At 44.7% G+C, this 72,089-nt stretch overlaps 2 protein-coding genes and 1 pseudogene across 4 annotated transcripts; all 3 read right to left on the minus strand.

The window, feature by feature from the left end:
• Window positions 1–22,309: 22,309 nt before the first annotated feature.
• On the minus strand, window positions 22,310–29,648 carry LOC123435849 (3-hydroxyisobutyryl-CoA hydrolase 1-like). Of its 3 annotated transcripts, none has more exons than XM_045115596.1 (15): window positions 29,478–29,648; window positions 28,597–28,677; window positions 28,413–28,481; window positions 27,804–27,867; window positions 27,539–27,618; window positions 27,369–27,452; window positions 26,424–26,508; window positions 25,944–26,029; window positions 25,721–25,842; window positions 25,151–25,211; window positions 24,972–25,070; window positions 23,236–23,337; window positions 23,119–23,160; window positions 22,820–23,003; window positions 22,310–22,650 (listed from the first exon to the last, which is right to left on the minus strand). In XM_045115596.1, exons 1-14 carry the CDS (start codon window positions 29,631–29,633, stop codon window positions 22,866–22,868), a joined length of 1,269 nt encoding a protein of 422 aa, XP_044971531.1. In that variant the 5' UTR covers window positions 29,634–29,648; the 3' UTR covers window positions 22,310–22,650; window positions 22,820–22,865. The 3 variants fall into 3 exon arrangements, 2 of the variants coding, with proteins under 2 accessions (XP_044971531.1, XP_044971530.1); XR_006627108.1 differs by having other exon boundaries at window positions 22,810–23,003; XM_045115595.1 differs by lacking the exon at window positions 22,310–22,650 and having other exon boundaries at window positions 22,676–23,003.
• Window positions 29,649–46,815: 17,167 nt separating this feature from the next.
• LOC123435880 (AT-hook motif nuclear-localized protein 10-like) lies at window positions 46,816–50,707 on the minus strand. The gene is made up of 6 exons (XM_045115597.1): window positions 50,415–50,707; window positions 49,306–50,109; window positions 49,170–49,222; window positions 48,013–48,144; window positions 47,577–47,738; window positions 46,816–47,477 (listed from the first exon to the last, which is right to left on the minus strand). Exons 2-6 carry the CDS (start codon window positions 50,021–50,023, stop codon window positions 47,151–47,153), a joined length of 1,392 nt encoding a protein of 463 aa, XP_044971532.1. The 5' UTR covers window positions 50,024–50,109; window positions 50,415–50,707; the 3' UTR covers window positions 46,816–47,150.
• A 1,585-nt stretch (window positions 50,708–52,292) lies between these two features.
• Window positions 52,293–54,848, minus strand: LOC123399130 (annotated as a pseudogene).
• Between the last annotated feature and the right edge of the window lie 17,241 nt (window positions 54,849–72,089).

Below are 72,089 nucleotides of genomic sequence, written 5' to 3' on the forward strand. Positions count from 1 at the left end.
TCAGAGTCAAGTCCATACTTAGCGCTAAAATCTCTAGAAGTGTTTGTCTCAACAAAAGATTTAACGCAATCAAACTGGAAATCCATACCTGACTCCTTACCTTCCTCCAGCTCCCAATCTTCAGAGTTGCGTTTTATTCTTTCCAATAAATTCCACTTGTGATCAATATCCTTCTTCATAAAAGAACCGGTACAAGAAGTGTCAAGCATGGTACGATCTTCATGAGAAAGCCGAGCATAAAAGTTTTGAGTGATGATTTCTCTCGAGAGCTCATGATTGGGGCATGAATATAGCATTGATTTAAGCCTCCCCCAAGCTTGAGCTATGCTTTCCCTATCACGAGGCCAAAAGTTATAAATAAAGTTCCGATCACGATGTACTAAATGCATAGGATAAAACTTTTGATGAAATTTCAATTTCAACCGATTGTAGTCCCATGATCCAGTATCATCACATAACCTATACCATGTCAACGCCTTATCCTTCAAAGATAAAGGAAAGAATTTCTTCTTTACCTCATCCTCGGGCAAACCTGCAAGCTTAAATAAACCACAAACTTCATCTACATAGATTAGATGCAAGTCTGGATGTGAAGATCCATCTCTTATAAAAGGATTAGCCAGCAGTTTCTCAAGCATACCCGAAGGAATTTCATAAAAGATATTTTTAGTAGGTACCTCAGGTTGAGGAACTACTCCTCGTGCTTCCGTTCATGGTGAAGATACCCCGAACAAACTCCTCAAAGGAACAGTTTCCATAGTGACAAGTGATAATAAATTTCAGCATAGTATATAAATGTTTCCTTACCAATTTCCACTTACCAAAGGCGCTTCACTCCCCGGCAACAGCGCCAGAAAAGAGTCTTGATGACCCACAAGTATAGGGGATCAATCATAGTCCTTTCAATAAGTAAGAGTGTCGAACCCAACGAGGAGCAGAAGGCTCTGATAAACGGATTTCAACAAGGTAATAACTGCAAGCACTGAAAGTAGCGGTAACAAGTGATTGTGTAGCGAGGTGAAACGTAGCAAGCAAAAAGTAACAAGTAACAAGTATTAGCAACGGTGCAGCAAGTGGCCCAATCCCTTTTGTAGCAAGGGACAAGCCTGAACAAAGTCTTATAGGAAGAAAAACGCTCCCGAGAGCACACGGGAATTTTTGTCATGCTAGTTTCATCATGTTCATATGATTCGCATTCGTTACTTTGATAGTTTGATATGTGGGTGGACCGGCGCTTGGGTACTGCCCTTCCTTGGAAAAGCATCCCACTTATGATTAACCTCTCTCGCAAGCATCCGCAACTACAAAAGAAGAATTAAGACAAAGTCTAACCATAGCATTAAACTAGTGGATCCAAATCATCCCCTCACGAAGCAACGCATAGACTGGGGTTTAAGCTTCTGTCACTCCAGCAACCCATCATCTACTTACTACTTCCCAATGCCTTCCTCTAGGCCCAAATATGGTGAAGTGTTATGTAGTCGACGTTCACATAACACCACTAGAGGAAAAGACAACATAAAGCATATCAAAATACCGAACGAATATCAAATTCACATGACTATTATTAACATGACTTATCCCATGTCCTCGGGAACAAAAGTAACTACTCACAAAACATAATCATAATCATGATCAGAGGTGTAATGAATAGCATCAAGGATCTGAACATAAACTCTTCCACCAAGTAATCCAACTAGCATCAACTACAAAGAGTAATCAACACTACTAGCAACCTTACAAGTACCAATCGGAGTTGCGAGACAAAGATTGGTTACAAGAGATGAACTAGGGATTGGAGAGGAGATGGTGCTGATGAAGATGTTGATGAAGATGCCTCCCCTCCGATGAGAGGAGTGTTGGTGATGATGATGGCGACGATTTCCCCCTCCGGGAGGGAAGTTTCCCCGGCAAGCTCGTCCTGCCGGAGCTCTAGATTGGATCTGCTCAAGTTCCGCCTTGTGGCGGCGGCGAAACCACGAAAAAGCTCCCTAATGATTTTTTTTCTGGACCAAGACCCTTCATATAGCAAAAGAGGGGGGCTAGTGGGCCATCAGGGAGCCCAAAAGCCCCCACTCCGCCACCAGGGGGTGGCGGTGGCAGGGCTTGTGGCGCCCTGGCAGCCCCCCCTCCCCTCCGGTACTTCTTTCGCCCGGTATTTTTTATATAATCCCAAAAAAATCCACGTAACTTTTCACGGCATTTGGAGATGTGCAAAATAGTGAACTACGAATTGCTCCTTTTCCAATCCAGAATTCCAGCTGCCTGAATTCTCCCTCTTCAAATAAACCTTGCAAAATAAGACAGAAAAGGAAAAATATGGTACCACAAGTAATATAACAGCCCATAAAGCAATAAATATCACGATGAAAGCATGATGCAAAATGGACAAATCAGACCTTGATTCCATCTCTAGACTTGTTATGCTAGATTACGTTTCTTCCATCATATGCTCGCTGCCTACCATTGAAATAATTGCATCCTCATATGCCATGAAACCAAACACTTATCCCTTCCTAGCAAACTTGAATGGCTAAGTAGGCTTGCTCAGCTACTAATGTTAGCATTGCTAGATGCATGTGCTTTGTCTCATGTGATAACATGACCTTGGTATCATTATCTTAATTCTGTTATTTAATTAATGCACCTATATACTTGGTAAATAACGGAAGGCCTAGCCTTTTGCCGGGTGTTTTGTTCTGTTATTGCCGCCATAGTTACCGGCTACCGGTGTTTGATTCCATATTGATCGCTCCTAACACGTTCGGGGTTGTTATGGGGACCCCCTCGATAAATCTCGTAGTGTTAAGACTTGTCCGGCAGGACCCAACATTGGTGTTAATTTGCTAATCACTTAATATTAATCTGCATAGGGAATGATCACCCCGAGGATCTTTAATCAACTACCCGGGCCAGTGCTCCTCATGAGTGTTGGTCCAAACTGGTCTTCATGCGGGGCCACCACAAGGAAACTTGAGGTTTGGTACCCGTAGCTAGTTCCATCCGTCGTGTCCTGAGACTGAGATACGCGGCTCTTATCAGGGTCGTCGACACGACGGGAGGTCCTGCTAGTCTTGTCTTACCTTAGCGATATATCTTGCGTATAGGAATCCCGGTGAAGCTTTGGTTTTCCCCAGAGTTGAGGTTTTCCTCTAAGGAATCCGACGAGATCACGAGATTCGTGATAGAGGATTACTTTGCGGCCCGTGTACGTTTGTGATGGACTAGTTGGAGCACCCCTGTAGGGTTTAATCTTTCGGAAAGCCATGCCCGTGGTTATGTGGCAACTTGGAATATTTTGTTAACATCCAGTAATAGATAACTTAAACATGAGCTAATAAAATTGCCAACCGTGTGCGTAACCGTGACTGTCCCCTTCGAAGATCGCTCTTCGATCGGGAACACGGTGGGGTTATGATTGACGTAGGTAGGTGTTCAGGATCACTTAGTGATCAAGTATAATCGACCGCAAGCATAGACCACCTTTATATAAGTTCTACGTAAGATAGCCACCATATCAAGCTTAGGATGCTGCAACATAAATACTACACCTATCCAACCTAATAACTTGATTAGTTCTGGCACCGAGGTCATAGATTGTTGAGTCCTCGTGGCTCACAGAATCCTTCACAACACCAACAGGTTCACATACCCCCGAGGCAGGTGATCCCGACGGCACACAGCTGGCGTGGCAGTACGATGAGGAGAACAACCGCCTGTATGTGAACTATCCAGAAGATTGAGGCGTAGTCGTGATCGTGGCCCAGCAGGCAGGGTAGCATAGCCATTTCCCTTGTTTTGAAGTCCGTAGCGGAACTACTTTGATTGTATGCGTGATGTACTCTGATATATTTATGAGATGGCAATTGAACCCCTTATTGTCATTCTTTTGTTATTATGTATGTGCAATGATACCTTGTTTGCGAGACGCTTAGATGCGCTCCTTTCCAATTCGGGGCCTCGATCCCCAGATCGGAAAGGACCACATCTTACTCGTTACAAGTTGGTAATCAGAGCCTTACGACCATAGGAGCCTTTGTGTGATCGTACTTGGCCGAGTCGAGTCAAGTAAAATGTTTTGAGTCTTAGTTATATCGGAGAGTAGGATTCTTTTTTCTCCTCTTCTATGCTCTGGTGAGGTTCCCATCTTAGGAAATCTTTAATTCTACTCCTCTTCTCGCTAAAAAAAATTTAGGATCACGCGGGTACCAGATTGCATGACCGGTTATTTCGGGAATTCATAGGTGGGATATCAAGTAGTATCTTATAGGACTATCTTCCTACAGATGCATGATTGAGGCTGGGGAAATCTCGATCATATGTTTGTTCCGAGCAGTTCTAGCTCATACTTGTTTGCAGTGGTCTTAATCGGAATTTTGTCGTCCGTCACTTTGAGCAAGCATTCTTACTATTTTGTTCGAGTGCAATTGCTTATTCCTGTTCAGATATTCATGTCTTTTGATTCAGCAATATCTTCAATTTATTCTATGGGCTAATATGCTGTCCGTCTTCAGGATGGCTCCACCAACGCGTCAGAACCTAGGGCGTGAGGATATGCCGCCACCACCTCCTCCTCCGAAGAATCCTCCTCCGCCGCCGCCGCCTCCTACAGAGGCCTGGCAAGCGGTGATGGCTACTACTAATGCAAACACCCAGATGCTGCTACAGTTTTTGCAAGAGAGAGCCAATCAGCAGCAAGGCAATTTCCAGCATGGTGGCAATCAGTTTGCTAGTCTGAGTCAGTTCCTGTCGAACCAGCCAAAGACTTTCACTTCCTGCGACCAGCCATTTGATGCAGAGGACTGGATCCGTGATATGAATAAGCATTTCGAGTGTAGCAATGTGCGTCCTGAGGATTTCGTCAAATTCGCAACATTCCAGTTGAAGGGACAGGCTTCTATCTCGTGGCAATAGCTGAAGGACTCCACAGGCGCTAGAGTGATTTCTTGGGATGAGTTATGCCATGACTTCAGGTCCCACTACATTCCTTCCAACTTTGTGGAGGAGATGCGTGAGAAGTTCAGGCGTTTGAAGCAGGGTGGCAATTCCGTGTACAAGTACAACGTTGAGTTCCACGAGCTAGCCCGTTACGCGCTGCAGGATATCCCTGATCAGAAGAGCAAGATTTATCAGTTCAGAGGTGGCTTGAAAGAAGATTTGTAGTTAGCTCTTGCCTTGCACGATCCTGAGGAGTTCGACAAGTTCTACAACCTAGCTCTCATGGCAGAGGCAGCCTTGCTCAGGGTGGAGAATTCTAAGAAGCGCTTCAGAGAGTCCAGCTCTTCCTCAACTTAGGTGGTTCAGAAGCAACTGAAGTTTTGGGTGTCTCCTCCTCCTCCTCGGCACTCGCAGCAGTTTAAGCACTCTAGTGGTCGTGGTTCTTCCCACCCACCCAACCCTGTCTTCCAACAGAGATTCCAGCATCAAAAGCAAGGGCCTCCTCAGTCTCAGTACCGGCAGCCAGCAGAGGTGACTTGTCACAAGTGCGGGCAGAAGGGTCACTATGCCAACAAGTGTACTTCTCAGCTCCGTCTGCCGCCTCCTCCTCCAGGCAAACCTCCAAGCAATGCTCTTGTCAAGTTCAACCCCAGATTAGCTCGAGTCAACATGGTGAATGCAGCTGAGGCAAAAAACTCGTCAGATGTGATCATGGGTAACCTCCTCGTCAATGATATTCCTGCTAAAGTGTTATTCGATTCTGGTGCATCGCATTCCTTCATGTCATATCCCTTTTCATTTGGTAATAATATTGCAACCGAGTTCCTTCCCAAGTCATTGCAAGTTGTGTCTCCGGGCATGCGGATGAGCTCACAGTTGTTCGTCCCGGATGTTTCTGTCAAGATGGGTTCTTATGCTTTTCTGGCGTCTCCTATTGTCTTGGGCAATTCCGACATCGACTTGATCCTTGGTATGGACTGGCTGGCCATGAACAAGGCATCAATTGATTGTGAAGCTAAAGAAGTGAAGCTTACCCACTCTTCGGAGGACGTGATTATATTCGCGGCGCGCGATGATACAACCCGTCTGTTCTCTTTGAATGAAAAGGGCGAGATCAATCCTATTTCGCAAGTCCCAGTGGTCTGCGAATATGAAGATGTGTTTCCTGAAGAGATGCCAAGCATGCCTCCGCACAGAGAAGTTGAGTTTCTGATTGAGCTAGAGCCAGGCACAGAGCCTGTGTGCAAACGGCTGTACAAATTGGGTCCAGAAGAATTGAAGGAACTTAAGAGGCAACTCGATGAGCAGGAGCATTTGGGTCTGATTAGACCGAGCTCGTCTCCGTGGGGCTGTGGAGTTCTGTTTGTCAAGAAGAAGGATGGCACGGACCGGCTGTGTGTCAATTATCGTCCATTGAACAAGAAGACAATCAGGAACAAATATCCACTTCCAAACATAACTGAGTTGTCCGAACAGTTGAAAGGTGCTAAGGTCTTCTCCAAGCTTGATCTCAGAATGGGCTATCATCAAATTCGCATTCGCGAGGAAGATATTCCGAAGACTGCCTTCAGGACTAGTTTGGCTCGTATGAGTATACGGTCATGTCTTTTGGTCTGGCAAATGCCCCTCCGACATTCTGTTGATTGATGAACTACATATTCTCTCCGTTCAAGAATGACTTTGTCTTGCTCTATCTCGACGACATTCTGGTCTTTTCTGAAACTGAGGAAGAGCATGAAGAACATCTTAGATTGGTGCTTGATAAGCTGAGAGAGTACAAGCTGTATGCCAAGTTTTCCAAGTGTGAGTTCTGGCTGAAAGAAGTGGTTTATCTTGGGCACATCATCTCTGTCGAGGGCATTAAAGTTGATCTGTCCAAGGTTCAGGCCATTGTTGAATGGGAGCCTCCGCAGAATGTGAAGCAGCTTTGAAGCTTTCTCAGGCTTGCTGGCTATTGCAGAAGGTTCGTTGAGAACTTCTCCAAGATCGCCAAGCCGCTCTCAAGTCTTCTTCAGAAAGGTGTGAAGTATGCTTGGTCTCCAGAGTGTCAGTTGGCCTTCGACACACTCAAAGAGAAGCTTACCTCCACTCCAGTCTTGGTTTCTCCGGATGATTCCAAGCCTTACCAGGTCTTCTGTGATGCTTCTCTCAAGGGTCTTGGTGCAGTTGTGATGCAAGATAAGAAGGTGGTTGCTTATACCTCCAAGTAGTTGAAGCCAGCGGAGAAGAACTATCATGTGCATGATATTGAGTTAGCAGCTGTGGTACACGCTCTGATGACTTGGAGACACCTCTTGTTGGAACGTAAGGTTGAAGTTTTCACCGATCACAAGAGTCTCAAGTACATCTTCACTCAGCCTAACTTGAATCTTCGGCAAACACATTGGGTGGAAATGCTCCAGGATTTTAATCTGAATGTTGAGTACACGCCAGGCAAAGCTAGTGTCGTGGTGGATGCTTTGAGCAGGAAGGCATACTGCAACAGTCTGATTCTGCAACCTCTCCAGCCTGGTCTTTGTGAGTCTTTCAGGAAGCTCAACCTTCAGCTAGTACCTCAGGGATTTCTTGCAAACCTTCAGATCTCTCCTACCTTGGAAGATCAGGTCCGAGCAGCACAGCTTCTTGACGCTATGGTGAAGAAGGTCAAGATTGGCGTGGCAAAGAGTCTTCCCAAGTATAAGTGCTTCACTATTGATGCCAGAGACACGTTGTTCTTCGAGGATCGCCTTGTTGTCCCGAAAGGTGATCTCAGAAAGGTAATCATGGAGGAAGCTCATAACTCTCTGCTCTTTATTCATCCTGGAAGCTCCAAGATGTACCACGACTTGAAACAGACCTTCTGGTGGACTCGTATGAAGCGTGAGATTGCTCAGTTCATAAATGAATGTGATGTATGTTGAAGGGTGAAAGCAAAGCATCAACATCCAGCAGGTCTTTTGCATCCATTGCCGATTCCCGAGTGGAAGTTCGATCACATTGAGATGGATTTCGTCGTCAGGTTTCCGAAGTCCAAGAAGGGTAATGATGCCATCTTCGTCGTCATCGACAAGTTGAGTAAAGTGGCTCATTTTCTTCCAGTCAAGGAATCCATTTCAGCAGCTCAGCTGGCAGAGTTGTACACCTCCAGGATTGTGTCCTTGCACGGTGTGCCTATGATGATCTCTTCGGATCGTGGAAGTATCTTCACTTCCAAGTTCTGGGACTCCTTTCTGTCTGCTATGGGCACGAAGATCCACTTCAGCATAGCGTTCCATCCTCAGACTAGTGTTCAAGTGGAGAGAGTGAATCAAGTTCTTGAGGATATGTTGAGAGCCTGTGTAATCTCCTTTGGCATGAAGTGGGAGGATTGTCTGCCTTTTGCGGAGTTCTCGTATAACAACAGTTATCAAGCTAGTTCTGGCAAGGCTCCGTTTGAAATTCTCTATGGCAGGAAGTGTCGTACCCCGCTCAACTGGTCCGAGACCGGCGAGCGTCAGATCCTTGGGAATGATTTGATAGAAGAAGCTGAGGAGATGTGTCGGATCATTCACGACAACCTCAGAGCAGCTCAGTCCCGTCAGAAGAGCTATTACGATAGCAAGCACCGTGACATGTCTTATGACCTTGATGACTCCGTCTATCTCAAGGTGTCGCCTATGAAGGGTATGGAGCGCTTTAGCATCAAAGGCAAACTTACTCCTCGCTTCATTGGTCCGTTCAGAGTGGTTGGAAAGAGAGGCGACCTTGCGTACCAGCTCGAGCTCCCGTCAAACTTTGCAAATGTCCATGATGTGTTCCATGTTTCTCAGCTTCGGAGGTGTTTCAAGACCCCCAAGCACACTGTTCATCTTCAAGACATCGACCTTCAGCCTGACCTTTCTTATTGTGAGCATCCAGTTGCGGTTCTCGAGGCGACTGAGCACAAGACCCGCAACAAGGCCGTCAAATTTCTCAAAGTGCAGTGGTCACACCATTCCGATAAAGAGGCTACTTGGGAACGCGAGGATCACCTCCGTTCTGAATTTCCGGAGTTCTTTCAGGCGTAGATCTCGAGGCGATATCTTTTTGTAGTGTGGGAGAGTTTGTAATGCCCCAAGTGTAAAGCCTTCCCTTTTTGTAACCTTCCATGTGGGACCACCTTGGAATTGATATGAGAGAGTCCTTGGCATGTATGATTTCATGTGCCCCTTATTTCTTCCCTTGCTTGCATGCATATCATATCATTTCATGTGTCAGGTGTTGTTGCTTTGAGTCATGTGATTTCATGTGATCTTATGTGGTGATGTGAGATATGAACCTTGTTTGAAGTGTGCCTTGTGCTAGTAGGATCAACCTTAGGGTTGCTTAGGATTTAAAACCTTTCCTCTCTCTTTTATTCCAAGCTCAAGATACTCTTCTTCTTTTCCTGTTTAAAACAAATGTCTATAAGTTAGCAGATTTTGTGTTGGATTTGGAGGGGTATATTTGATGTTTTGAAAAACAAGTTTAAAAAGTGCAACTAGTTACAAAAGAACCAATGATAATGTTGTTTTGTAAATATTTAGTTGCCCCAAATACATCTCTGTTATTTTATTCAAATAGGTTGTATTTTCCTTGGTCACTGGTATTATTTGTTATATTTTTTATCCCGAATGGGATTTCCTGTGTATTAATATCTCTTGTGGTTTTTCCTGTAAATAGAAAAGGCACCAGAGTTTTCTTCTCTTTTAAGTGGCGCCACCCTGTGGGCTCCCTCCCACAAGGCTGGCCCATCTCTCCCATTCCTTCGCGCAGAGGAGTCCACGCGGCATCCTTTCTTCCTCCCTGACGTCGTCTCCCTCCTCTCTGCCCCTTTCCGTCAGTCCACCAGAGAGCACGCGTTGCCGCCGTGAGGCACTAACGTCGAGGCCCCCCTATTTATCTCGGCGTCCGTGCCCTCTCCATCTCCTAGGGTTCCCTCACCTTCCTCCAGCGTCGCCGCCATCTTCCTCCTTCTCTCTTTCCCCCTCCTGTTAAACTCTGTAGCTAGGACAAAGACGGATCTCATTGCCGATCGTCGCCCCCATCATCGTCCAGCGCCAGCGGCCATGTCCAGGGGCACGGGGAGGGTGCCCATGCCCCATTTTCATCCTCGGTGAGGTCGAGAAGCGTCCTCACCGACGACCAGGAGCTCGCCGTCGCCGCAGACCCGGTGCTCCTTCGCCTCTCCTTCGGTTCTGGGTCAGGAACTTCTTTGGCTTCGATCTTCTTCCCCTCCAGCGACTCCTCCACCGTGCGGCCCCTCTACCTTCCCCAAGGTGAGCCGATCACCTTCCTACCCTCTTCCTCGAGTAAATCCGGCAAGTAGTCTGGCAGGGAGCCCCTGTCCCGAGCCACAACAGCAGATGTGGAGATGTGTGTGTTAATCCTGTGCTGGCAGTAGCAGTAGCTTGGCGCAGCAGCGGGTTGTCGTGGCGTAGCAGCAGATCAGCAGCGGTAGGGTGTAACCCCTCGTAGCGCAGCAGTAGAGACAGGCCAACCACAGCGACCTCCCTGTCGCAGGCGCACCTCTGCGTGCCAAGCAGAGCACCAGGTGCTTGGGCCACGTTACCTTGTTTGCGTGCTTCCCTCTGTCAGACGCCCGATCGTAGCATAGTGGTTGGTGGTTTGTGCCGGTACTCGAGAGGTCGTGGGTTCGATCCCAGGGGAAGCCTCCCCCTTTTTGTTGGTTCAATTCGGCACAGCGGATGCTGCAGCAGGGCATGTTTACCTGTGTGTAGCCCCCTCCCTGTCGAGCACCTTGTCCCTAGCAGAGTGGTAGAGCTGTAGTGGCACCACCAGCAGGTCTGGGGTTCGATCCCAGCCCCTGCCCATTGTTTCTTTCCTTTCTCCTTTTATTCTTTTTCCTTGTTGTTTGATTTATATGCAGCCCCATGTTCTTTGTAGTCGTGTAGTATTTTTTGCACATGTAGGTTGTGAATTACCCCCTCTCATAATCTGCATGGAAGTTTGTGTGTTGCTAGCTATGTTTCCATGTTGATGCATTGTGTGTGTTGAAGATGTATTTAGTAGAGCTTGTGTAGGTTGTTTTATGCTAGTAGGATTGCAAGATTATTCTTGTTTATGTGGTTGCACTAGTAGATCTTGTGCTATGCATCTTATAAGATTTAGGGGAGTGTGATTATGTGTGTGGATGCTTCCCCCTCACACATGTATTTGGTGTGTATGTGATGCACTAGGTTGCTAGCTATGATAGGTGGAGTTGTTAGTTAAGCATGTGTAGATTCATATGTGGGGTGCAGCTTGTGGGTGTCATGACACTAAGGGTGTCCCTTTGTGGAGCTTGTGTGAGTGTGCCCTTCACATGTCCATATGTGAGTGGGCATGAGGTCTTGTGTGTGGGGATAGCTTGGTAGATGATCTTGGATGATGGTGAGCTTTGACACATATACACAGGGTCAAAACCCTCATGTCACTTTTGTTGTTGTTGCACATGAACAAGTATTCATGTAGGAGTTGATCTAGTGAAATGCACATGAAATGTTGCACTATTCACTATGTATGATTTCTTGTAGTTTCTTCCTTCCTAGTTTGTGGTCACTTGCTCCAAGTAAGTGCATACATATTATATATGATTTTGGGGTAGAATCTCCCAAGGAATCCATTGGTGAGATTAGTTTTTCCACTGGAACATTTTCTGGAGATGACATATTTCATTTTCTTCTAAGTTAGAGCTTGGTTCCATGAGTTGTGGTGTGCTCATGTGTTTGTTTCTTGGTTGTGATAGTAGAGGGTGACCCCCTCTACCTCATATTGGTTTAATATCATAATTAGGATTCCATATGTGCAAGTTGTGCCCACTCAAAGTAGGCATGTGACTGAAATTCCAGATTAGTGAAAATCTGGAATTTTCACTAAGTCTGAGAATCTGTTTATATTTTCTTCTCCTGTTGATGAGGTTGTGCAGGTCAATGTGTTGTGATCTAGCTTTAGCTTTCAAAAGAACAGTTGAAGCTTATATGTTTGTCTAGCTCCCTGTAAAATTTCATTACATTTGGAGTCCTGTAGATATTGTTTTGTCTGCTGTCAAAATGCTTCAGAGCATAGACAGAAAGTAAGAATCTGGAATTTTCACTAAGTCCCTGAAATCTGATATTTTTGGCCAAGTTTGCAGCCTTGTAAGTTTCTGTTTTTAACTCCTTCGTGTGTGATTCTTGCTTGTGCTTGTAGTAATCTTGGTTAGCTACAGCCACATATATTATTTTTCATATTTGGGTGGTTGTAGGTGTTTTGCATGTAGCTCACAAAGTGCTATGATGCAGTTTATGGCAGATTGTTTAGTTTTGTTATTTTGATGTTTGTGAGTGCTTAGTTGATGATGTGGTGTTCTTATTTGCTCCACCCCATCCATGATGGTTTGTTTTATGTCTTGGCAACCTGGAAATACCAAAGTTGTGCCATTTGAGTGTGTGGTGATGATGTTGATACATATGACTTCATACCTTGTTTCGTTGATTCCCGTTGATCCGTAGCTCCGATTGTAATGTTCTTTATATGATTTTGCATTGTTTTCTCGAGACGCATCTGATCATGTCATCCTCATGCATGTCAAAATAGCTTAGGATGCAGTTATGTCCAGAAACATGTATTTGCTTCTCATCCTTGTGCTAGTGATAGAAATAGTGATGCATGCTCATATTCATCTCATGCATCATGTGCTTGTTTCATCTTGAGGTGATGTTGTTCATTGTATGTTATTCTTATGTTGGGTAGCACCGGGATCGGAAAACGAGTTCGTGGATTCGGGAGAGTACGTGCAGGACGATCAAGAACCGTTCCAAGCTGAGGATATCACAGGCAAGATGATATGACCCTGATTCCATCTCTAGACTTGTTATGCTAGATTATGTTTCTTCCATCATATGCTCGCAGCCTACCACTGAAATAATTTCCTCCTGATATGCCATGAAACCAAACACTTATCCCTTCCTAGCAAACTTGAATGGCTAAGTAGGCTTGCTCAGCTACTAATGTTAGCATTGCTAGATGCATGTGCTTTGTCTCATGTGATAACATGAGCTTGATATCATTATCTTAATTCTGTTATTTAATTAATTCACCTATATACTTGGTAAATAACGAAAGGCCTAGCCTTTTGCCGGGTGTTTTGTTTCGTTATTGCCGCCATAGTTACCGGCTACCGGTGTTTGATTCCATATTGATCGCCCCTAACACGTTCGGGGTTGTTATGGGGACCCCCTCGATAAATCGCATAGTGTTAAGACTTGTCCGGCAGGACCCAACATTGGTGTTAATTTGCTAATCACTTAATATTAATCTGCATAGGGAATGACCACCCCGAGGATCTTTAATCAACTACCCGGGCTAGTGCTCCTCATGAGTGTTGGTCCAAACTGGTCTGCCTACGGGGCCACCACAAGGAAACTTGAGGTTTGGTACCCGTAGCTAGTTCCATCCGTCGTGTCCTGAGACTGAGATACGCGTCTCTTATCAGGGTCGTCGACACGACGGGAGGTCCTTCTAGTCTTATCTTACCTTAGCGATATATCTTGCGTATAGGAATCTCGGTGAAGCTTTGGTTCTCCCCAGACTTGAGGTTTTCCTCTAAGGAATCCGACGAGATCACGAGATTCGTGATAGAGGATTACTTTGCGGCCCGTGAACGTTTGTGATGGACTAGTTGGAGCACCCCTGCAGGGTTTAATCTTTCGGAAAGTCGTGCTCGTGGTTATGTGGCAACTTGGAATATTTTGTTAACATCCGGTAATAGATAACTTAAACATGAGCTAATAAAATTGTCAACCGTGTGCGTAACCATGACTGTTCCCTTCGAAAATCGCTCTTCGATCGGGAACATGGTGGGGTTATGATTGATGTAGGTAGGTGTTCAGGATCACTTAGTGATCAAGTATCATCGACCGCAAGCATAGACCACCTTTATATAAGTTCTACGTAAGATATCCACCATATCAACCTTAGGATGCTACAACCTAAATACTACACCTATGCAACCTAATAACTTGACTAGTTCTGGCACCGAGGTCATAGATTGCTGAGTCCCCGTGGCTCACAGAATCCTTCACAACACCAACGGGTTCAGGTACCCCTGAGACAGATGATCCCGACGGCACGCAACTGGCGTGGAAGTACGATGAGGAGAACGACCGTCTGTACATGAACTTTCCAGAAGATTGAGGCGTGGTCGTGATCGTGGGCCAGCAGGCAGGGTAGCATAGCCGTTTCCCTTGTTTTGTAGTCCGTAGCGGAACTACTTTGATTGTATGCGTGATGTACTCTGATATATTTATGAATGGAAATTGAACCCCTTATTGTCATTCTGTTGTTATTATGTATTTGCAATGATACCTTGTTTGCGAGACGCTTAGATGCGCTCCTTTCCAATTCGGGGCCTCGATCCCCAGATCGGAAAGGACCGCATCTTAGTCATTACAATCCTGTAGTTGATGCTAATTGGTTTACTTGGTGGAACACTATATGTTCATATTGTCAATTACCTATTTATCATATCTGAACATGAACATGAATATGCTTTGTGAGTAGTTATGCTTGTTCTTGAGGACATGGGAGATGTCTTGTTATAAGCTATCATGTGAACTTGGTATTCGTTCAATGTTTTGATGGTATGCATGTTGTGTTTCCTCTAGTGGTGTCATCTGAACGTCGACTACATGACACTTCACCATATTTGGGCCAAGAGGAAAGCACTTTTGGAGTACAAAGTCGATGATCGGTTGCGAGAGTGACATAAACTTAAACCCTAGTTTATATACTACTTCTTAAGGGGCTGATTTTGGTCCATATGTTTCATGCTATGGTTAGATTTATCTTAATTCTTCTTTCATAGTTGTGGATGCTTGTGAGAGAGGGTGATCATAAGTGAGTTATTTATTCAAGTGAGAACATCATCTTAGCAATGGTCCACCCACATATCAACTTATCAAAGTAGTGAACGCGAATCAACAAAAATATGATAAGCATGATTAGTCAAAATTGTCGTGTGTCCTTGAGAACGCTTGCTCACTATAAGAAACATGTGACATCCCGAGACCGACGCTCTAGAAGATTCCCCTTTTATTTCGTTGTCGTCGTGTTGTTAGATTGTCTATCGCATTCATCATCGCATCATCTGCATTGCATCGGCACTACGTTGCCACCAATTTTCCAACCTGCATTCGTTATTAGTTGCTGGTTCTCTCCGTTTTTGTCGTCGGTAGTTTTGAGACCGACCACACATGCACGCGCCCGCGGCATCGATAAAATATTGTTTTTAAAGGTGTATTAAAAACATTCTTAGATTGGGTTGAAACTTGGTGTGCGGTCTTGTTCTAATGTAGGTAGGCTGCCAAAATTTGTCGCAATTAGAGTTTGTTTGGTACTCGAACGGTCGACCATAGCAACACCGTCATCAGGTTATCGTCACACGTTCTTTGGTGTTCTAAAAATATCGTGTTGGGGCGCACATTCCCTCTCATCTCCGCCTAGCCACTCTACACAAGCCACCTAGCCGTCCCCCCGACCGGGACCGTCCGATTTCGATCCTACGATCGAAATCAGGGCAAAAAACAGCTAACCCTAGCCCCCATTGTTATAAATAGACCCCTCCCATGCCAAATCTGGAAACCCTAGCATCTTCCTCAAAATTCGTGCCCCACCAACCTAGCTGCCGCCACCTGGTCACCCTGCCTCCACCAGCGTCGTCAGCCCGCTCCAGCCCGCGCGAGGCCCTCTCGGGCCCGAGCCGCCTCCGCCAGCGAGAGGAGCAGCTCGTCTGCTCCCGCTCTGCCCGTGCACACCCGAGGGAGGAGCCCCAGCCGCTGTTCCCGAGCCGCCCCATCGCCCCATCTCCGGCAGCCATCGACCACCACTGGCGACCACCTCATCTAGGCGAGCCCCGCCGCCAATTCCCTCCTTCTCCTCACGTTCCCTCTCTCATCTCGGTGCTTCCTCTCTCCTTGTGACCCCTATGCAGGAGGTTCCCTTCATGGCCTCGAGCTCACCGCGACCGACGCCGGCTGCAGTCGGACCTACTAGCTTGTCGTCCGGATCCGGCATCCCCACGTCCTTCGGCGTCCATTCGGGTCCGCCCCGTGCCTCGCCGGTGCCCCCAAGTCCCTGCGCCGCCACGGCCTCTGTCGCGGGAGGAGGACGAAGGTAGAGCCATCTCGCCCGAGCGCCAGCCATCTCCAGGCCCAGCAAGCGGCCCGCTTCGCCCTTCGGCCCAGCGCCTCCGCCTCTAGCCCGATCTGCCTCCTCTCCATGCCATCGGCCCGTCGACCTCCCGCCTGGCCCAAGCCTCGCATCGGCCTGCTCCACCAACCTCCGCCCCAGGCCGACCCAAGAGCCGAAGGTGAGCTGATCCCCCCGAGCCATCTGTTTTGCGCTTGTGTGCGTTTTAGTTTCCTAGCGCCCAGCCCCGTTTCAGCTGGTAGGAGATTCGGCCTGTTAGTGTTTTTTTAGATTTGCGATTTATTTAATTTCAGAGCAGAGCATATTTTCAAACCCCCCGTAATTTCTATTTCGTGCGTCACATTCTGACAAGTTAGATATGTAACTTGGCTAGAATTTCGCGTAAATTAATAATTTTCAACTTCCATGCATAATAAAAAATACTTAAACGTGTTGTTTGCATCGGTTTGCGTGTCGATGTGATAGAAACGGTTTAACTCGTAGCTAGTGCTCCGTAGCTCCGTTGGAGATGTTCCATATATGTGACTAGAACGATGAGTGAATCATGTGAACCACTTTATTTTATCGTGTAACAATCATAAAATGTGATTAGGACATAATTAGAATGTAACGCGTAGGGTCGTTTTGGATATGTTATATGTCGTTTACGGCCTCATTTAAAATGCCTAGATAGGTAGATTATTTGTGCTTCACCCTCGTGCCATGTTTAAACAACATTTAATATTGTCGGTAGCTAAACATGAGTGAACTAAATAATTAAATATGGAGCTTTGTCAATATGCAACTCGTTGCATATTGAGCTTCACTTAATGGGTAGTGTTTGCGTGATGTGAATCGCCGTGCCATGCCTTGCATATTTGAAACTGGTCATGCATCATATGTGAAGTGCATCGTGTCGTGCATGTGTTGTGGTGATATTGTGTGTTGATTCTTGTTTCTGGTTTGCCTCATCTCGATAGAGTTCCGCCAGCGTGTCGGAATGTGAGGATCCGTTCGACTACGTCGGTTCGTCTGCTTCACGGAGTTCGTTCTTCTTCCAAGTGGGATCTCAGGCAAGATGATCATTTCCCTAGATACCATTACTATCATTTACATGCTAGTTATTTCATTTCTATCGCTATGTCTCGCTGCCTACCACTGTTAAATATCAGCCTCCTAACAATGCCATGAAAACCTTCAACCTGTTCACAACCTAGCAAACCACTGAATGGCTATGTTACCTCTTGCCTAACCATGTGTTAGTGTTTCTAGTTGCAGGTGCAGTTGCTGCCATGTGGAAACATGGGTTCCTTGTTATATCACCATATTATTGCTAACTAATTTAATGCACCTATATACTTGGTAAAAGGTGGAAGACTCGGCCTTTCTATCCTGGTGTTTTGTTCCACCTTTGCCGCCTTAGTTTCGGCTACCGGTGTTATGTTCCATAAATGAGTGCTCCTAACATGCTTGGGGTTGTTATGGAGACCCCCTAGATTCTTATTTTGGGATAAAGCTCGTATGGCAAGGCCCAACATTGGTACTATATTTGCCCAACATAATAATTTTGTTAATACTGAAAAAACATAGGGCGTCATGAACCCGAGGAGTAATTCAACATAATACACGGAGGGCAAGTGCTAATGGTGCTGGTCCAAAATAGAGCCACTTGCGGGGCCACCCGGGGCAGCTCGGGGGATGTCTATCTGGCCACCGTACGTAGTGCTCATCCGTCGTGTCCTGAGAACGAGATGTGCGGCTCCTATCGGGATCGTCGACACGCCGAGCGGCCTTGCTGGACTTGTTTTACCTTTCTCAAGCGTCTTGTGCGAGGGATTCCGAGGATGCTTTGGGTAATCTCAAGGTTGAGGTTTTCCAATAGGAACCCGAGGAGATCACGAGTATCCCTGATCGAGGTCATTCCGTCGCAGCGTGTGGTAGTTTGTGATGGACTAGTTGGAGCACCGTGCGGGGTTAAATCTTTCGGAAAGTCGTGCCCGCGGTTATGTGGCAACGTGGAAACTTTGTTTAACATTGGTTCTTGATAACTTGAAGTAAGCTTAATTAAAATATGTCAACTGAGTGCGTAACCGTGAATGTCTCTTTCGTGAGCTCCTTCTCCGATCGAGGACACGGTGGGGTTATGTCTCACGTAAGTAGGTGTTCAGGATCATTCATTTGATCATCAGTAGTTCACGTCCGCTATGCGTAGATCATCCCCCTCTTTATTCTTGTACTCGTAATTTAGCCACCAAATAAATGCTTAGTCGCTTGCTGCAGCCTCACCACTTAACCTTACCTCACCCATTAAGCTTTGCTAGTCTTGATACCTTTGGAAATGAGAGTGCTGAGTCCATATGGCTCACAGATTACTACAACACCAGTTGCAGGTAAGGTAAAGGGTTACCTGACGCGGGCACATTGATTGTTCATTTGGAGTTTCTTCTTCTTCATCATCGTCGATCTAGGATGGGTTCCAGGCCGCCAGCCTGGGATAGCAAGGATGGGCGTCGTTCTGTTATCGTTGTTTTCGTCCGTAGACGGACCCTGCTCTTCTTCATGATGATTGTATGTATTCTACTGATATGACTCTGATGTAGCTTGTGGCGAGTGTAATCCAACTCTTTATACTCATCTTTTTAGTACATTTACTTGTAACGATATCCATTCTTGCGAAACGACGAGATGCGTTTCTATCCATGTCGAGACCCTCGCGCCAAAATAAGGATAGGACCGCATCTTGGGCGTTACAAAACACCTTGGGCCTGTCCTTTGCATAATAAGGATTGGGCTATCTTACTGCACTTTATTACTATTGTCACTTGTTCGTCGCTGCGAATTATCTTGCTATCAAACTATACATTACCACTACTTTTAGTACTTGTAGTGAATACCTTACTGAAAAGCACTTATTATTTCCTTCTGCTCATCGTTGGGTTCGACACTCTTACTTATTAAAAGGACTATGATTGATCCCCTATACTTTTTAGTCATCATGGGTCCAATGGGAGTTTGCCCGAGGTCCCATGTGACATGGCCTCGAGGCCTTCTCCTGACTCGAGGTCGGATCCGAGGTTGATACCATATAGTGGTCCAGGTATGAGATTGATTCTTAGGCTTAAATGAGTGTGTCGGTGCCATCTTCAGCTTGGTCTAATGCCCAGTCCAAGAACGCAAGTTCATCGCGGGAATCCGCGGTGTATTTGAGGTTTCCAAATCTGACGATCCGGTCCAGTGTGAATGTCTTGATCTGGTCGTGGTGGTCAGTCGTATCCGCGTGAAGAGTGATGCTACCGAAGGCAAAAGTAGTCCCGTGAAAAAGGTGAGACCACAACCAACATTGTTGTTGATCTAAAGGAGATACATCGAGTCACTCTTATTTCCTAGAGGGACCTCCATGGGCCACCAATGTCGGAGATAAATCTGGTGAATCTTGGGTAGGGGGTCCCGATATGGTAGTCTTGGATAGATGTAACAAGGACACAAGGGACATGAGATTTACCTAAGTTCAGGCCCTCTCGAAGAGGTAAAATCCTATGTCACGCTTTGTTTGTACTGATTATGGATGGGGTACAAGGTACAAGCTGGTCTACCTCGAGATCAGTTATGAGTGAATCTAGCCTCTACACCACCAGCACATGGACTTATATACATACATGGGGTACGCAGGGTTTACACATGGTCGATTGCATCTAAGGGGCAAACATGTCAAGGACTATCTCTACACCTTGGAGTATACGCCAAGCCTTCGTGTCATTCCTTCTTGATGCTTCTGGTCTAGACGAACGAGGTCCTCCAATGATAGGTCTAGGGGGGTCCTCAACTCAACTCATACAACGGGCAACCAACATGCCGAGCACCCCCTAATCCAGGGCTCCGTCGGTATTACCGCCTTAGCGCTTGGTACTACCGTCCTGGTGTGCCGGTAGAGGCACTGCTCACACAGGGGAGCGATACTACGGCATGGCACAACAATACTACCGGGTGCACAAAATTCAGTAACATGGAAGAATTTGAGGCTCTCCTAAAAAATGTGGGAAGGTGATGTGGGTGCAATATATGTTTTGTGTACGTGTTTGATTCCACACATATTTTTCCAACACGGACCCCCTTTTAAAAGTACAGATTCCTAAGACCAAAGAAATAAAAGCTATGGAAAGTCCGTCTTCCATCTTTTCCTTCCAGAGGGGAACCTAACTTTCTTGTGCCACTTCCGAATACACATGTATAGCTTACGCAGGCGTTAGTTTGCAAATTGCATTGTTGTCAACACCAAAATCATTAGGGGGGGATATGCAGCGACGACGACGAGATAGGGGAGAACGAAAGGAGATAGAGGCAAAACGGTTTTTGGGTGGGGGAGGGGATTGTTAACCGCCACGGCTAATAGTTGTCGCCCCCGCATCATCTATTTACTCGACATGTGAGCCCACGATGTCGAGAAACAGTTTAAAATGACAAAATCCCTCTATTGGTGCAATTTGTTAGCCACCAACCTCAAAATTGTTGTGTTTTTTTTTAATTTTTTCAATACTGGTGGTAATTTGCAACCCTAGCCTTGGATATTACGGTTTTTGTAATTTACTCACGTACTACATCACGTCTACTTCTTTGTTTATAAATACAAATTTTAAAAAAAAAATCTACTACAAACTAGATATGAATGTATATATACGTATTTTATAGTGTAGATTCATTCATTTTGCTTTGTATGTAGTACGTTGTGAAATGAATAAAAATATTTATATTTAGAAACAGGAAAAGTATAATGCAAAGCCGGGCATCATCTCGAGTTAACTAGATTAAGCCAGTAGCAGTAGCTACCACGCACGGTGCCGTGAAACACATTGTATGTACTACGTGGATATCACATTCTTCATAGACACAGAGAGGAGCCGCAGCACATTTTTTGTACGCACGTAACTCCTACAGTGCCCCTCCTTGTAAGCAATTAAGAAACGATGGTGACCCATGCGGAATGGCATCAAAATTAGGCCATACGCTGCAAGGGAAGGATCGATCCGGAAATTTTCCGGTGCGGCGGAATTAGCCCGCTAAATCAAGTGCCGTGCCGGGGCCAGCTAGTGGTTGGAATGGATTTAATTCAGTCCGTTCGGCGCGTGCAATGCAATGCTTGCACGCGTGCATGTGTTCCGTTCAATTCCTTTCGTGCCCATGGTTGACTGTTAGATTCATTGATTAGTTAAGAGGTCTTCTTCCCGTATATAAATAAAAAAAATGGTTCTGCTACAAGCCGTACGTCAATTTAGCATGACAAATCAGACGTTTTTTATAACAAATTTCGTTGTTGTGAGGATGAAAAGTTCATTTAGCAAGCATGCCAAATCTTTGCCATGTTCTTCTGCCTTGTTTCAAATATATATATATATATATATATATATATATATATATATATATATATATATTTGCCATGTTCTGTTTTTTAGTCAGATTTGTCATGCTTGCTAAAGAAAATTATCATCCTCGCGACAATCAAATTTGTCATGATTAAAACTCTAACATCAGACTTTTAACATTACCGATAAATTTACAAATAAGACCAAATTTAGCTTTACGTTAGAAATCCCGAATGATGCTCCATGCTCCATTCAAAAAAATGTGAATCTGGAGGCTACGGGCGTGGGCTTCTTAATCCAAGGCTTAGCCTTTCTAGGCTCGCCGGCCCAAGATATGAGCTGGAACAGGACAAATGCACAGAAGAATCAAATTTTAGTCAAAGAGAATCGCCGTGAGCCCGTGACCAACTGTAAAGACAGAGGAAGATAAAAAGGAATCATTCATGAGGTGTCGGCGCATGCACGCACGACACACAAAGGGTGAGTGAGAGAGAAGATCTTGACCGGATCATACCATACGGGGTAGAGTACCAGTATCACAAAAATCAAGTAAATCCATCGCTCAGTTAATTTGTATTACGTGCCCGCAGAAAAATAAATGTGTATTATGTGCTGGATAGATAGAGAAGAAGAAGAAAAAAAAAAGGGAGTGGTTGAAAGCGAGGAAAGCGACTATGTTGCCAAAAAAAAAAAACCAGCAAAGCGACGGACGGTGTGCACTCAGCTAATATTTGATTTTTGTTTTGTTTTTGTAGCAAAGCTATTTGTCTTCTCTTCAGCAGTTGAAGCCGCTGGATTTTAGTATAAGTAGTAACAGTTGTCCGACCAAGACATGTGAGCTGCTGCTTTTTTTTTTACTTGCACAAAGATTCGTCAAGAAAGGCATGATGGTCTTATTTTATAGTCACCCGGTGAGCTGGCCGTCGGAAGAGGGGTTAGGTTATACAAGTGCGTAAGCTATTATTCTTTTGTTTAAAAAATAAACTATGGAACCACTCAATCAAACAAAATAAACTATAGAAGTTGTTGAATCTGTGGATGGACCACTGTACGTGTGTATGCCGCCAATGGGCCGCCATCAGGGGACCAGCGGGCCGTATAAATATGCTGCCATTGCACCGTGAAAGCCGGTAGTCTGTACTATAAGCTTCAGCCATCTGGAGGGCGACCGCGGCCAGGATTATATAGGAGTATCACTCAACACTTGCCCCTTCAAAAAAAAAAACTCCTATCACTTAACACTTGCAACTTCCTTCTATTGCAGCTGAATAAAGAAATTTGTGTGGTAATAAAAGTTAATCTAGCTACAAGATGTGCTTCCGATTTATTCCATCAGTTATATGTCTATGGATTCGTTCAAGACATGTACGTTTACTCACGAGCACCCATCCAGGCTTCATCTGAATCCTCCGCATGAGACTTCCATCAGAGCTTGGGAACAATTCTTCTTCCATGGGAAGACCTAGTTGGTAGGTTCAAATCTTCCCAATGTGGATCATCGACCTTGGAGAAGTAGTTTGCAACTACCCCGTCATGCACTTGATCCAGAGTTGGCGGCATCCACTGCAATCAACAGATGTACCAACACAATACAATACGATTCAGAGGGTACTCCAGATGAAATACATTGCCTAATGCAATTTCTGAAGTCCAGTATAAATATGAAGTAATATATGACCTTTGGGTTTCGATCTTTATCTACCAGTATCGCCCTACATCCCTGCGATAGAAATCAGATATTAGATATATTGATTACAAAAATAAAGAGGACCACTGCTGAAGATGTTGACATTACCTCAAAGAAGTCTCTGCTGAAGTCACCGCGCATCACATGGCAAACCATTCTATATTCTCGGCGCAAGCACTCACCAACAGTTTGCAGCCTCCCTTCTCTTATCTGAAACCATAGTCAAAGAGATAAAGTAAGAACCATCATACAATGGGACATGCGTGGCATATCTTAGTTTGACATCCGTGTGACAAAACATAGAACTTGCTTCATGCATTGATGAAAAGCCAAAAAAGTTCTTCTTAACTCGTGAATTCTTATGAGAAATAAGACTTTTGGTGCTGGTATTTTGTGCAAACCCAATAACTTCTCTATGTGCCAAAGCTACTCATTTTAATATGTAATGATGCTGATAGCTGGTGCTTTGACATCCTGATTCTGCTCGTAACAAGGTTGGAACTTCCACCATGTACAGGTCCAAGACAAACGTTATGCCCAGAGATGTCAGGTTACCTAACTGAAATACCCTAGAAGATGATAGTCACTGACTCACTGTGGGACCCCGTAACGCTCTTCGATTCAACTCCTACCGACTCAAACTTTCATATTTAAGATCGTGAGGTTGAAAAAATTCATATGGATGGAAATATCCAAAACAGGCCATCCAGATATGACCTGAGAAACTAGCACCAGCTGATGGTTGCTGTCAATAAGTTGGCAGGAGTTTTATCAGGAAAGAATGCAAGCAGAGACAAGGAAGTGGAGTTGGGGTAGCTGAGAGAGGTGAGAAGAGGGATAAGACTGGACCCACTTAGGGCTTGTTCGGTTTCATGGAGATTGAAGGGGATTCAGGAGGATTAAATTCCCTGCGAGTCAAAATCCACCTCCACCCCCTCTAATCCTCTCCAATCCTCTTGGCAAGAGGATTAATCGAATAAGGCCTTAAGGGTAAGCTAGAGTTTCACACACAGCATCATAACTACGAGAACAAACTTTGGTGGCAAGTGTAGTTCAAAAGAAGTGACGCATCTACAACAGCATATTTGTTTGCGCAACCTATACTGCATGCAGCACTTCCAAGTTTTTTTAAGCAAAATGTAAAAATTATCTTGGATGAAGGTCATGCTTATGCTGTATCTCGGTCACCTGCAAAAATTTCAAAATATGCCCATTTATGTCTCATGAACCTGCAAAACTTCACAAGAATATGACCCTTTGTGTCTCATGAACAAAAAAAGACAAGAGTGAATAGTATCGAATACTATTAACTTGTATCTTGTATTTGTTTTGTAGTGGGTATAAATAGTAATCTTTTATGAAAAAATCCAAGTGCATAAGATAGCACATAACCTACATTAATGATCTTTTTTTTTAATTTGGAAGTGCAACATGCATGTGTTTCCAATGCAACCCACTGTGCTTTTGAATTATCTGCCATCTAGTTGCTATATACACAGTGGTGTAGAGAATTAAATACTACACAGATGTTGTGATCCCGCACCAACAACCCCATGATGTTTGAAACTCACTCATAATTGGTCAACGAGACTAAAATAGTTATGGGGTTGATATATTGTGCATTGTTTGAGACTCAAGGTCCAGCAGTCTAGGTCCCCAGCCTCCTACCAACCACAACTACCTCGATAGTCCTAATAATAATAGACATATTCAGTATACGAAACCATAACAAGGGTCAATAGATCTAACCAAACATAACTACCAACCAATAACATAGCACGCCAAAACGATTAGACAACTGACGACATTAAAAGTATAATGTTCTGGAAGTGTTTGACAGATACCGATGCGAGAGAGATTTTCAGACTAGTAGGAGAGGCCTTCCGCAATGACTGGATTGCAGCAGTAACCAATTTATCAGACACACTTGGAGCTTCTTGTTCCTGACATGATAGATACCAAATTTAGCAGGACAAAACACGTAGGCCCATAGAAAGCCACAGTGAACTCCATCAAAACTCACAAGAGTGGATATGATTTCTTCGACTGTTCCTTTGGAGAAGCATCTGTTGATGATGTCCATCCTTGGAGCACAAAAATAACAGAAGTGACACAGGGGAATCAGGACATAATTGATCGGAGCATCAATGGATCACGCAACTCATAGTAAAAACAGTTATCTGAGAAACCAGAATAACACCTTAAAGTAGATCGCCTTAATTACATGCAAACATGGACTTAAGCTGGTATCTAACATGGGACTTAGGACCAAATTAGAACACAATGCCAAAAGCAAGTTTAAATGATCGATCCAGGTTATTCATGAATTGCCGTCTTTAGATCAATTGAAACACAATGTTAATGAATATCATGGACAGGCAAGCTGCAGAGCTAGTAAAGCTAGAAGTAATTTTTTGTGTGAATTTTCATGGCATGTTAGCATGAAAAATGTGAAGGATATTTTGAGTATGCAAGGGACAGAGAAGGACTAGAATAACTTATATTTTCTTTAAAAATAGCATAAACTACACATACGCATCAATGTAAACTACACGTGCATGAATGGGTAATGTCAATACAATTGCCCTCTTACCTATTCAGAGAACTACTTCCTTTTAAGGATGGCTGTTTTGAAAATTGATCAATAATTCCACATATAGCAAATGGATCAGAAGCGTCCACCCTTTTAAGTGATTCTTCAAGCAGTGACATCCTCTGAAAAAAATGCAGGTAGCATTGCTCAAGTTTCCATGGACGCAAGTAATAATCACATTGGTATGCTTTGAGCATCAAACTTAAATCATCAGCAAACCTACGTTCAAAGGGACAAAATGAGTCGCCAAGCCACATGCAAGCATTTCCGCACCATCCAATCTTGCACCGGTAAGGCCAACATACTCTCCTGAAGAAAGATGTCATTGACAATTGAGTGAAAAACAATCTCCCAAGATAGTTATGCAATCAACTAAATAGGTTGTATAACTATCTGACAATCAATCCGTACCAATGAAATTAAATAGAGATTCAGAACTCTGGCTACATATATTGCCACAACCATGCACATGAAGAGTTAAATTTTATGTTTTACATGATAAACTGATTTTTTTCTAAACTACATGGATGTGAATCCAGAAACTCTCAACAGAGTTAGCTTAAGGGTAACCTACGAAAATTACTCAGCAAGGTAAAGAAAAATCAATACAAACAGTACATAAATATATAGTTATTGCAGAGCAAAGTCGTATTGTTGTGTGTGAAATTCATTTGAATAACGAAGGTGAGAGAAAAAAGGTCACCATAGAACCCAGGTAGTCTAGAAAGAAAATAAGAAGCCCCTATATCTGGGAAGAGTCCCAGTGCTGTTTCTGGCATTGCAAAAACCTGCATAGATATTCAAAATAGATTAACACAAAATTCTGCTACATGCAAGCATGCTGGTTATATATAAAAAGGCATCAAGTTACCACAAACCCCACTAAGTATAAGAAGTACTAGCATAGACAGAGCCCGCATAAATGGCAAGTTGACCTAGCTGTCACCTGTCAGACCTGATAAGCATCTGACGTAAATATACATAAGTGTGTGTGGCTGAGCAAAAGTACACACTATAGGAAGCACTTGGTCATGAATTAATTATTCTGTTAAGTAATTTAGACCAACCGGTGAACATGGAGTATAACCTGCATAGCTTAATATCTCACATCATCATGATGCAATACCAGCACCAGTAAACAGTACTCCCTCCGTTTCTTTTTAGTTTGCATATAAAATTTGGTCAAAGTCAAACTTTGTAAAGTTTGACTAACGTTATAGGAAAAATTATCAATATGAAATCAATATTATTAGATGCATCATGAAATTAACTTTCATACCATATAACTTTAGTATTGTAGATGTTGATATTTTTTATATAAATTTGGTCAAACTTTATTAAGTTTGACTTTGACCGAATTTTATATGCAAAGTAAAAAAGAAACGGAAAGAGTACAGCGTATCAGTGTGCAATCATAATTTTTTAAGAGAGTGAACTCAAATTAGATAACATGCCATCATTACAGAGTTAAAAACTGGACAGCGTGTGGGAGAACCCCAAACAAGCAGATCTCAAGCTACCTCGTGATATATAAACATTATGTGCAGCCCAACTACAACCCCAATTAAATTATATAGCCATATAAGCAAAAGCAATGTGGGAAGCAAAAGGTCATTTGAGTTCAATTCAAAGAAAACATAGAATATACCGTGTTCTCCGTGGCAACCCGAAACCTTCCATGTATAGAAACACCAGCACCTCCACCCATGACTATTCCAGTAAGTAGAGAAACCTACAATTGAATGATGTAGTGATTAGTAGTTGCAACAGAGACAAGAACAATTACATGGAGAATGAATTTCAGGGGATGGAACTCACCTGTGGTTTGCTATAAGTTGCAATGATATAGTTCAACAGAAATTCAGTACGGAAAAAATCAGCACCATATTTCCAGCTATCTGATTTCAGAGAACATACAACGAAGTTAATAAAATGTCTTGAGCAATGATAGATGTAAATGTAAATGCCTGAATTCGAGTTGGACAAATAAAGATGACATGAGTCAAAGGAAACAAATGATGAAGTAATCAGCTTTAGGTACTTGATATCATTGACGCAAGCTTAAGTAATAACTAATAAGTACCATTATTTATAGATTGGGCGACTTCAGCAACATCACCTCCTGCGCAAAATGCTCTTCCATTTCCCTGAACAAAGTGCAGATTGAATCCCATAACAGACATAGGTTATGGGTAAGTTAAAGTAGGATGGAAGATACAGTGACAACTATAGCAATCTAAGAGAACTAACAACCATAGCAATAGCAAAACAAAGAACTCCCAGAGTACTAAATGTGAAATTGTTACAAGAAGCCAGTAATTCGTACACTTCAAATCAGAAAGGAGTACGAATGACAGAAAAAACGAGTGCAATGCTCAGCAGCAGATATCACAAACACCATAATTGTTTTTTCTTCTTCTAAAATCAGCAAGGAGTAATATGCTCCAAAACAGACTAAACACAGAAAACATACTTACTGAACTATTTCGAAAAAAACTATTGGGTAACTGATGTCCACTGTTACTGCTTTGTTGCTCAGAAAATTCTATTTTCAGTTACGTGTTAATACACAGCATCCAAATATTGAAGGGGTGACCCCAGATTACAGGACCAGAAAACAAGACACGCATAGGCTATATCTAAGAAGTCGGTCAAATATTAAACGACAAAATATATGCAATGCTATCTATACCTTGACAATCAATAGTTTAACTGTGTTTTCTTCCTCATAAGAAGTGAAACATTTCAGAAGTCCTGTAACCTGAAATATGGAAGCAAAAAATCTCTCCTCAGCCTTTCTGGAAGCAATTGTGGCTACTATTGCCGTATGATCCAGTACTACTAGAATTCCTATGGAATCTCTCTTGCAGACATACCATTGCAGAGGAGAGGGCATTCAACTGCTTTGGCCTATTCAAAATAAGTGTCCGTGTAGAGCCATTTGCTTCCACCAGTACCTGGCAAAGGAGGGTGGAGAAAACACTCATTATTTTCTGGTGAATTGAATGGGAGGTACTTGCAGTTGAAAGCTATCAGGAAAAGGATATGGATCCTAAAGAAAGGAATACATCTGAGAATAAGATCAACTATTATAAGGAAAAGCACAGCATAGTTGGCCGCAAAAATCACACAAAACCCTCTGGAACCTATCGAGCGTTCTAGACCCAGTATACACCCTCAAGTATGATACAAAAACAGAAATTAACCCACTCAAGGATGTACAACATGGTTTGCTGATTACGAAATAAGGTGCAGTTTGCACTCTTCATTCTGACCGGGCATTCCTTGACTAGACAAGAGAAACAACATGTCTCTTGAATTTTTCAGCTAAATACGGATCAGGGAACACCGGAACAGTCGAAGCTAAAAAATAGCGCTATAATTAAATCAGTCAATTGATTATAGTGTTCCCCATACAATCTAGAATCCACCTTTCAAACCAACCACTCCTTCAAAAATTTCTACACGCTAGATATTGGCCGCTGGAAAGGGGAAAACCCACACCTACCGGAATCAAACGAACTGCAGCTACGAGACAGCGCATAGCAGCCGCAAAATAGTGAAAGCAACAAGCATGGTTAGCCTAAGTTAACATTTCGGCTGAAGCTAAGCACAGACGAGTCAAGCGGGATCGTAAATGGAGCGGCAGCGGTCAGACGAGGGTTGAGACTGTGTGATCCATGCCCAACCGTACGGATTGGGACCGGGCGCGAAGGGGAGCAGCGGGGGGGTGGGGGTGGGGGGGGGGGGGGCGGACCTGGTCGGAATCGCTGCTCGCCGGTGATGCCATGTCGTCGGCCGGTGAAGCGAAGCGGCTGGACCAGTGGAGCCTTTCAAGTTGGACCCCAAAGCCAGGTTGCGGCGAGGGAAGGAGTTGGACGCCGCGGTTGGGTTGCCAGTTCCGTAGGGACATCTACTGCCACAAATCATCTACAAGGCCTGCTGTATACATGTCTGATTACGAGGTCCATCTGAAAATGGGCCCCGAATATTTAAGCAGAACGTTAGCGTCGGTCAAAACACATTTTCTCTAATGTCCGCATGTCGTCGCCTCGCTCCTCTCCTTTTCGCTCACTGTCGTCGCCACTCCTATCCCCTCCATAGCAATGGGCAAGTATAGCCAGAGTGGTTGGTTCTCGACGCCGGCTCTCGCTCTCCCTCTAGATCATGACGTTGTCGCCCATATTCTCCATGGCCTTCCTCTCCCACCACCGTGACATATAGATTGTGCTCTCCTTCGGCGACAAGGAGGGTAGTCGTCCCTCCTCGCGGAGGCCGTCGCGACAAATGAGGAATATCTGTCGCATCTAAAGCTCCTGCTCGAGTGGTCGCGCTTCCCTCGTCGCCTCTCCACCATGTTAATGAGGAACCGTTGTCACTGCCTCGCCACCACGTCAAGCAGGATCCTCTCCCCCCGACGCAACCACGTCCAAATCACACACCGCATCAAGGAGGAGGAGCCCTCTTGCATTACTTCTATCACGGTGGCGACAACCGGTATCCCGAGAAGGGTTCGAGCGCCTCGAGCTGGAACTGGAGCCACCACCTATGACACACAACGCAAACACAAGAGAACGATGAATGAAGTCAAGGCAAAGACCAAAGAAAACCAAAGAACTCTAGAGAAATGAGAATTCGTAGGACAAAACATGTGAATTCAGGGCCCAGCGGTAGTACAACAGTTCAAGCGGTCGTAAAATTTTACTACCGTGTTGACCGCGGTAGTACCGCTCGAGGGTGCGGTAGTACCGTAGTTCAGGTGGTAGTAAAATTTTACTACTATGCTGACCCCACTAGTATCGCGTGATGGACTATACCCAAACTATGAGCGTAGCATATTGATCGTGTCGTTTTATTGTTATTGTTTTCTGCGTGTCAAGTATTTCCTGCGTGTCAAGTATTTGTTCCTATGACCATGAGATCATATAACTCACTGGCACCGGAGGAATGCCTTGTGTGCATCAAACGTCACAACGTAACTGAGTGACTATAAAGGTGTTCTACAGGTATCTCCGAAGGTGTCCCTTGAGTTAGTATGGATCAAGACTGGGATTTGTCACTCCGTGTGACGGAGAGGTATCTTGGGGCCTACTCGGTAATACAACATCACACACAAGCCTTGCAAGCAATGTGACTAAGTGTAAGTCACGGGGTCTTGTATTACGGAACGAGTAAAGAGACTTACCGGTAATAAGATTGAAATAGGTATGCGGATACCGACGATCGAATCTCGGGCAAGTAACATACCGAAGGACAAACGGAATGACATACGGGATTATATGAATCCTTGACACTGAGGTTCAACCGATAAGATCTTCGGAGAATATGTAGGATCCAATATGGGCATCCAGGTCCCGCTATTGGATATTGACCAAGGAGTGCCTCGGGGCATGTCTACATAGTTCTCGAACCCGCAGGGTCTGCACACTTAAGGTTCAATGATGTTTTGGTATAGTTGAGTTATATGTGTGGTTACCGAATGTTTTTCGGAGTCCCGGATGGTATCATGGACGTCACGAGGGTTTCCTAAATGGTCCGGAAACGAAGATTGATATATAGGATGGTTTCATTTGGTCACCGAAAAGTTTTGGGCAATTCCGGCAGTGTACCGGGAGTGACGAATGGATTCCAGGAGTTCACCGGGAGGGGCCCACCCACCCGGGAGTGAGCCCAAGGCACTAGGGTGGCGCCACAAGTCCCTAGTGGGCTGGTGGAGTTAGATGAAGGGGCCCATGGCGCCACATAAAGAAATTCCAAAAGAAAAGAAAAAGAAAAAGGCAAAAGGGGAGGTGGGAAGGAAGAGGAGGACTCCTCCTTCCCCAAACCGAATTGGAGGAAGAGTCCTCCTCCTCCCTAGTGCCAGCACACCCCTTGAGGGCTTGGCCCTCAAGGTAAGCCCCTCCCCCTCCCTCCTATATATAGTGGTATTTTAGGGCTGATTTGAGACAACTTTTGCCACGTGCAACTCAACCCTAGACCACATAGTTCTACCTCTAGATCGGATTTCTGCGGAGCTCGGGCGGAGCCCTGCAGGAGTAGATCATCACCACCACCAGAGCGTCGTCACGCTGTCGGAGAACTCATCTACTTCTCCGTCTTGCTTGCTGGATCAAGAAGGTCGAGATCATCGTCGAGCTATACGCGTGCTAAACACGGCGGTGTCGTCCGTTCGGCACTAGATCGGAACGGATTGTGGGACGGATCGTGGGACGGTTCATGGGACGGCTCGAGGGACGTGAAGACCGCGTTTCTTAACGCTTCCTGCTGTGCGATCTACAAGGGTACGTAGATCCAAATCTCCTCTCGTAGATGGACATCACCATGATAGGTATTCGTGTGCGTAGGAATTTTTTTGTTTCCCATGCTACGATCCCCAACATTAGTGTAGCATAATCCGGGGATGTGTGTGAGAGAGAGAGAAAGGAGAGAGAGGAGGTAGAGGGAGAGGGGGGAGAGAGGGAGAGAGGTAGAGAGAGGGGAGAGAGAGAGAGAGAGGAAGGGAGAGGGAGAGGGAGAGGGAGAGGGAGAGGGAGAGGGAGAGGGGGAGGGGGAAGGAAAGAGAGAGAGATAGGTAGATAGATAGATAGATAGATAGATAGATAGATAGATAGATAGATAGATAGATAGAGAGAGGGGGGAGGAGAGGGAGGGAGGGAGAGAGAGAGGGGGGAATCATCATGACCGCGATCTACATCAACAAATTCGTCATCGTCATCACTAACTCTCTCCCCCTCTATGCAATGGAGTAACCCTTATTTTCCCGTTGTAATCTCTACTTAAAACATGGTGCTTTATGCTTTCCAATGATGTGTTATCATTCTATGATGTTTGAGTGGATTCATTTTCTCCTACGGGTTAACTGTGGTATGGTGTGATTGATATGCGTTTTATGTTATTATAGTGATGTCCTATGGTGCCTTTAGTTTCACACAAGCGTTTGGGATTACATTGCAGGGTCTTGCAATATGTTCATAATTCTCTTATAGTGGGTTGGGAGAGTGACAGAAACTTGAACCCGAGTAAGTGGGGTATGTGTTGGAAATATGCCCTAGAGGCAATAATAAATTAGTTATTATTATATTTCTTTGTTCATGATAATTGTTTATTATCCATGCTATAATTGTATTGATTGGAAACACAGTGCATGTGTGGATACATAGACAAAACACTGTCCCTAGTAAGCCTCTAGTTGACTAGCTCGTTGTTCAAAGATGGTCAAGGTTTCCTCACCATAGGCAAGTGTTGTCACTTGATAGCGTGATCACATCATTAGGAGAATCATGTGATGGACTAGACCCAAACTAATAGACGTAGCATGTTGATCGTGTCATTTTGTTGCTACTGTTTTCTGCGTGTCAAGTATTTGTTCCTATGACCATGAGATCATATAACTCACTGACACCGGAGGAATGCTTTGTGTGTATCAAACGTCGCAACGTAACTGGGTGACTGTAAAGATGCTCTACAGGTATCTCCGAAGGTGTTCGTTGAGTTAGTATGGATCGATACTGGGATTTGTCACTCCGTGTGACGGAGAGGTATCTCGGGGCCCACTCGGTAATACAACATCACACACAAGCATTGCAAGCAATGTGACTTAGTGTAAGTTGCGGGATCTTGTATTACGGAACGAGTAAAGAGACTTGCCGGTAAACGAGATTGAAATAGTTATGCGGATACTGACGATCGAATCTCGGGCAAGTAACATACCGAAGGACAAAGGGAATGACATACGGGATTATATGAATCCTTGGCACTGAGGTTCAAACGATAAGATCTCCGTATAATATGTAGGATCCAATATGGGCATCCATGTCCCGCTATTGGATATTGACCGAGGAGTCACTCGGGTCATGTCTACATAGTTCTCGAACCCGCAGGGTCTGCACACTTAAGGTTCGACGTTGTTTTCTGCGTATTTGAGTTATATGGTTGGTTACCGAATGTTGTTCGGAGTCCCGGATGAGATCACGGACGTCACGATGGTTTCCGGAATGGTCCGTAAACGAAGATTGATATATAGGATGACTTCATTTGGTTACCGGAAGGTTTTCGAGCATTACCGGTAATGTACCGGGAATGACGAATGGGTTCCGAATCTTCACCAGGAGGGGGGACCACCCACCCGGGAGGGCCCAAGGACCTTGGGGGTGGCGCACCAAGTAGGTGGGGTCAGCCCAAGGCTGTCTTGCGCAAGAGAGAAAGAAAAAAACAAAAGAAGAGAAAGAGGAAAAAAAAGGGAAAGGTGGGAAGGAAGAGAAGGACTCCTCCTTCCAATCCTAGTTGGACTAGGATTGGAGGAGGACTCCAAATCCTCCTTGGTGGCGCAGCCCTTGGGGCCCCTTGAGCCTCAAGGGAAGCCTCCCCTCCCCTCCTCCTATATATATGGAGCTATTAGGGATGATTTGAGAAAACTTTTGCCACGGCAGCCCGACCACATACCTCCACGGTTTTTCCTCTAGATCGCGCTTCTGCGGAGCTCGGGCGGAGCCCTGCTGAGATTAGATCACCACCAACCTCCGGAGCGCCGTCACGCTGCCGGAGAACTCATCTACCTCTCTGTCTCTCTTGCTGGATCAAGAAGGCCGAGATCATCGTCGTGCTGTACGTGTGCTGAACGCGGAGGTGCCGTCCGTTCGGCACTAGATCGGAGCGGATCGTGGGACGGATCGCGGGGCGGTTCGTGGGACGGTTCGCGGGGCGGATCGAGGGACATGAGGACGTTCCACTACATCAACCGCGTTTCTTAACGCTTCTGATGTGCGATCTACAAGGGTAAGTAGATCGGAAATCCCCTCTCGTAGATGGACATCACCACGATAGGACTTCGTGCGCGTAGGAAAATTTTTGTTTCCCATGCGACGTTCCCCAACAGTGGCATCATGAGCTAGGTTCATGCGTAGATGTCTTCTCGAGTAGAACACAAAAGTTTTTGTGGGCGGTGATGTGCGTTTTGCTGCCCTCCTTAGTCTTTTCTTGATTCCGCGGTTGAAAAGGACGTGGATGTCGCCTAGAGGGGGGGGTGTGAATAGGCGCTTTAAAATAATTAAGGTTTAGGCTTGAACAAATGCGGAATAAAACTAACGTTTAATATGTCAAGCACTAAACCTACAAACAACTAGGCTCACCTATGTGCACCAACAACTTATGCTAAGCAAGATAAACAACTAAGTGATAGCAAGATATATTACAATAAACAATATGTCTATCACAAAGTAAAGTGCATAAGTAAAGGGTTCGGGTAAGAGATAACCGAGGCACGGGGAGACGATGATGTATCCCGAAGTTCACACCCTTGCGGATGCTAATCTCCGTTAGAGCGGTGTGGAGGCACAATGCTCCCCAAGATGCCACTAAGGCCACCGTAATCTCCTCACGCCCTCGCACAATGCAAGATGCCGTGATTCCACTAAGGGACCCTTGAGGGCGGTCACCGAACCCGTACAAATGGCAAACCTTGGGGGCGGTTGCCGAATCCGTACACGTGGCAACCCTTGGGGGCGGTTACCGGTACCCGTACAAATTGCTCGGGGCAATCTCCACAACCTAATTGGAGACCCCGACGCTTCCCAGAGCTTCACACCACAATGATTGAGCTCCGAGACACCACCAAGCTTCTAGGACGCCAAAGCATCCACGAAGAACAATATCAAGGGTACTAAGTACCAAAGGTAGTAAGCTTCTCAACTTCTCACTTCCACGTATCACCGTGGAGAACTCAAACCGATGCAACTAATGCAATGGCAAGAACACACGAAGTGGTCAAGTCCCTCACACTCAAATCCCTCCACAACAACAAAAGCTATGGAGAAATATGAGAGGAAGAACAAGGAGCTCACAAAGAACTCCAAGATCAAGATCCAAGGGGTTCCCCTCACATAGAGGAGAAAGTGATTGGTGGAGATGTGGATCTAGATCTCCTCTCTCTTTTCCCTCAAGAACAAGCAAGAATCATTGGAGGGATAGAGAGTAATCAAGCTCTAAGAATGTCAACAATGGAGGTAGAACAAGAGCTCAACAGATGGATGAGACCAAGGGGGAAGAAGACCCCCTTTATATAGTGGGGGAAGGAATCAGACCGTTACCCCCACTTTCTGCCCGAGCTCCAGCGGTACTACCGCTGGCACTGCAGCGGTACTACCGCTGGGCCCCTGGTAGTGCAACGGCACTACCACCGCCAAGAAAGTCTTCGCAAAAAGGTCCGTCCACGAACAACCGCTAGGCAGGCGGTACTAAGCTCCTGGAGCGGTACTACCGCTGACCAGGGGCGGTACTACCGCCAGCCAGCGGTACTACCGCTAGGGCCAGCGGTACTACCGCCAACTCTAGCGGTACTACCGCTAGGTCCAGCGGTACTACCGCTAGGTCCAACGGTACTACCACTCGCCACTGAAACAGCCATAACTTTCGCAACCGAGCTCCGAATCGAGCAAACCCAAGCTTGTTGGATTCAGGACGACAAGGGCTATCCAAACAGCGACTATCACAACTTGCACATCGCACATCGCAATCTTGATGACTTCGTGCTGATCCACTTGAACTTGCACATCGCAATCTTGATGACTATCACAACTTGACATCATACTTCATGGGTTGTATGAGATCTTCCCTTTGACGCAAGCCCATGGAAACACACCTAACCCCCACATAGAACTCTCACGAAGACCATGGGTTAGTACACAAATACGTAATGGACAATGCTTACCATACCATGGGATCACTTGATCCCTCTCGGTACATCTTGTACGCTTTGTGTGTTGATCATCTTGATTTACTCTTTGTCTGAGATCTTGATCAACCATGTGTCTCTATGACCATTCTTTGGATAATACCTTGAATCCGAAAGCAAAGTGTTTGTTTCTAGAAACGGATCCTTTCTCGAGGAAAGGTTTCTCTCGAAAGAATTGAGTGGGAGGGTGGTAGAACTTGATGAGGTTATTGAACCATCACCTCAACCAGTGTGTAGCAGGGTGCAAGAAGTTGTTCCTGTGGCGCCTACACCAATTGAAGTGAAAGCTGATGATGGTGATCATCGAGCATCGGATCAAGTTACTACAAACCTCGTAGGTTGACAAGGTCGCGTACTACTGCAGAGTGGTACGGTAACCCTGTCTTGGAGGTCATGTTGTTGAGCAATAGTGAACCTACGAGTTATGGAGAAAGCAATGGTGGGCCCGGATTCCGACAAATGGCTGGAGGCCATGAAATCCGAGAGAGGATCCATGTATGAAAACAAAGTGTAGACTTTGGAAGAACTACTTGATGGTCATAGGACTATTGAGTAAAGATGGATCTTTAAAAGGAAGACAGACGATGATGGTGATAAGTCACTATTAAGAAAATCTCGACTTGTCGCAAAGATGTTTCTGACAAGATCAAACAATTGACTATGATGAGACTTTCTCACTCGTAGCGATGCTAAAAGTCTGTTAGAATTATGATAGTAGTTGTGCATTATTTATGAAATATTGCACATAGGATGTCAAAACATTGTTTCCTCGACGGTTTCCTTGAGCAAACATTGTATGTGATACAACCAGGATGTTTTGTCGATCCTAAAGATACTAGCAAGTATGCAAGCTCCAGCGATCCTTCAATGGACTGGTGCAAGCATCTTGGAGTTGGAATATACACTTTGATGAGACGATCAAAGATTTTGGGTTTGTACAAGGTTTATGAGAAACTTGTATTTCCAAAGAAGTGAGTGGGAGCACTATAGAATTTCTGATAAGTATATGTGGTTGACATATTGTGGATCAGAGGTAATGTAGAATTTCTATATAGCATACAAGGTTGTTTGAAAGGAGTTTTTCAAAGGAATACCTGGATTGCGCTACTTGAATGTTGAGCATCAAAGATCTATGGAGATAGATCGAAAGCGCTTAATAGAAGTTTCAACAAGATGCACGCCTTGACAAGTTTTTGAAGGAGTTCAAAATAGATCAGCAAAGAAGGAGTTCTTGGTTGCATTGTAAGGTGTGAATTTGAGTAAGACTCAAAACCCGACCCCGGCAGAATAAAGAGAATAGACGAAGGTCGTCTTCTATGCCTTGGCCGTAGAATCTGAAGTATGCCATGCTGGGTACTGCACCTGATGTGTGCCTTGACTCAAAGTCTGTTGAGAGGTACAGAGAGTGATCCATGATTGAATCACTAGCAGCGGTCAAAATTTATCCATAGTAACTGATGGACTAAGGAATTTTCTCGATTATGGAGGTGGTTAAAGAGTTCGTCGTAAAGGTTACGTCGATGCAAGCTTTGACACTAATCCGAATAACTATGAGTAGTGAAACGGATTCGTATAATAGAGTAGATATTTGGAGTATTTCCGAATAGCACATAGTAGCAGCATCTATAAGATGACATAAAGATTTGTAAAGAACACACGGATCTGAAAGTTTCAGAACCGTTGACTAAAACCGTTGAAAGTTTCAGAAATCTTAAGACCATGCAGATATGAAAATGCCAATGATATAGAGATGTGAGATCTCTATGAATGAAGAACCGGCAAAAACTCCAACATCGAAAACATCATAGTAGATGCATATGGACTCCGTTTTCGATGAACTCGAGCTTGTCACGAAGATGACCATAAGCTCTAAAACTTACAAAGAGAAACACCAAACAAGAACCAAGAAGTATGATGCAAGGATGCAAATGGTTTGAGCTCTCAACGAATGATACGATCAAGCTACTCACTTGAGAGCCCCCTTGATAGTACAGCAATCTATCCTAAACAGAAAACCTATCAAGGGCAAACCTATACCTTGCACCTCGTCCTCTTGAGCTAGATGATGATGATCTTGGCTTCCTCAAGATGGACCACCTTTCTTGATTGTGTTGGCTTGATGAAGACTAGTTGATTGCTCCCCCATACTCACTATGGGTGAGCCACTCTTCAGCATATCTTCACAAGTCCATTGCCACCACAATGGACGACAAGCTTAAAGCATGATATCTTCGTGCTGATCCACTTGAACTTGCACATCGCAATCTTGATGACTATCACAACTTGACGTCATACTTCATGGGTTGTATGAGATCTTCCCTTTGACGCAAGCCCATGGAAACACACCTAACCCCCACATAGAACTCTCACGAAGACCATGGGTTAGTACACAAATACGTAATGGACAATGCTTACCATACCATGGGATCACTTGATCCCTCTCGGTACATCTTGTACGCTTTGTGTGTTGATCATCTTGATTTACTCTTTGTCTGAGATCTTGATCAACCATGTGTCTCTATGACCATTCTTTGGATAATACCTTGACTCCGAAAGCAAAGTGTTTGTTTCTAGAAACGGATCCTTTCTCGAGGAAAGGTTTCTCTCGAAAGAATTGAGTGGGAGGGTGGTAGAACTTGATGAGGTTATTGAACCATCACCTCAACCAGTGTGTAGCAGGGCGCAAGAAGTTGTTCCTGTGGCGCCTACACCAATTGAAGTGAAAGCTGATGATGGTGATCATCGAGCATCGGATCAAGTTACTACAAACCTCGTAGGTTGACAAGGTCGCGTACTACTGCAGAGTGGTACGGTAACCCTGTCTTGGAGGTCATGTTGTTGAGCAATAGTGAACCTACGAGTTATGGAGAAAGCAATGGTGGGCCCGGATTCCGACAAATGGCTGGAGGCCATGAAATCCGAGAGAGGATCCATGTATGAAAACAAAGTGTAGACTTTGGAAGAACTACTTGATGATCATAGGACCATTGAGTAAAGATGGATCTTTAAAAGGAAGACAGACGATGATGGTGATAAGTCACTATTAAGAAAAGCTCGACTTGTCGCAAAGATGTTTCTAACAAGATCAAACAATTGACTATGATGAGACTTTCTCACTCGTAGCGATGCTAAAAGTCTGTTAGAATTATGATAGTAGTTGTGCATTATTTATGAAATATTGCACATAGGATGTCAAAACATTGTTTCCTCGACGGTTTCCTTGAGAGCAAACATTGTATGTGATACAACCAGGAGGTTTTGTCGATCCTAAAGATACTAGCAAGTATGCAAACTCCAGCAATCCTTCAATGGACTGGTGCAAGCATCTTGGAGTTGGAATATACACTTTGATGAGACGATCAAAGATTTTGGGTTTGTACAAGGTTTATGAGAAACTTGTATTTCCAAAGAAGTGAGTGGGAGCACTATAGAATTTCTGATAAGTATATGTGGTTGACATATTATGGATCAGAGGTAATGTAGAATTTCTATATAGCATACAAGGTTGTTTGAAAGGAGTTTTTCAAAGGAATACCTGGATTGCGCTACTTGAATGTTGAGCATCAAAGATCTATGGAGATAGATCGAAAGCGCTTAATAGAAGTTTCAACAAGATGCACGCCTTGACAAGTTTTTGAAGGAGTTCAAAATAGATTAGCAAAGAAGGAGTTCTTGGTTGCATTGTAAGGTGTGAATTTGAGTAAGACTCAAAACCCGACCCCGGCAGAATAAAGAGAATAGACGAAGGTCGTCTTCTATGCCTTGGCCGTAGAATCTGAAGTATGCCATGCTGGGTACTGCACCTGATGTGTGCCTTGACTCAAAGTCTGTTGAGAGGTACAGAGAGTGATCCATGATTGAATCACTAGCAGCGGTCAAAATTTATCCATAGTAACTGATGGACTAAGGAATTTTTCTCGATTATGGAGGTGGTTAAAGAGTTCGTCGTAAAGGGTTACGTCGATGCAAGCTTTGACACTAATCCGAATAACTATGAGTAGTGAAACGGATTCGTATAATAGAGTAGATATTTGGAGTATTTCCGAATAGCACATAGTAGCAGCATCTATAAGATGACATAAAGATTTGTAAAGAACACACGGATCTGAAAGTTTCAGAACCGTTGACTAAAACCTCTCTCACGAGCAAAACGTGATTAGACCGCATAACTATATGGGTGTTGGATTCGTTGGAATCACATGGTGATGTGAACTAGATTATTGACTCTAGTGCAAGTGGAAGACTGTTGGAAATATGCCCTAGAGGCAATAACAAATTAGTTATTACTATATTTCTTTGTTCATGATAATCGTTTATTATCCATGCTATAATTGTATTGATTGGAAACACAGTGCATGTGTGGATACATAGACAAAACACTGTCCCTAGTAAGCCTCTAGTTGACTAGCTCGTTGATCGAAGATGGTCAAGGTTTCCTGACCATAGGCAAGTGTTGTCACTTGATAACGGGATCACATCATTAGGAGAATCATGTGATGGACTAGACCCAAACTAATAGACGTAGCATGTTGATCGTGTCATTTTGTTGCTACTGTTTTCTGTGTGTCAAGTATTTGTTCCTATGACCATGAGATCATATAACTCACTGACACCGGAGGAATGCTTTGTGTGTATCAAACGTCGCAACGTAACTGGGTGACTATAAAGATGCTCTACAGGTACCTCCGAAGGTGTTCGTTGAGTTAGTATGGATCGAGACTGAGATTTGTCACTCCGTGTGACAGAGAGATATCTCGGGGCCCACTCGGTAATACAACATCACGCACAAGCCTTGCAAGCAATGTGACTTAGTGTAAGTTGCGGGATCTTGTATTACAGAACGAGTAAAGAGACTTGCCGGTAAACGAGATTGAAATAGGTATGCGGATACTGACGATCGAATCTCGGGCAAGTAACATATCGAAGGACAAAGGGAATGACATACGGGATTATATGAATCCTTGCCACTGAGGTTCAAACGATAAGATCTTCGTAGAATATGTAGGATCCAATATGGGCATCCAGGTCCGGCTATTGGATATTGACCGAGGAGTCACTCGGGTTATGTCTACATAGTTCTCGAACCCGCAGGGTCTGCACACTTAAGGTTCGACGTTGTTTTCTGCGTATTTGAGTTATATGGTTAGTTACCGAATGTTGTTCAGAGTCCCGGATGAGATCATGGATGTCACGAGGGTTTCCGGAATGGTCCGGAAATGAAGATTGATATATAGGATGACTTCATTTGGTTACCGGAAGGTTTTTGGACATTACCGGTAATGTACCGGGAATGACGAATGGGTTCCGGATCTTCATCGGGAGGGGGGACCACCCACACGGGAGGGCCCAAGGACCTTGGGGGTGGCTCACCAAGTAGGTGGGGTCAGCCCAAGTCTGTCTTGCGCAAGAGAGAAAGAAAAAACCAAAAGAAGAGAAAGAGAAAAAAAAGGGAAAGGTGGGAAGGAAGAGAAGGACTCCTCCTTCCAATCCTAGTTTGACTAGGATTGGAGGAGGACTCCAACTCCTCCTTGGTGGCGCAGCCCTTGGGGCCCCTTGAGCCTCAAGGCAAGCCTCCCCTCCCCTCCTCCTATATATACGAAGCTATTGGGGCTGATTTGAGAAAACTTTTGCCACGGCAGCCCGACCACAGACCTCCACGGTTTTTCCTCTAGATCGCGTTTCTGCGGAGCTCGGGCGGAGCCCTGCTGAGATTAGATCACCACCAACCTCCGGAGCACCCTCACGCTGCCGGAGAACTCATCTACCTCTCTGTCTCTCTTGCTGGATCTAGAAGGCCGAGATCATCGTCGTGTTGTACGTGTGCTGAACGTGGAGGTGCCGTCCGTTCGGCACTAGATCGGAGCGGGTCGTGGGACGGATCGCGGGGCAGTTCGTGGGACGGTTCGCGGGGCGGATCGAGGGACATGGGGACGTTCCACTACATCAACTGCGTTTCTTAACGCTTCTGCTGTGCGATCTACAAGGGTACGTTGATCGGAAATCCCCTCTCGTAGATGGACATCACCATGATAGGACTTCGTGCGTGTAGGAAATTTTTTGTTTCCCATGCGACGTTCCCCAACAGTATGTAGCGTATGAGAGCAACGTATGGTTGGGTTTACCATAATGACCTTTAGTAGTTGCGGATGCTTACTAAAGTGGCAATCATATGGGCATGTGATCCAAGTAAGGAAATTATGTCAAGCTTATGCCTCTCCCTCATACTTGTGGGTTATCAAGACCTTTTCCGACGCCACTGTCAGGGAGCAATAGAATGGGTTTGGTATTCTCATGTGTGCTTGTTTGCTTTATATATAGGTAATTATTATTTTCTATCTTTAGTTATGGGTAGGAAATGTAAAATACCAAAAAATAGTTGTACTTGATAACCCACTGGTTGAGGAACCACCTATATACCTCACTGTTGAAACTTTCTGCTTGGATTGTCTTCGATCCATTTGTGCTCGTGCTGAAAACCCAACTAGCTTAGCTGAGGAATAATCATTAGATGAGCATGCTTATTTTGTGCAACACCGCTCTTATCAAAAGGGGAAACACTTATAGGATCAAATAACAATGGAATGCTATGCTTTGAATTTGTGCTCTATACTTGATTATAGTTGTTGTTCTAAGGATCCTAAACACCTTCCGTACCAATGTGAGTTCAATTATAATGAAATCTTATCTTATTATGCCAAAGGTGTTTATGATTACTATGATATTGAACAATCACAAGAATTTGTTGCTTTTAAGGGCGGCTATGAAGTTGCTTCTTTGATTGAAAAGTATGATGCTACTCTTTACAAATTTTTATTGATAAATGTATGTTGGCCTAGAAGAGATTAATATTTTGCAAGAATCTATGGAAGAATAAATTGATGAAATTGTGAGCTCATTAGATGAAAAAGATGAGGAGTAGAGCGAAAAAAGGAGGCATAGTGAATTAGCTACCCGTGTCCACATTCTAATGATAGTAATTCTTTATCTCATACATTGTTTAATTTTTGTTCGTGCTTACGAAAGGATGAATGCTATAATTCCTTGGATTCATTTCAAATATCCCTTTTTGATGAACTTGATGTTTGATATGCTTACGGCCATGAAGTCAATATGAATTATGCTTATTGAGATGAACTTGCTATAGTTCCTTATGTTACGCATGAAATTGTTGCTATTGCACCCACACATGATAATCCTATTATGTTTTTGAATTCTCCCAACTATACTAGATTTGAGAAGTTTGCGCTTATTAAGGATTATATTGATGGGTTATGTTTTACTATTGCACGTGATGATTTTGATAGATACAATATACAAGTGCTTATTGCTCCTACTTGAAATTATTATGAGAGAGGAACCAAATCTCCACCTCTCTATGTTTCCAATATGATAAAATTGCAAGCAACTACCTATGCTATGTATTGGCATTTACTCTGTGTGAATGAATTATTCTTTTATGGCATGACAATGGATAAAAAGTGAGTTAGACTTCGTGGCCCTTTCACTACGCACGGGCATAGTAGTTGTAACGGTCGAAGGGCCGGTTGTACCGGTTGGCTTGTAGTCACGAGGAGAACCGGAGTGGTATCATATTGTACCGCTTTGATACCCGAAAGGACTCCACACGGAGAGGTAGTTGGAGTGGTAGTTGGGGCGGTTGTACGGCTCGAGCGGTTGTACCTCTTCACTGGAGTGGTTGTACCTCTCCTTTGAGGTTGATGGTACGCGTTGAAGTCGTAGCGGTAGTACTAGTTGTATGGCTGGTTGTATCGGTTGGTTTGAAGTCACCGGGAGAAACAGAGTGGTACCGGCTTGTACCGCTTCGATACCCGAAAGGATCCCATGCGGAGCTCAAGTTGGAGCGGTAGTTAGGGCGGTTGTACCGCTTGAGAAGTTGTACCTCTCCTCCGAGGTTGGGCACAATCCTCTCCATGCTCATGGGGTCCGTCTTCCACCGTGGTTTGGCCTTGCTCCTTATCTTATCCTTGGCTGATTCCTTAGTACCTAAGCACACAAAGTGTCTCCATTTGAGGTAGTAGCCATGTCTCATGTGCGTCGAGGAGAGAATTAATCTTGCTTTCGATAGCTCTTGCGTGAGCTCTTGTCATTGGTCCTCTTGGTGATTGGGGTGATGATGGCATGTTCATGAGGATGACCGTATGATGCTCCATATCATAATGTTTATATGAGATTATGCCATCAATGATCATAGTCATGAATATTGCAATTCGTTCAATTACCCAAATGTAATTTGTCTACCATCACATTTGCCTATTTTTAATTAAGGTATCACTAGTGAACCTATGCCCCCTGGGCCTATTCCCCATTACTCAGTTCTTCTACATAATTTCTCCTTTTATTTTTCATGCTACTTTGCTACCATCTATCTCTACAATTTGTATTTAATCTTGTAACTGGCAAGACAAGGGGACTGGCAACCCTCTTGTTGTGCTAGCGTAAAGTGTGTGTTTGTGTGTTTTGTGTGCGGGTGATGCTTACGTTGCTAGCTTGGAGGACTCCTACTAGATTGATAACCATGGTTGTCTAACTAAGAATAATAATGGCTACCGTTTTGCTTCATTCTTCGTCTCGGGGAATCCCAATAACTCCTCAGGGAGTAGCACCCTTCCCCTAATAGTATGATTTGCCCTCACTCAAATGAAGAATAAAGAAACTAGTAAACCAAAGTCTACATTGCAACTGCTAATTCTCGTCATGCATTCTGAAGACTTCAATGTTTGATTAACGTTTTTAGGGGTCATAACTCTTCGATTAAACCAAATCGTTGGAGACATTCATCTATGTATACTCACAAACACACTGATCCCTTGATCATCTAAAACCTCAAAGATGCACTTACAATATATAGAACCTATATATTTCAAAGTGATTTTGTAATGAAGTGACTAGCTCAAATTCATAAATGTCACGTTTGTACATGCTCAAGTGAGTTTCAAACACAGCCTAAGCAAGCTAACTCGTGAATTGTCTCACTTAGAGAGCAACCTCTGCAATATGTGCATTTGTCCTAGCTCATATAGTGTGAATCGCACTGCAAAGGTTAGAGTTGGAGGTGGTTCCTCTTTATTTGTGGAAGAAATATGCAAATTTCTCACACAAAAGAAAAGAAAAATGCAAACGAACATAGCCATAGTTAGGTTTTGCCTAGACTTATAGACCGGCCTAGCACCACCACTTTCACTTCCCCTTGTATTTTCTGATAATCAATTTAAGTAGTGATAAAATGATATAAACTCAACATAGAAATCGATTTTAGACCTAGAACTATGATCTAGTTCGATTTGAACTATGGTGATATTTGACCCATCATTTATAGATTGTGTAACTGTATATTCTCATGAATAGGACATGCATCCTTATTCTTCTGCCCACTTGTTCCACACAGACAAAAGTCAGAGCAAAACTAGCTAGTAGTAATAGTCCAATACCTATCTTTTGCCAAGCTGCACTTCACTGCATTAGGTTTTGCATTTACCGGCAAAAATGTTGGATGTTTACATAAAGGTTGGAGTGCTAGGTTTTTCACGTTTTTAAAGGCATAAGGAACCTGAAGACTTAGAGGGTGCTTAGATACGTTTTAGTCCCATGACTAAAAATAGTGGGACTAAAACTTACTAGCCTCACCCATGCTTGGATCCAAATACTAAAGAGACTAAAATTATGTTTATGAGCATTTATTATTCTCCATTTCCAGACTAGTAGAGAGAATTAAATGAGGAGAGAGAGGACTAATGCACATTTTAGTAGGGGTTTCTCTGACTAAAATTTTTAGTCTCAAGACTAGTTTTAGCCCTTCTTTAGTCAGGGGTGTTTGGAACTTTATCCTTTTAAAGAGACTATTTTTAGTCAGACTAAAATAAGTCCCTTGGATCCAAGCACCCTCTTATTGAATCAGTCTAGCATAGTTTTGCAAATTCCAAGGTCTAATATAGGCGATCACATAATGCACGTCCAGGATGGATTAAACACACAATAGTTCCAAATTCGAAATGGAGTATACATGATTCCTTTGTTCGTCCACAAAGAAACCTTGCCAAACATTTTCTTTCCAACTAAGATCCCCCATCTTCCATTACTTTCGTAACGGATATTGAAGAGTTCAGCATGCACCATGTGGAACATTTCGTTATGGAATTCATGCAGTCCAAAAATGAAAAACTGCAGCTGGAACAACGATACAACCAGCACAGCAATTGTGTACCACATAACCTTCAACCACCCAGCTCCACTCAACAATACTTCATCCCATTCCCACACCACGTCTGCAACACAACGTCAATTCAGATACAACTGTGGAAGACTAGAAATACACCATCAGGCATCACACAACACAATTGAGCAGCAATGCAGGTAAACAAGCTAGAGTTCTTGAATTGAAACCGAAAGCATTCTAGAATTCATGATCCACAGAAGAACGCCTAGCCTAGGAGGTGAAAATCTCAGCAGGTACATGACCATGAAGATAAAAACTCACGTTAGCGACAGCGAGAGCTACAGCATTACAGACGGCGGCTAAAATTAATCTTACTTAGGGAAAAACAGCATGCCAGAGAGCAAGAACCTAAATCTCCTAGCTACCAGGTCGGCCATTGCTGGTCGACGGCAGACGTTACAGCAGTACCAGCTCCTCTCCAGCCCAGCCAACAAATGGGGCTCTCCTCAAAGGCCGAGCACACGGTGTTAGTTCGACATCATCTTCATGTCTGCATCGTGCCTGTTGTTGTTCTGATGGTGCGCCGAGAGCGACCAGCCGCCGGATGCGTACGCAGGGGGCATGTGCTGCTGCTGGTGCTGCTGCCCACCAGAGTGGTTGTAGGGCATCCCACCGTGGTTGATGGGGCTGCCAGAGTCATCGGATGATGCGCTGGATGTACCCTCCGAGGGAGGGCTAGCCACTGGAGCTGGCACATAGGTGGCCATCTGTGGAGGTGCGGACATCGGTTCAACCTTCCGTGGCTCAGCAGGCTTTGATTTTTTACCTTCGGCTATGAAACTAGCCACGACAACCTGATATCAAGAACACACGACAAAGATGTCTAGTCAGCATTTCAACATATTTGAACAAACTTGAGCAAAGAAAAATTCAATTCCCAAAATTAACAGAACCTGAACAGGTGTCGCAGCCGTTAGCTGCCCAGCTACACATCCACCGAGAACCCGGCCATCAGATCCTGCAAGTGCAACGCTCAATCCACCAGTCCTGCTACGAGTATCGCCATCTTCTGCAAGCAGGAATGAACCAGATAGGGAGATGATCTCAAATCGACCCTGCACCAGAATCATACATCAGAAAGTTGGCCAATTGGCATAGGAAGAAAGCTCCATGAATCTAATATAAGGAAAAGGTGTGCAATCATAAGCAGAGAGTCGTTAGCTTTGAGAATCAGACTCAAAGTAACGCATGGACTTCTGTTTAATGTGCATAATTCTGATAGTTAAGAAAAAATTACAGCAGAGAACACAATATTAATTTAATTGTTAAGTACATGTACAATGTGCAAGCATTATTGCGCCATTCAGACCACACAAGATAATTACGGACCTCGTAAGTCACCAGTCCACCAGATGTAGCTGGCTGCCGAAGTGTTACATTGCTTATTGCGCCATTTGCTGAAAGAATGCAAACTGTGCGAGGTCCTTGCTGTGAGAAGGACATTATTTTTGAAGCAACATCCTGTCATGAAAAGAGATGGCATTTACATTAAAACTAGCATTCAGCCACTACCAACATGAAGTGGGCTGCAGGAAATTTAAGCATGAAGTGACGATAGAATTAGATTGCAGACAGAAATTGCATGGCACTGAAAAAATAAGTATGCAGGTTAACTCCTCAAAAGAAACAGCAAATATAAACACCTAAAGTTCGCTATATCATTGAGCTGCTACCAAAGAAAAATCACAAAACAACTCACACAATGAATAATCAATATACCTTTACCAAATGCAAATGCAATCTGATCTATGCACGTAAACCATGCCATAATTAGGACGAGGATCTGGTACTAAACAAAATTACTTCAATTCAAAGTTCAAACAACCTGCTGTGCCCACTTCTACCTAATATAGGTGAACTACCATAAAGAACATATCTATGCATTCTTTGTGCCAGTTATACAAACAACATTCGAAACTATACCACTCGAGAAATTATTCCTTCGGGCGCAATTAACTCGATCACAAAAAGTTACACCACCTTCTACTGCATAAAAAACTTTTTATCGACATGCAAGGTTGCCCCTGATCTAGATGAACTAGAAACTCTAAGCACCAAAAGGTCAATTTGATCAAACAATTCCAGCCCATCTCAACTAGTCCCTCTTTTGATGGTCCAGACTCACTAGCAACAGACACAGGTGCCACCACTTGCTGGTGTGTAGTTGCAAAAAGGCCAGAACCCCATCACCCATGGTTTCTTCAGCTCCTACTTGCCGCTGACCGGTGGGGCCGGTCAACAGCCATGCTGGGAATCTGCCCGGCACAGCACCACCACATCTTGCCGGCCTCCACACCGGCAGATCCTACTCTCGTGTTCCTTTGGTACAGCGAGACATAGATCCACCACCATGAGTACAAGTTGAGGTACCATGTACTCAGTGAACTGGATGAGTGTATGGATGGCGAAGGGATAAACAAAGTAAGAGCAGAAAAGAATGCGAGATCTGTTGTGTTTCTTCCACATGCATGGGTGTTAATTGCTACCTCGCCGGCCTTGACGGAGAGGATGTGCGGAGTGAAGGAGATGCCCCAGGACCCTGCAGGAAATGGCAGACATGGCAAGTTGGTTAGATTTATGCAAGAAGCGGCGGCGATTATGGTGGCAATGGTGCGCGCGTACCGAGTGCTTCGAACTGCTTCTTCTTGCCGGAGCCAGGGGGGCGGCCGCGGCGCTTGGCGTTGGGATCAGACGGCGGGCTGCTGATGGAGAAGCCGTGCTGCTGGCCTGGAGGCGGGGGCGGCGCGGCACCGCCGGAGGCGGAGGAGAGGGGCGCGAGAGCGAGGGCCATGCTCCCGTCGGGCGCGTACTTGCGCGGGCGTCCACGCTTCTTGCGCATGAGGTCGCCCATGCCGAGCGCATTGCTGCCCGGCGGTGGCGCCACCGCGTGGGGCGGCGGCGCGGCGTAGAGCATGGGGCCCGGAGCGTGATGCTGGTGCGGGTGCTGGTGCTGGTGCTGATGCTGATGCTGATGCTGATGCTGATGCGGGTGCTGGTGCTGGTGCTGGTGAGGGTGGTGCTCCCCGGGCGGCTTCCCCACCATCTGGTCGAACGAGAGCCTCATGCCGCCTCCGGGCATGGGCGCGGCAGGGTTCGCCGACCCAGCCGGCGGTTGCTGTTGCTGCTGCTGTTGCTGCTGGTGGTGGTGGTGCTGCTGCTGATGGTGCGCGAACGGATGCGGCGGCGGCGGCATGGAGGCGATCGGCGGTGGCTGAGGCTGCGGTTGCGGCTGCGGCTTAGCCTGCGAAACCGGGGCAGGCGCAGGGGCCGGGGCCGGCACCGGCGCGGTGGGGGCAGCGGCGGTGGCGGCGGCGAGCGGCGCGACGTCCTTGGCCTCCATTCCGCCCAGATCCAGCCCTCCTGGTCTTCCGGGTGGCGCCGTTACCGCAGCTGCCTCGCCGCGAGCTTCAGTCTCAGCTCGAGGGTCTGAAGCCAACAAACAAAGCCAATCAATCAATCAGTCGGTCAGTATCCGGTCCGAGTTTGACCAAACGAGGGTCTGCTGCCGCTTTATTTCTCCCCCACTCCACTCGGAAGCTGCATCTCAAACGAACTCACGAACAAAAAGGTTGGAGATAACAACGGAGGCGAGTAGTAACATGGGAGGGATCGAGCAAGAAAACAATCTCCAGAATATTATCAGATATAAAGAGTCAGGATGCGAACAAAAGGGAGCCAGAGATTAGGTGGGGGTTAGGAGGGGTGGCGCGCGTGCACTCACGCTCACGCACCTAATGGATGAGATCGCCGAGGACACCCCTTCTTCCTCCTCTCTCGCTCAAAGCACCAGACGACGCCACTCCCTCAGCTCACTCCTCCTCACTCAGCTCAGTACTACTGCTAGTTCTAATGCTGGGCTAGGCAGAGCTATTCCAATCCAGAGGGGGAAGGGAAAAGGGAGGAGGGCAGCGAAATTACGGGGAACGGAAATTACTAAAGTAAAGGCAATAAAGAAGGGGGAGAGAGGAATTGGGGGCAGAAAGAAAGGCGATTTGTTACGGGTACACGCTTCACATGCAGGCACTGCATTTCGGGTAGTAATAAAGGCCAGCGGCAGGGCGTAGTTGGGGAGCTACCCTGCTTTTCTCCCCCCTCTCTCTCTCTTCAAATTAAAAAAAAATAGTTTTTCTAATCTTGGTTTGGAGTACGTTTTCTTTCTCACTTGAGCAAGGAAGAGAGAGAGAGAGAGGAGAAGTGGGACTGGTCCACTCTACTACTCGAGAACCGAAACAGTAGCCGAATTAATATTCAAAAGGGGAGCCATTGCTTGCTTGCCTGCTCGTTTACGCCACGGATTTACTACTCCATAATTAATTAAATTGGCGTGGTACCAGTGGCCGTATTGATGGCCGGTTTAGAAAAGGCCTTGTCTTTTTGGGCGTGCTTGGCGGGCAGGAATCAATCGCCCCTTGGTCATTACTTTTCTCTCCCATCTCTTTTTTTTTTTCCTTTTTTTTCCCCTTTGCTTGCTTGCTTGGCCTCCCTCTCACCGGCTTTTCCCGCTTGCGCCACCTCGCCTCTTTCCCCCTCCCATTTTTATAAACCTGGAAATGTTTTCCTTTTGGGGGGACGGGGGAGGGCCCGCCTGTCGGTGAGAGGTCGAGGTGGCCCGGTCAGAGGGGGAGCGGGCAGCTGGCTGGCCGGTCAGAGGGACAGCAGGCCAGGATTCCAGGCACGTCACGTGACACCATCCGGCCGCAGAAATAAACAACGCCGCGGGCCCACCGCCCCGGGCGCCGGTTCCCGAGGCGCGCCACCGTCTCTCCCTGCGCGCCGGGGCCCGCGGACTGACTCGCGGCAACGGTCACGGCCGCAGCCCGCGCAGGGCGTCTCTCGGCCGTCGGATGGCGCGCGCGGACGCATGTTTTTGGTGGCCCGGATGAGTCCACGCGGATCGGAGGGCCCACGCCCGCTGCTCGCGGACTCATTGACCGGGGAAGTCAACGTTCTGGTGAGTGATCGGATGGAGCGAGCCGCCCAACGGAACGTACTGCTGCTGGGGTGCGTCCTCTGGTAGCAGCAGCGCACGATACGACAAACGTCGCCGCTGTTCGCGCCTCTCACCGGTCGTGCTCATCCATTCCATTTCCGCCGTGGGATATCTCGGGGGCATTCCTGGTAATCCGCACGGGCATGCTGCCGCCAGGGTCTCGTCGGCTAGGGTTTAAGGGCGTTTTTGGTGTAATTATTCACACGAATCGGCTCCGTTCGTGCTACGTCTGTTATCTTTTTTTCTGTGGGGAGATCTAGTCAAAGCATCGGTACAAAATTGCTGCATGTACCAGGAAAGTACTGCTTCGCTTTTTTATTACTACAAGTTTATTACTACTACTACACTTTAGCCGATAGGTGAAGCACTGTGGGTGTGCTGCTACGTTTTGCATTTGCATATAAGAGGTGTTTGGATTAGACTGGCCATAGTGGAGGTATCATAGCTAGTAATATAGTCTTGGGATTAGCAAACATGCTGATGTGGCAAATAGTTAAATAAGTGAGAGGGTTAGAGGCCCTGTTTGTTTCAAAAGTCCCGGGACTTTTTTTAGTCCCAACTTAAAAGTCCCTAGTCCCTATCCGTTAGTTTTCACGGACTAAAAAGGAACTAGAGGTCATTAAATGACATGTAAAAAGACTATGTTGTCCCTGGGGAGCAACTTCCCCCGCCCTTCGTTCCGCTTCACCGCCCCCGCGCCTCCGCCGCCCAGCACCTGCAGGGCCTCCCGTTTCGTCAAGGAGAGGAAGGGGTCGGGTCAAGGAAGGGAGAGAGAGACCGGCGGCGCGCACGCACCTGGGAGACGCGGGACCGCATGTCGGAGAGGAGGCCGCCGACGGCGGCAGCGTTGCGCGCGTAGGCGTTGGAGCTCCGATCGAGCGCGTCGGGCAGGACCGAGGAGGAGGAGGCCGCCGCCGAGGAGCGGCAGGCTGCTGCGGCGCGGACGCTGCCTGGGCGGAGCCGAGGGAACTGGCGGCGGCGGCTGGTGGGGGCGCGAGCGCGAGCACCTGGGAGGGAGACGCGAGCAGAAGCGCGAGCGGCTGGTGGAGACGCGAGGGAACTGGCGGCGGCGGCGGCCGAGGTGGGAGACGCGAGCGGGAGCGCGAGCGGCTGGAGGGAGACGAGCGAGCGGATAACGCGATGCGATGCGGGGCAGGGTAGGAAAAAGTCCCAAAAAGTCCCTCCCACAGGTACTTCTCCAAATAGTCCCAAACAACCCACTTTAGTCCCTAAAAGTCCCTCCTGTTTGTTTCACATGGGACTTTTTGGGACTTTTTTTAGTCCCTACACCAAAAAGTCCGTGGAAACAAACACCCCCAGAGTAACATAGGTAGATACCGTATCATGTTAAATGCTATGCTACTATGTGTCATGCATGTCAATAAATGAGATCACTTATGATACTAATTTATGATACTATGCATTATAAATATAGTATCATAAAATAGTAACATATGCATGATACGAAAATTGCTTTTGGCTCCCGAGCTTCATGGAGCCCTTTAAATTTGAAACTTAAATTTCATGAAAATTCATATTTTTACATTTCAAAAAATTCTGAAAGAAAATATAGGGATAAGTGAAGGCGTAACACACATGTGTGTAAATTTTCAGAAAAAAATACATTGAAATGAGGGCTGTGCAAAAAAAACAAATCTGAGGCGTTTTTACACATGACACTATTTATCATTTCAGGTCATGAATTTGTCTTTTTGTGCAGATCGTATTTTAAGGTATTTCATCCTAAATTTTTGCACACATACGCATAACATCCTTCTTTACTTCCATATTTTTTTTCAAATTTTTTTGAAACCAAAAAGTTTGAATTTTAAATTATTCAAAAATTTCGGCATTCATGAAGGCCGAGCTCCAAACGCCCGCACTCATGCATGATACTACTATATGTTACTCTCCACTATGAACAGCCTAAGGAATAGGTTACGCTGGTAAGAGCATCTATAACAGCCTTTGTATATTTGCATTCACTTGTTATTTTATAAATTTTAACAAAAAATATTTTCAACAGTCTTTGTATAAATAGTTCCCATTAATTTTTTTACAAAGTTTGTTGTTTGCACTCATACTTTACATATTGCCAAGCCAAATGTTACTTTGTAAATTTTTAACAAGCCTCACTTTGTCTCAATGACAGTGGATCCGTGTACTAGTGTGTGTTGCGCGTGCGTTGTGTGCGCGCATGTGTGTACGTGTACATGTTTTTTGTTTACGTGTATGCGTGTGTGTTGCATGTGTACATGTGTGTGCTCTATGTGTACATCTGTGTGTGTTGCATGTGTGTAAGTGTACGCGTGTGTGCATGTGTACGTGGACGCGAGTTGTGCTATTATACATATACATGTACGTATGTTAGTGTGCAATGTGTCTATGACAAACTACCCTCACATGTCATTGTGTGTTTTGTGCAAATATAGCAATCCAATATATAAAGGCTACCAAAGCAAAAAACATGTTGGCTTTGTAACATTTTTCTCTCCTCTTGCTATAACAAGTTTGTAGCAATGCAATATACAAAGACTGTTGGAGATGATCTAACACAGATGTAAGGGATAAATTCTAGTTTTGTTTGGTTTATGCGTGTAAAGGAATCTGGTTAAAGTGTGTGCTTCGGGGTTGTTGCTACGAGTGCCGGACCCAAAAATGAGCCATGCCCCACGCAAACTGGGCAAGGCCCCACGCAGCCTTTGTATACTATAACAACCAGGTACAATACAAACGAACTGGACTACACACCCGAGGTCGCCGCCTGGGCTGCCTTGGCCCTAAATCTGCCTATGGTTGCTCTCACTCGCTAAAAAACAAGGATATGAGGGAGGAGTGAGGACAAAAAGGAGGGACGAGGGAGGAATATTGTACCTTGCAGTGAATGGTCCGTGGACGACGGCGAGCTGGGGCGACAATGAATGCTCCGACAACGATGGCGAGCTGGGGCGGCAAAGAACGAGGTGGCGACGAGGGGTACTCCAAACTCAAAAGCCCAACAAAAGGTGTAGGTCGTGCCCGTCGACGGGCGTGCCGCAAATGCAGTGGGGCCGAACGAGGAAGATAGGGCCGAGGGGAGGCGGAAGAGGACTCGAAAGGGGCCACGGAGGCAGCGGCGCTGGTTGAGGAGGGGTGCGGTAATGACACGAGGGTCTTGACACGAATAGAAAGGCATCTCGTCGTTTCGCAAGAATGAATATTGTTACAAGTACATGTACACAAGGGATTAGTATATATAATTGACTTACACTCACCACAAGCTACAGCAATATCACATCAACACGACAATATACAACCATCATGTAGAAGAGCAGGGTCCGGCTACGGACGAAAATTATTTTTATGCATAAAAAATATTTGAGAAAATTTAGGGAAACTCACTGGACATATATTTGCCATACATAAGAGTTCCAACACATCGTAATGTTTTAAATATTGGACAAAAACCCTTCAAAATCTTTTCTACCTATTTGAAGTATTTGAAAAATTTATATAAGAAATATTCTCAAATAATTAAATAATAAACTAGAAAGTCACACATGATATATGTGATTATATTGCCAAGTTTCACCTCAATCCTAATTGTTTAGATTCACCAAAAAACTCCAAAACCCTCTCCATCGAGAACCAAATTTGAATAACTCTACATTGTAAAGTTTCTCCCATTGATCTTAAACATTGTGGGCATGTTCTAATCTTATATTAATGCATCCACAGCAAGTGATGCATCAAGAAGTATAGGTCCACTTGTCCAAATCCCCCCAAACCCATTTCTATTGATATCCAGAGTTGGGAGATATTGCATCATCAAGTTTCCCCATTTAGTCCCAAACTTTTTGGGCATGCTATAATAGACTAATGATAACATCACACCAAGTGGTGCATTAGGGATAGCAAGTTATCTTGCATAGATCTAAACAAATCCATTTATGCCCATTTGTAGGCATTATAAAGTTTGCATTGGCAACTTTCATCAAATATTCCCAAAATTGGTGATCAACCTTATTTCCATCTACCCTTTGATCCTATTAAATCTCAAGGCAAGTAGAGCCTTTAGACTTGCCCAAAACAGGATCAAACACCTTCTGGCGATTTGCTAAAAACCATATTTTGACTCCTTTTACTATTCTCCTTGATCTCAAATTTTTACGAGAACTCATCCGAGTTACCTTACATCTCAAGTAAACTTTGCATGCCCATAGGTCAATTATTGTTGGGTGAAACCCCTCCCTTACCATCCCTGGATAGCAAGAACAACTCTATTTTACCCTCTCTACTTTACCAAGTAACCTACCTAGCCTCCCCTGACCATATTCACTTTGTTTATACCCTCCTAGATCCCCTAGACACAAGTGGCCATGCCCAGGACACAAGTGGCATGCCCTGGCATGCAGAGCTCATGCTCTGGAGCATGCGCACTGTAGCGATGAAAGCACGGTTTCTCCCTAAGGTGGTTTTGGTAATTAATAACAATATATGTGTCATTGAACTAATGATTCTATCCAAGTATATTTCAGAAAAGTTTAAAGATGCATTGGCTAAAAGATTGTGAGGAGAAACTCCTTGATGCAAGGAAAGGAATAGGATTGGCCAAGCTTCAAGCTACATGGCTCTACATTTTATATTTGTGAGAAATCACATTTTAGTCCATAGGAAAGCCAATACTATTGAAAGGGGTGAGGTATATATGATGAATTGGTTTCTCAAGTGCTTAGAGATAGTCACAAAAAATAATTCGCTATTCTCCCACAAAAAATTCTGTCCAAAAGACTAAACATAAAAATCGGTGCCAACAATATTTTCCACTCAGGCCTACCAATTTTTCCACTAATAGAACCTATGTTGAACCCTAGACTCTCGGTACCACCAATTTCCACTTAGGTGCCACTGAACATGAGTGACCAACTTTCTAGTGTGTCGTTTGCAAGAATCGGAATTTCAGAGTCTTCAAATCGGCCTCACCGAGATTGAGATACTTCCCTAGGTCACCATATCGGTACCATCGAGATTTCTATATCGATCTCACGTATAATTTGAAAGTTGCCACATTTTGTGCAAATCGGTGCCACTGAGATTCATTTCGGTTTCACTGAGTTGGCTAATAATGTTGTAACAGTTGGATTCTAGGAGATGCCTATATATACCCATCCACGACCTCTCATTCGGAGAGGAAGTTGTAGGATCGAAAGTATGTCTAGAGGGGGGTGATTAGACTACCTGATAAGATAAAAGTTTTGCCTTTTCCCAATTTTACTTGAGAGGCAGCTACGACAGTTATAACAAGTCAAGTACACCCTACACATGCACTTCCAATAGTATAGCAGCGGAAAGTAAACGTGCAAGTGTAAATAGAGGACTAAGGTAGGGAGATCAAACACATGAGGTTGACACGACGATTTTTGGCATGGTTCTGATAGGTGGCGCTATCGTACGTCCATGTTAGTGGAGACTTCAACCCACAAAGGGTAACGGCTACAAGAGTCCACGAAGGGCTCCACCCATGGAGGGTCCACAAAGAAGCGGCCTTGTCTATCCCACCACGGCTTTCGTCCACGAAGGACTAGCCTTACTCACGGTAGATCTTCACGAAGTAGGCGATCTCCTTGCCCTTACAAACATCTTGGTTCAACTCCACAACACGATGTAGGAGGCTCCAAAGCAACACCTAACCAATTGAGGAGGCACCACCCTCCAAAATGTAATAGATGGGATAGATCAATGAACTCCTTGCTCTTGTGCTTCTAAAGATAGTCTCCTCAACACAAATCACTCTCTCAAACAATATGCTGTTGGAAATATGCCCTAGAGGCAATGATAAAATAGTTATTATTATATTTCCTGTTTCAAGATAATCGTTTATTATCCATGCTATAATTGTATTGAATGAAAACATAAATGCATGTATGGATATATAGACAAAACTATGTCCCTAGTAAGCCTCTAGTTGACTAGCCAGTTGATCAAGGATGGTTAAGGTTTTCTGACCATATGCAAGTGTTATCACTTGATGACTGGATCACATCATTGGGAGAATGATGTGATGTACAAGACCCAAACTATAAACGTAGCATGTGATCGTATCATTTTGTTGCTATTGTTTTCTGCGTGTCAAGTATTCATTCCTATGGCCATGAGATCATTTAACTCACTCACACCGGAGGAATACCTTGTGTGTATGAAACGTTGCAACGTTACTGGGTGACTATAAAGGTGCTCTACAGGTATCTCCGAAGGTGTCCGTTGAGTTAGCATGGATAAAGACTGGGATTTGTCACTCCGTGTGACGGAGAGGTATCTCGGGGCCCATTCGGTAATACAACATCACATATAAGCCTTGCAAGCAATGTGGCTAAAGAGTTAGTCACGGGATCTTGTATTATGGAACGAGTAAAGGGACTTGCCGGTAACAAGATTGAAATAGGTATAGGGATACTGACGATCAAATCTCGGACAAGTAACATACCGAAGGACAAAGGGAATGGTATACGGGATTATATGAATCCTTGGCACAGAGGTTCAACTGATAAGATTTTCATAGAATATGTAGGATCCAATATGGACATCCCGGTCCCGCTATTGGATATTGACCGGGGAGTGTCTCAGGTCATGCCTGCATAGTTCTCGAACCCGCAGGGTGTGCACACTTAAGGTTCGGTGATGTTTCGTTATAGTTGTGTTATAAGTGTTGGTGACCTAAGGTTTGTTCGGAGTCCCGGATGATATCACAGACGTCAAGAGGGTTTTCGGAATGGTTCGGAAACGAAGATTGATATATAGGATTGTTTCATTTGACCTCCGTAAAGATATCGGGCATTGCCGGCAGTGTACCGGGAATGACGAATGGGTTTCGGGTTTTTACCGGGAGGGGGCCACCCACCTAAGAGAGAACCTAATAGCCCATGGGTGGCGCACCAACCCTTGGTGGGCTGGTGAGGCCAGCCCAATAGGGCTATTTCGGCTAAGGGAAAAATCTAAGGAGAAAAGGAAAAAAAAGGGAGGTGGGAAGGAAGGAAGGGACTCCTCCTTCCCAACCGAATTGGAGTGGGAGTCCCTCCTCCTCCACTCGGCCGATGCCCTAGGGGCTCTCTTGAGCTCCAAGGCTAGCCCCTCCCCTCCTCCTATATACTAGAGGTTTCAGGGTTTTTGAGACACAACTTTTGACACGTGCAACCCTAAACCTCTACTTCATAGTTCTTCCTCTATATCGGTTTTCTGCGGACCTCGGGCGGAGCCCTGCAGGAATAGATCATCACCATCATCGGCGTGTCGTCACGCTGCCGGAGAACTCATCTACTTCCCCGTCTCTCTTGCTGGATCAAGAAGGCGGAGATCGTCATCGAGTTGTACGTGTGCTGAACGCGGAGGTGCCATCCATTCGGTGCTAGATCGGGACGGATCGTGGGACGACGGTGATTTGAATCACGAAGCTGTTCCACTACATCAACCGCATTTCTTAACGCTTCCCGCTTAGCAATCTACAAGGGTATGTGGATCCGATCTCCCTCTCATAGACGAACATCACCATGATAGGTCTTCGTGTGCGTAGGAAATTTTTTGTTTCCCATGCAATGTTCCCCAACAGTGGCATCATGAGCTAGGTTCACGCATAGATGTAATCTCGAGTAGAGCACATAAGTTTTTGTGGGCGTTGATGTTCGATTTGCTGCCCTCCTTAGTATTTTCTTGATTCGGCGGTATTGTTGGACTGAAGCGGCCCAGACCAACATTACTCGTACGCTTACGAGAGACCGGTTTCATCGACTAACATGCAACTTGTTGCATAAAGATGATTGGCGGGTATCTGTTTCTTCAACTTTAGTTGAATTGGATTTGACCGAGGCGGTCCTTGCAGAGAGGTTAAATAGCAATTTGCACATCTTTGTTGTGGTTTTGCGTAAGTAAGATGCGATCATACTAGATACCCATAGCAGCCACGTAAAACATGCAACAACAAATTAGAGGACGTCTAACTTGTTTTTGCAGGGTATGCATGTGATGTGATATGGCCAAAGACATGATGTGATATATTGGATGTATGAGATGATCATGTTGTAATAGTTAAATATCGACTTGCACGTCAATGCTACGGAAGCCGACAGGAGCCATAGGGTTGTCTTTAAACTAATGTTTGTGTTTGCAGATGCGTTTACTATATTGCTAGGTTGTTGCTTTAGTAATAATAGCATAGATAGCATGACAACCTATATGGCGGCACGATGATGGAGATCATGGTGTGGCGCCGGTGACGGTGAAGATCATCTCGGTGCTTTGGTGATGGAGATCAAGAAGCACAAGATCATGGCCATATCATGTCACTTATGAATTGCATGTGATGTTAATCCTTTTATGCACCTTATCTTGCTTAGAACGACGGTAGCATTATAAGGTGAACCCTCACTAAATTTCAAGATAAAATTGTGTTCTCCCCGACTACGCACCGTTGCGACAGTTCGTCGTTTCGAGACACCACATGATGTTCGGGTGTGATAGACTCAACGTTCACATACAACGGGTGCAAAACAGTTGCACACGCGGAACACTCGGGTTAAACTTGACGAGCCTAGCATGTACAAACATGGCCTTGGAACACAAGAGACCGAAAGGTCGAGCATGAATCGTATGGTTGATATGATTAACATAGAGATGTTTACCACTAAAACTACACTCAACTCACGTGATGATCGGACGTGAGTTAGTGAACTTGGATCATGCCACACTCGAATAACTAGAGGGATGTCTATTTGAGTGGGAGTTTATTAGTAATATGATTAGCTGGACTCTAAATTGTCGTGAACATAGTCTAAGTAAACTTTGCAGTATTGTATGTTGCAGATCAATGGCTCACGCAGTAGCAACCCTGAATTTCAATACGTTCCTAGAGAAAGCTAAGCTGAAAGATGATGGTAGCAACTTTGTAGACTGGGCTCGTAATCTGAGGCTCATCCTACAAGTTGGGAAAAATAATTATGTCCTTGATGCAGCGCTAGGAGATGAACCACCCGCTCCGTCTGAACAAGATGTTTTGAACGCTTGGCAAGCACGTAAGGAGGACTACTCAGTAGTTCAATGTGCAGTCTTGTATGGCTTAGAACTAGGACTTCAATGACGCTTTGAACGTCATGGAGCATATGAGATGTTCCAGGAGTTGAAGTTTATCTTTCAAAAGAATGCCCGAATCGAGAGGTATGAGACCTCCGATAAATTCTATGCTTGCAAAATGGAGGAGAATTCATCTGTCGGTGAAAATGTGCTCAAAATGTCTGGGTACTCAAACCGTCTAGCTGAGCTGGGGATTGAACTCCCGCAAGAGGCCATCACTGACAGAATTCTTCAATCACTGCCACCTAGCTACAAGAGCTTTGTGTTGAACTATAACATGCAAGGGATGAATAAGTCACCCGGCGAGTTATTCGCGATGCTGAAAGTCGCAGAGTCAGAACTCCGGAAAGAACATCAAGTGTTGATGGTCAATAAGACCACTGGTTTCAAGAAAAGCGGCAAGGGCAAGAAGGGTAACTCCAAGAAGAGCGGCAAAGCTGTTGCCCCTCCGACGAAGAAACCCAAGGCTCGACCTAAGCCGGAAACTGAGTGCTATTATTGCAAGGGGATGGGTCAGTGGAAGCACAACTGCCCCAAGTATTTGGCTGATAAGAAGGCGGCCAACGCCAAACCAGGTATATGTGATATACATGTTATTGATGTGTACCTAACCAACTCTCGTAGTAGTGCATGGGTATTTGATACCGGTTCTGTTGCTCATATTTGCAACTCGAAGCACGAAATACGGAATAAGCGAATGCTGGGGAAGGATGAAGTGATGATGCGCGTGGGAAATGGTTCCAAGGTTGATGCAATCGCCGTCGACACGGTCTCACTTCAGTTACCATCGGGATTAGTTATGAACTTAAATAATTGTTATTTAGTGCCTGCGTTAAGCATGAACATTATATCTGGATCTTATTTATTGCGAGATAGTTACTCATTTAAGTCAGAGAATAATGCTTGTTCTATTTTTATGAGTAATATCTTTTATGGTCATGCACCCAATGTGAGGGGTTTGTTCATATTGAATCTTGAGTGTGATGACACACATATCCATAACATTGAGACCAAAAGATGTAGAGTTAACAATGATAGCGATACCTTTTTGTGGCACTGCCGCTTAGGTCATATTGGTGTAAAGCGCATGAAGAAACTCCATGCTGATGGACTTTTGGAGTCACTTGATTTCAAATCACTAGACACGTGCGAACCCTGCCTCATGGGCAAGATGACTAAGACTCCGTTCTCCGGAACAATGGAGCGTGCAAGTGACTTGTTGGAGATCATACATACCGATCTGTGCGGGCCAATGAGTGTGGAGGCGCGCGGCGGATATCGTTATTTTTTCACCTTCACTGATGATTTAAGTAGGTATGGATATATCTACTTGATGAAGCATAAGTCAGAAACATTTGAAAAGTTCAAGCAATTTCACACTGAAGTTGAAAATCATCGTAGCAAGAAGATTAAGTTCCTATGATCTGATCGAGGGGGCGAATATATGAGTTTCGAGTTTGGTGCTCACTTAAGACAATGTGGAATTGTTTCATAGTTGACACTGCCTGGAACACCGCGTAATGGTGTGTCCGAACGTCGTAATCGTACTTTGTTAGATATGGTGGGATCTATGATGTCTCTTACTGATTTGCCATTATCGTTTTGGGGATATGCATTAGAGATAGCTTCATTCACTTTAAATAGGGCACCATCAAAATCCGTTGAGACGACACCATATGAGCTATGGTATGGCAAGAAGCCAAAGTTGTCGTTTCTTAAAGTTTGGGGATGTGATGCTTATGTCAAAAAGCTTCAGCCTGAAAAGCTGGAACCCAAAGCGGAAAAATGCGTCTTCATAGGTTACCCAAACGAGACAGTTGGGTACACCTTCTATCTCAGATCTGAGGGCAAAGTGTTTGTTGCTAAGAGCAGAGCTTTTCTTGAGAAAGAGTTTCTCTTGAAAGATTTGAGTGGGAGGAAGATAGAACTTGATGAGGTTTTGGAACCTCTGCTCCCTCTAGATGGTGGCACGGGGCAGAGGGAAATCTCTGTCGAGGCAACACCTGTTGAGGAGGAAGCTAATGATGATGATCATGAAGCTCCGAATTAAGTAACTATCGTACCTCGCAGGTCGACAAGATCACGTACTGCTCCTGAGTGGTACGGGGATCCTGTCTTATGTACCATGTTGTTAGACAACAATGAGCCTGCGAATTATGAAGAAGCAATGGTGGGCCCGGATTCTAACAAATGGTTAGAGGCCATGAAGTCCGAGATAGGATCTATGTACGAAAACAAAGTGTGGACTTTGGAAGTATTACCTGAAGGTCGCAAGGCTATTTAGAACAAATGGATCTTTAAGAAGAAGACGGACACGGACGGTAATGTGACCATTTATAAAGCTCGACTTGTGGAAAAGGGTTTTTCACAAGTTCAAGGAGTTGACTACGATGAGACATTCTCACGGGTAGCGATGCTTAAGTCTGTCCGAAGCATGTTAGCAATAGCTGCATTTTTCGATTATGAAATCTGGCAGATGGATGTCCAAACGGCGTTCTTTAATGGTTTTCTTAAGGAAGAGTTGTATATGATGCAACCCAATGGTTTTGTCGGTCCAAAGAATGCTAACAAAGTATGCAAGCTCCATCGATTCATTTATGGACTGGTGCAAGCATCTCGGAGTTGGAATAAGCGCTTTGATGAGGTGATCAAGGCGTTTGGGTTTATACAAGTTGTTGGAGAATCTTGTATATACAAGAAAGTGAGTGGGAGCTCTGTAGAGTTTCTAATATTATATGTGGATGACATATTGCTGATTGGAAACAATGTGGAGTTTTTCGAGAGCGTAAAGGATTACTTGAACAAATGTTTTTCAACGAAAGACCTAGGAGAAGCTGCTTACATATTAGGCATTAAGATCTATGGAGATAGATCGAGGTGCCTAATAGGACTTTCACAAAGCACATACCTTGATAAGGTTTTGAAGAAGTTCAAAATGGAGCAATCCAAGAAGGGGTTCTTGCCAGTGTTACGAGGTATAAAGTTGAGTAAGACTCAGTGTCCAATAACTGCAGAAGATAGAGAAAAGATGAGTACCATCCCCTATGCTTCAGCCATAGGGTCTATCATGTATGCAATGTTGTGCACAAGACCGGACGTCAGCCTGGCCATAAGTATGGCAGGCAGGTTTCAAAGTGATCTAGGAGTGGAACACTGGGCGGTGGTCAATAATATTCTGAAGTACCTGAAAAGGACTAAGGAAATGTTTCGTCGTAAAGGGTTACGTCGATGCAAGCTTTGACACTGATCCGGATGACTCTAAATCTCAAACCGGATACGTATTTATTCTTAATGGGGGTGCGGTAAGCTGGTGCAGTTCCAAGCAAAGCATTGTAGAATATTCTACATGTGAAGCGGAGTACATGGCTGCCTCGGAGGCGGCTAAGGAGGGTGTCTGGATGAAGCAGTTCATGACGGATCTTGGAGTTGTGCCGAGCGCACTAAATCCAATAACTCTGTTCTGTGACAACACTGGTTCCATTGCTCTAGCCAAGGAACCAAGGTTTCATAAGAAGACCAAACACATCAAATGACGCTTCAACCTCATCCGCAACTATGTCGAAGGAGAGGACGTAAATATCTGCAAAGTGCACATGGATCTGAATGTTGCAGATCTGCTGACTAAACCTCTTCCACGAGCGAAGGATCATCAACACTAGAACTGTATGGGTGTTAGATTCATTGCAATGTAAATCGCATAGCGATGTGATACTAGATTATTGACTCTAGTGCAAGTGGGAGACTCTTGGAAATATGCCCTAGAGGCAATGATAAAATAGTTATTATTATATTTCCTGTTTCAAAATAATCGTTTATTATCCATGCTATAATTGTATTGAATGAAAACATAAATGCATGTATGGATATATAGACAAACCTATGTCCCTAGTAAGCCTCTAGTTGACTAGCCAGTTGATCAAGGATGGTTAAGGTTTTCTGACCATATGCAAGTGTTGTCACTTGATGACTGGATCACATCATTGGGAGAATGATGTGATGGACAAGACCCAAACTATAAACGTAGCATGTGATCGTGTCATTTTGTTGTTATTGTTTTCTGTGTGTCAAGTATTCATTCCTATGACCATGAGATCATGCAACTCACTGACACCGGAGGAATACCTTGTGTGTATCAAACGTCGCAACATTACTGGGTGACTATAAAGGTGCTCTACATGTATCTCTGAAGGTGTCCGTTGAGTTAGCATGGATCAAGACTGAGATTTGTCACTCCGTGTGACGGTGAGGTATCTCGGGGCCCACTCGGTAATACAACATCACATATAAGCCTTGCAAGCAATGTGGCTAAAGTGTTAGCCACGGGATCTTGTATTACAAAATGAGGAAAGAGACTTGCCGATAACGAGATTGAAATAGGTAGAGGGGTAGTGACGATCAAATCTCGGGAAAGTAACATACCGAAGGACAAAGGGAATGGTATACTTGATATTATGAATCCTTGGCACAGAGGTTCAACTGATAAGATCTTCGTAGAATCTGTAGAATCCAATATGGACATCCAGGTCCTGCTATTGGATATTTACCGGGAAGTGTATAAGGTCATGTCTGCATAGTTCTCGAACCCGCAGGGTCTGCACACTTAAGGTTTGGTGACGTTTCGGTATAGTTGAGTTATAGGTGTTGGTGACCGAAGGTTTGTTCGGAGTCTCGGATGAGATCATGGACATGACGAGGGTTTCTGGAATTGTCTGGAAACGAAGATTGATATATAGGATTGTTTCATTTGGCCTCCAGAAAGATATCGGGCATTGCAGGCATTGTACCGGGAATGACGAATGGGTTCCGGGTTTTTACCGGGAGGGGGCCACCCACCCGGGAGAGAACCTAATAGCCCATGGGTGGCACTAGTCCTTGGTGGGCTGGTGATGCTAGCCCAATAGGGCTATTTCGGCTAAGGGAAAAAATCGAAGGAGAAAAAAAGGGAGGTGGGAAGGAAGGAAGGGACTCCTCCTTCCCAAACCGAATTGGAGTGGGACTCCCTCCTCCTCCACTAGGCCGGCGCCCTTGGGGCTCTCTTGAGCCCCAAGGCTAGCCCCTCCCCTCCTATATATACTAGAGGTTTTAGGGTTTTTGACACACAACTTTTGCCATGTGCAACCCTAAACCTCTACTTCGTAGTTCTTCCTCTAGATCGGTTTTCTGCGGAGCTCGGGCGGAGCCATGCAGGAATAGATCATCACCATCACCGGAGCGCTGTCATGCTGCCGAAGAACTCATCTACTTCCACGTCTCTCTTGCTGGATCAAGAAGGCGGAGAACGTCATCGAGCTGTACATGTGCTGAACGCGGAGGTGTCGTCCGTTCGGTGCTAGATCGGGACGGATCGTGGGACGACGGTGATTTGAATCACGAAGTTGTTCCACTACATCAACCGCATTTCTTAACGCTTCCCGCTTAGCGCTCTACAAGGGTATGTGGATCCGATCTCCCTCTCGTTGATGAACATCACCATGATAGGTCTTCATGTGCGTAGGAATTTTTTTGTTTCCCATACAACGTTCCCCAAATATGCATGGGTAGGAGAGGTTGATTTTGTGGAAAGCAGTTTGGGGAGTCTAGAGATCATGTTTCAAATGATTGGATTGGAATATCTTGGTCTCAAAACATGAGCAGGTGGTTGTCTCTCAGAAAATGGATCTGGAAATGAAGTGTGTGTGTTCTGAGTGTTTCTCCCACGAATGAGAGGTGGGTGAAGGGGTATATATAGGCAGCATCCAAAATCCAACCGTTACACACAAAAGAGCAAACTTGGTGACACCAAAGTTGGAAACTCGATGGTACCGACTAGCACTAAAGGTGTGAACTTTTGAATCTCGGTGACACCGATATATACAACCCGGTGGCACCAAAAAGGTGACTAACGATCATACGGACAAACTTGGTGGCACCGATACTCAAACTCAGAAATTCCGATTTTGTGTTCTTGGCAACAGAATGTTGGTCACACTAAACTCGGTAGCACCGATGCAGTTTCGGTTGCACCGATTTGGTGGAATGGCTAGGGTTTTGTCTAAGGTTCAAACTCGGTGGGTCCGATGTGGAAATGTTGGTGACACCGAATTTGTGAATGTGGAACTTGACAGAGTGGATATGTGGGAAAATGATTGAGTGTTTTGGTGGCTAACTTTGAGCATTTGAGCAATCTGTTCATTTTACTACCTCACCCAATTTTAATAGTATTGGCTTTCCTATGGACTCAAAAAGTGATTTCTGACAAATATAAAATGAAGAGTCTTCCAGCTTGAAGCTTGAGCCAATATTATTCCTTTCTTTCATCAAATGGCATCTCCACAAAACTTAAGCCATATTATCTTTTTAACTTTTCTGAAATATACTTGGAAAACACATTAGTAAATGATGCATATGTTGTGATCAATTATAAAAACCATCCTATGGAGCAATTGTGCTTTCAATCCCTCCTTTTTGCTAATTTATTACAACATATAGATCAAAGCTCCAATAAAAGATATAATCAATGATTAACATCGACGCTTTGAGAAGTATGCAAAAAGCAAGAGCTCCCCCTAAATTTGTGCATTATTTAAAATTTGCGTTTGAATGCAAATGCACAATCGATTAGGATCATGGGTTACTCTTCCATGTCACATACATCTTGGTGGTGCGTAAAATAATAGCAATTCACACGACACCAACAAGATAGGTGAGTGATCATCACGAGGATAGCTAAGAGATGATATCGTAGCATCACACAGGATAAATCGTATGATCAATCACACAGATAGGATAAAGTCAAAATATCTCTCTCACTCGAAGTCTATGATCTATACATCCCCCCTTTGGCAAAAAGTTACCAAAAAGTTCAAAAGTATAGAACTACTCGTCTCTCTAGGCAGCTGATGATGGAGTCGATAGAACAGTGTGTGCGTAGTCATCTGCTTATGTCCGTGGAGCTGGAGGAGTTGATACTGGAGGTGCTTGAGCTGGAGCTGGTGCTGAAGCTTGTGCTGAAGATGTCTGACCTGTCTCCTGAGCTAGAACAACAGCTGACCGAGGCGTGGTGCTGAACCTAGTAGTAGGGGGAGGAGGAGACTCATCCTCGTCATCATCATCATCATCTTCATCTTCATCTTCATCCTCTGAGCGTGGAATCTCCCCAAAGTCAACTTCATGTTGAAGCTGTGTGACAATGGTGGTCAACTCAGTTACCTTCACATCGATGTCATGAAACTTGGTTTCCACGACTCTCCTAAGGCTTTTCTGACTTTGTAGTATCTCTTGAATGTTATTCTCCATGCCTTGGACATAGCTAACTAGAAATGCCATTTGCTCAACTTGAGTTCTGAGCTGTGGAACTCGTGGTGGCCTATTTCTAGCAGCTTCAGCCTTTGCTGCCATTCTTGCTGCAGCTGAGTTGGGATCACTGTCATCCATCACAACCTCGTTATCTTCAAATTCAGGTTGAAGAGGTAGATGGGGACGATCAAATAGATACGCATGCTTGCCTAGCTTGGCATTGATGAGCATCTGAATGTAAGGTGCATATCCACAGGATCTCTTCTGATTCGCAACAGTTTTTCGGATAGTCTCAACTATCAAGTCCATCACTCTAAATCTGGTATGGGTGTCTAGCAGGTGCAGCGGGTTGATGGAATGTCCTCTAATCATATTCTGATCTCGTGATTTAGGCATGAGGGTGTATCGCAGAATTGTGTTCGTTGTAGGAATGCTTGCTTGCACAAAGTACACTGAACCCATCTTGTGACTAGCCAAGTACTTGTGTGGAATTGCCTTGTACATATTGGCCATTGAGTTGTGACTCTGCTTTGCTTCTGCATACACATATACATCTGATTCTTCCTGCTTGGGGGCACCAATGATAGGAGCCCATTCAACAATTGTAGCTTCGTACTTGTGAGCATCAGTCATCCAGACTAAAGAGTCATCATAGAAATGAACAGTTGCATAGAATTGCATGACCAGCTCGTCATTCCATGGGGTCATCTCTTTGCCAACAAACTCTTCTATGTGTACTAACCTGAATTTCTCTTGAACATGGGGAAATAAATTCTCATTTTCCTTGATATATGCCAGTCGACATACCTCATATCACTGAGAGCATGACTCTTGTCAACAAGACAGTCTCATAGAAGTTTTGTTGTTCCTTGGTGTGAAACCTTGGATCAACAACAGTTCTTCTTCTGACAGCATATGGATCGTTAGCTCTCCACTTTCTTAGTCTAACATCCTTCTTATTCTTCATATCTTCTGCTACTGATGAGCAACATTGTGGAGTGGAAGGGTTGGTCTGAGATTCCTCAGAATTGGCACATTCTCATGTTCTTCCTCCTCTGCAGCATGGGCACTGGATGCTGGGCCTTTGCTCTTGGCAGTTGCAGGTATGTCTTTGGTGGTCTTCCTGGAGCTGGAGCCTTCTTTGCTTTAGGATCAGGCTTAGGAGCAGACTTCATTGCATCAACCATCAGTTTCTTCTTCTTGGGAGGAACTGGGATCTCCTTAGGAGCTTCTTCCTCAGCAGCTTCTAGATCTTCATACAAGTAAGTTTTTTCTGCCAAAAGATGGACAGTTCTCTTCTTGGGCCTCTTCAGACCAGCTTTCTTTGCACGTGCATCCTTGGAAAGCTCAGTGCTCTTCCTGGCATACTCAGGTGCTCTTAGATCAGCAGCACTGGCAAATATCTTCCTGACAACTTTCCTTGGAGGAGCCTTAGGAGGAGTTGATGTTTCCTCTGGCATGAAATCTGAGTCCTCTTCATCAGAAATTAGCTTCCTTCTCTGCCTGGTGGCTGCCTTGGGCAAGCCATGAGAGCTGGGAGAACTTGGGTCTCAAGCAGACTTCTCTGGACTAGTGGCTGAGTCCATCTCAACAATGTGCTCTCTGAAGTCATTCTCACTATCTTCTGAACCTGACATACTGACAAACACGCTCAGCAACAAACAACAGAACCTGTGAAGTGGATATAGGAAAGATAGAATGGATGATCATCACAAAATTCAGATATTTTTGAAAATTTGAAGTCCGAAACTTAGGGTATGATCTTTTGCAGGATGTAAATGTATGGCACCGAGTTGGCAATTTCGAAGTCACCGAGAAAGCTGACTCACTTAATAAAGACTTGGCAGTCAGTTTTAGTGGATCCAAAAATAGCTACTCGGTCTCACCGAGTTGCTTCTCAGGATCCCTAAAAGGAAAATCGGTGGAGCCGATTTTGCAAACTCGATCTCACCGAGTTGCATGCTGTGGCGGATCAGATCCAAAATTTCTACTTCTTCTACACTACGAGACTCATATGGTGGAAGGAAGGGTTTGCACATGGTGTCTCGAAGAAAAACTATCCCAATGCATAAGAATCAGATGGGGGAGCGCATAAGGAGATCGGAACCGTACCCTAGCTTGGTGGTGGTCCGGTTACGACAACGACATGAGTAGATTGCATCGACGGTGGTGAATCCTAGAGGCAGCGGTGCTCAGGGAGACAAAGGCGATGACCTGGGGTCTTGGGGGCAGCGAGGGTTTGGCGAATGAACCGTTTTGATGAAGTGAAATCAAAGGATTTGGTTCGAGAATATATATAACCGTGCGTTGTCGGTGTCACCAAGATGACAAAATCGGTGTCACCGAGTTCCTCGACTGTCAGCAAACAGGGAAACGCGGTGTAATCGAGTTGGCTATTTTGGTGGTACCGAGATAGGAAAACCTAATCAACTTTGAAAAATTGGTGGCACCGAGTTTGTGGAGTTGGTCACGCCGAGTTTTTCAAAGAGGTTTTAGAAGGCAGCCTTTGACGATACGGAACTCCGAGTGCACCTTCACACAGAGGGATCGACAAGTGCTTGTTCAAGTTTTCTCATGAAGCATGAATAGAACTTGAGATGAGATAGCATAGGTAGCTAGAGAAGGGTCCTAGGCATTCTTTTCCATCCAATTGGCAAAAGATAAATCAAAAGCCAAATAACAACAATTGGATGTCCTCGAATGATCAAACACATGCAGACCAACATGCTCACACAATAATAATGATGAATAAAACATGTTGAACATGCACAAACATCCTAGCAGCTATCAAGCACTTGGGCGATGACAAAGTCATCTATATATGAGTATATTGACATAGGAGCCAAGTAAGAATACTTGATCTTAGGTCATACTCATCGTTAAGCACAAGTGGGGTTACCACTTTGATATAAGCATTAATGTGTTCATATCCTTAGGAGATGCTTTTACTCAAGTCTTAGAGTAAAGCTCCCCCTTGATATGATATCCCCACTAAGAGGGATCAACTAACCTTGGGTTTTGTCGTAGAAGACTTCAAGTAGGTGAAGTAGTGGTGGATTCTCAATGTTGATGAAAATCATATTAAGTTGGGAGCAATCCTTGTTGTTTTCATACTCCTTTCACCTACATGGGTTAGTTCCAAAGAAAAAGGAACATATGCAAGAATATCTATGGACATGGAGTGAAGCTCACATGGGATGATGTCCAAAGATGCATTAATTATCTTGTTCCTTGCTTACCTGTGAGGGAATGTGTGACTCCTTGAACTAATGCATATGGTTGAGGTTGATTGCAAATAGTTCTTGCCAAAATGAATATGAGTGAATTTCATTGGCGGAGTCAACCCTCAAGAACTTCTAGTTCTTCCTCTTAGGAGTCCACACCAAAATGATGGGAATCCTTGGAACTCTTATACCACTTGTAGGATCGAAAGTATGTCTATGGGGGGTGATTAGACTACCTGACAAGATGATTTTTTTCCTTTTCCCAATTTTACTTGAGAGGCAGATACAACAGTTATAACAAGTCAAGTACACCCTACACATGCAGTTATAATAGTATATCAGCGGAAAGTAAACATGCAAGTGTAAGTAGAGGAGTAAGGTAGGGAGACCAAGCACATGAGGTTGACACGGCGATTTTTGGCATGGTTCCGATAGGTGGCGCTATCATACGTCCATGTTAGGGGAGACTTCAACCCACGAAGGGTAACGACTACGAGAGTCCACGAAGGGCTCCACCCACGGAGGGTCCATAAAGAAGCGGCCTTGTCTATCCCATCGCGGCTTCTATCCACGGAGGACTAGCCTTACTCACGGTAGACCTTCATGAAGTAGGCGATCTCCTTGCCCTTACAAACATATTGTTTCAACTCCACAACACGAAGTAGGAGGCTCCCAAGCGACACCTAACCAATCTAGGAGGCACCACCCTCCAAAAGGTAATATATGGGGTAGATCAATGAACACATTGCTCTTGTGCTTCTAAAAATAGTCTCCTCAACACAAATCACTCTCTCACGGAATATGCATGGGTAGGAGAG

This window comes from Hordeum vulgare, chromosome 1H (assembly GCF_904849725.1).
Source record: "Hordeum vulgare subsp. vulgare chromosome 1H, MorexV3_pseudomolecules_assembly, whole genome shotgun sequence".
Lineage (NCBI taxonomy): Eukaryota > Viridiplantae > Streptophyta > Magnoliopsida > Poales > Poaceae > Hordeum > Hordeum vulgare.

Bases quoted from the DNA above. Each gene is read 5' to 3' on its own strand.
- LOC123435880 (XM_045115597.1), bottom strand. From the start codon at position 50,023: ATGGAGGCCAAGGACGTCGCGCCGCTCGCCGCCGCCACCGCCGCTGCC. The intron at 48,145-49,169 runs GTAGCAATTAAC...TTTTCATGACAG, and splicing joins TCTCCGTCAAGGCCGGCGAG to GATGTTGCTTCAAAAATAAT. The intron at 47,739-48,012 runs GTCCGTAATTAT...ATTCTGGTGCAG, and splicing joins GTGGACTGGTGACTTACGAG to GGTCGATTTGAGATCATCTC.
- LOC123435849 (XM_045115596.1), bottom strand. From the start codon at position 29,633: ATGTCCCTACGGAACTGGCAACCCAACCGCGGCGTCCAACTCCTTCCC. The intron at 26,030-26,423 runs GTGACCTTTTTT...ATCTTTCTTCAG, and splicing joins TAGACTACCTGGGTTCTATG to GAGAGTATGTTGGCCTTACC. The intron at 23,004-23,118 runs GTCATATATTAC...TGTTGATTGCAG, and splicing joins ATAAAGATCGAAACCCAAAG to TGGATGCCGCCAACTCTGGA.